The sequence below is a fragment of the Coptis chinensis genome, chromosome 3 (genome assembly GCF_015680905.1).
Source record: "Coptis chinensis isolate HL-2020 chromosome 3, ASM1568090v1, whole genome shotgun sequence".
Taxonomy (NCBI): Eukaryota; Viridiplantae; Streptophyta; class Magnoliopsida; order Ranunculales; family Ranunculaceae; genus Coptis; species Coptis chinensis.
In genome coordinates, this window is record NC_141458.1 from 112,003,694 (window position 1) to 112,075,782 (window position 72,089).

The 72,089-nt window shown below is 36.8% G+C and overlaps 4 protein-coding genes and 1 long non-coding RNA gene across 6 annotated transcripts; 4 read left to right on the top strand and 1 right to left on the bottom strand.

The window, feature by feature from the left end:
• The first annotated feature begins 23,337 nt into the window (after nucleotides 1-23,337).
• LOC147513023 (spindle/kinetochore-associated-like protein) lies at nucleotides 23,338-26,775 on the top strand. The gene is made up of 9 exons (XM_086599513.1): nucleotides 23,338-23,445; nucleotides 23,521-23,645; nucleotides 23,726-23,841; nucleotides 23,911-23,989; nucleotides 24,972-25,039; nucleotides 25,292-25,397; nucleotides 25,490-25,519; nucleotides 25,992-26,105; nucleotides 26,466-26,775. The coding sequence occupies exons 1-9, from the start codon at nucleotides 23,349-23,351 to the stop codon at nucleotides 26,538-26,540; spliced, it is 810 nt and encodes a 269-aa protein (XP_086455639.1). The 5' UTR covers nucleotides 23,338-23,348; the 3' UTR covers nucleotides 26,541-26,775.
• A 690-nt stretch (nucleotides 26,776-27,465) lies between these two features.
• On the top strand, nucleotides 27,466-31,070 carry LOC147513024 (uncharacterized). Its single transcript, XM_086599514.1, has 6 exons — nucleotides 27,466-27,806; nucleotides 27,939-28,041; nucleotides 28,385-28,606; nucleotides 29,290-29,458; nucleotides 29,879-29,960; nucleotides 30,654-31,070. The coding sequence occupies exons 1-6, from the start codon at nucleotides 27,654-27,656 to the stop codon at nucleotides 30,849-30,851; spliced, it is 927 nt and encodes a 308-aa protein (XP_086455640.1). The 5' UTR covers nucleotides 27,466-27,653; the 3' UTR covers nucleotides 30,852-31,070.
• Nucleotides 31,071-43,329: 12,259 nt separating this feature from the next.
• On the bottom strand, nucleotides 43,330-44,220 carry LOC147513025 (uncharacterized). The gene is made up of 2 exons (XM_086598845.1): nucleotides 43,894-44,220; nucleotides 43,330-43,734 (listed from the first exon to the last, which is right to left on the bottom strand). Exons 1-2 carry the CDS (start codon nucleotides 44,218-44,220, stop codon nucleotides 43,330-43,332), a joined length of 732 nt encoding a protein of 243 aa, XP_086454971.1.
• A 4,878-nt stretch (nucleotides 44,221-49,098) lies between these two features.
• Nucleotides 49,099-50,753, top strand: LOC147513026 (uncharacterized). The gene is made up of 3 exons (XR_015217322.1): nucleotides 49,099-50,152; nucleotides 50,231-50,304; nucleotides 50,409-50,753. It is a non-coding gene; the product is annotated as an uncharacterized LOC147513026 (long non-coding RNA).
• Nucleotides 50,754-55,547: 4,794 nt separating this feature from the next.
• On the top strand, nucleotides 55,548-59,567 carry LOC147513027 (caffeoylshikimate esterase-like). Of its 2 annotated transcripts, XM_086596014.1 has the most exons (9): nucleotides 55,548-55,856; nucleotides 56,458-56,672; nucleotides 57,205-57,234; nucleotides 57,695-57,818; nucleotides 57,907-58,053; nucleotides 58,299-58,429; nucleotides 58,510-58,650; nucleotides 58,974-59,072; nucleotides 59,174-59,567. In XM_086596014.1, exons 1-9 carry the CDS (start codon nucleotides 55,772-55,774, stop codon nucleotides 59,384-59,386), a joined length of 1,185 nt encoding a protein of 394 aa, XP_086452140.1. In that variant the 5' UTR covers nucleotides 55,548-55,771; the 3' UTR covers nucleotides 59,387-59,567. The 2 variants fall into 2 exon arrangements, with proteins under 2 accessions (XP_086452140.1, XP_086452141.1); XM_086596015.1 differs by lacking the exon at nucleotides 58,510-58,650 and having other exon boundaries at nucleotides 55,737-55,856.
• Nucleotides 59,568-72,089: the final 12,522 nt, after the last annotated feature.

Below are 72,089 nucleotides of genomic sequence, written 5' to 3' on the forward strand. Positions count from 1 at the left end.
GGGAAGGCTACAAGGTGTGGTTTTGGGTGAGTCCTCCCTCCTAACACAAAAGCCTTTGTACCCTAAGGGCACGCCCTTATGCTAGAGGTTCACCTCAAATACCTCACTTGCTAGTGGTGGTTCATCAATGTGGGACTAAACAACACACAAGTATTTGAAATACACATGAAGATTCCAACAATCCCCCACTATTTCAAAATACTTATAGTCCCCACTATTTTGGAATAGGATATTACAAAAGAAATGGGTTAACAAAATGCCGAGAGAATCGAAAAACAATGCATAAGATCTTGGTGCTTTTTTTCGGGCTTGAACCCGGTCCATAGGGTAACATGTCTTATAATAATGCGGAAAGTGGTGGATTAAAAATCTTTGAACCAACATTCCCTTGTAGTAAAAATAGAGGACATGCACCCACATTGCTCCTTCATTATATGCCTATTCTCAAGGTTGTTGCGCTTTTTTGGCCCTTAACTACTGTGTTAAGTGAATGCTCTAGAGTATTTGCTCAATACCCATAAGAACCGACCAGTTCTACATTCACGTAGAGGTGGATATCCATCAAGTGTACATAGCGGTTAAAATACACTATCTTATAAAAATAATGGACTATGGATTCCATTAAGAGTAAAATAACTCATCCTTTTTCTCATTGCTATTCAAGTTATACAAAGTATACAAAAATGCTATCTAGTCATAGGGTGGGGCGCCTCAAATAAAGACAATAGCATATCGAGCGACTAGGTGACTTGTTTTTCCCTTTGAACCTACTTCATGGGATCTCCAATCACATAGGTGGGGTTGTCGATGTCGCCCTCTATCTAAGGCAAAAGTCCCATCCCCTCGACGTGTCAACCACTTGTCTCCCCGTTAAGTGGCTTTTGTCGAGGATCGGCCAAATTTAACTCGACCTCACATAATCTAGAGCCACAACTCCGTTTCCAAAGAAATGCTTTATAGACCGTAGTCTCGCATCGAATATGCCCGCTTTTCCCATTATACAATTTGCTCTTTGCCTTTGCTATTATACCCCGACAATGGAATGCATAGGTACAGCTCGAGGCGGTTTTTTGTACCAATAGGAAGATCTGCCAAGAGGTTTCTAAGCCACTCAGCCTCTGCACTTGCTTTATCTAAAGCAATAAGCTCGGACTCCATGGTTGAACGAGCTATCAAGGTCTGCTTAGAAGATTTCCAAGCGACTGCACCTCCACCTAGGGTGAAAATATAACCACTAGTGGACTTGATATCATGAGAATCAGATATCCAGTTTGCATCACAATAACCCTCTATCACAGGTGGAGTTTGTCTAAACCTTATGCCGTAATTCATTGTTCCTCTCAAGTACTTGGCTAATCTCTCTAACGCACTCCAATGTTCCTGACTAGGACAATGAGTGTATCTGCTTAGCCTGCTAACTGCATAAGCAATGTCAGGTCTAGTGCAATTCATCAAGTACATGAGACTACCAATAATTTGGGCATATCTAGACTGAAGTACACCATGTTGAGCATTTTTCTGAAGTTCACTATTCGCCTCATAAGGTGTCGACACAGGCTTACTATCATAAAAGTTAAACTTCTTCAAAAACTTCTCAACATAATGCTCTTGTGAAAGCCATATAGCCATCATCGTTTTACGATGATTTTGATTCCAAGAATCACATCACTTCTCCCAAATCCTTCATTTCAAGTTGGGAGGATAAAACATCTTGGTGTTTCTCACAACATCAAGGCTAGGACTCATGATTAACATGTCATCCACATATAGACAGATAATCACATATGAATTCACATCAAAAGATTTGAAGTAAATACATTTATCAGCATCATTTATGTGATATCCATTAGACATCATGACACTGTCAAACTTTTCATGCCATTGTTTTGGCTTTGTTTCAACCCATATAAAAGACTTAACTAACTTGCATACTTTATGCTCATTCCCTAAGTACTATCGTGTGCCTCGATCATCATATATATTTTCTTCATCAAGATCACCATTCAAAAATGCAGTTTTTACATCCATTTGATGAATAAATAAATTATGAATAGCAGCTAGAGCCATTAGAACTCTTATAGAAGAAATCCTAGTTACAGGAGCATAAGTATCAAAATAGTCAATGCCTTTCTTCTGGGAGAACCCCTTGACTACAAGTCTAGCCTTGTATTTCTCAATGGAACCATCTAGTTTCAATTTCTTTTTGAAGATCCACTTGTAACGTATAGGTTTCGCCCCAGGAGGTAGATCAACTATCTCCCATGTGTGATTAGCTATAATCGAATCTAGTTCTGAGTGTATAGCATCCTTCCAGAAAGGAGCATCTCGAGAACTGATTGCCTCATTATACGTCACAGGATCATCATCAAGAAGAAATGTGTAAAAGTCATCACCAAAATTGGTGGATTTTCTGTCTCTTTTACTCTTCCGAATTTCTTGTTCAGAAAATTCAGGATCTGTTGATTGTTGTTCACTAGGAGCTACCAACCTCTCAATGCCAATTTTCAAAGGAAACAAATTCTCAAAGAAATCAGCATTTTTACTCTCTATAATAGTGTTAGCATCGACAAGGTTATTATCAGATTTTACTACTAAAAATCTATATGCAGCACTATTATGAGCATAACCAATGAACATACAATCAACAGTTCTAGGTCCCAATTTTCTCTTTTTTAGGTTCGATCACAAGAACCTTAGCAAGACACCCCACATTTTAAGTATGTCGGGTAGGTACATGACCTTTCCATAACTCATATGGTGTCTTATTCCCTGTTTTCTTATTGGGTATCCTATTCTCAGATATGGCAAGCAGATAGGATTGCTTCCCCACAAGTTCGTGGAAGCTCCGTTAACTTACAAGCATAGCATTCATCATCTCTTTTAGTGTTACGTTTTTCGTTCGGCTACTCCATTAGACTCGAGAGTATGGTGGAGTAGTCTCATGAATAATGCCATTCTTGTCACAAAAGTCCCGGAAGGGGTTAGACTCATATTCTCCACCCCTATCGGACCGAAGTCTCTTAATCTTACAGTTTAAGTTTGTTTTCAACTTCACTTTGTACTTGAGAAACATCTCACCCTCCTCATGCTTGTGTCTAAGTAAATATACCATGGTGTACCTAGAGAAGTCATCTATGAATGTAATATAATAAAACTTCCCCCTCTAGACATGGTACTTCCGAATTCACCCAAACCATTATGAATAAGAGTTAGTAATGCGGTTTTATCTCTAGACACGCTTCTATTGGGTTTCTTCGTGGCTTTAGTCTCAGCACATATTTCACATTTATCATTAGAAAAATCAGAAATATCAGACAATAAACCACATGCTTTCATCCTTTTCATATACTGAACATTCACATGTCCTAGTCTACCATGCCATATATTAAAAAGAGTCAAGCAAATAAGGTATTCATTCATTCTTATTAATAATAATGTTGTCAAGTACATTCAACATGAAAAGACCATTTGTTATTACAATAACCTTTACCAACAAAACCCTCATTCTTTGTCGAACAAACTTGTCACTCTCAAAAAAGTCACCTTGACGCCAAACTTTTCCCAAGGGGGACACAAAAATCGGCGAATCACCTCGGAACATGAAGAACATTACTAAGTGAAAGGGTTTTCCACGAAGTTAACCGGAAGAACCTTGCTGTTCCTCAAACAGGAACAGACCTAGAGTCACCCATATAGACCTTTTCATCTTTCACTAGTATGTAATCCGAGAAGGCTTCAACATCACCACGAGGCGTGGCGGGTGGCACGAGAATCTAGTACCCAGTTCCTCTTCCCGGTGGCTATGAACACTTGTGACACGACAAACAAAGAACAATATCATCTCCCTCAACTAGATTAGCATTGGGAGGATCATCGGTGTCTTTCTTGTGTCGCAGACCGAAAAGCCCTATGTCCAGGGTTTACCACAAAACATAACAATTTCCATTGCCGCATTACCACTCCTTTTAAAAGAAGTGCCTTTGACCTTGAAATTCTTATTTTTGTTGGACTTACTTCTTAGAGGTTTTGTTAGATTTGTTTGGGATTACCTTCAACGATATTGGCTTTAGAATGAAATTCCTTAGACAACACCTCATCCCGAAGTCTTGTTCTTTTCCTCTATGTGAATGTGAATGATCACATCCTCAAGAGTCATCCGCTTACGCTTATGCTTCATACTATTTTTATAGTGTTTTCCAAGACTTCGGGAGTTTCTCAATCAAACATCCAAAGAACAAAGGATTCGGGTAAATTAATACCCTCAGTTTTCAAATCATTAATCAGCACATGAAAATCATGGATTTGAGACGTTACATCTCTATCCTCTCTCATATGGAACTTTAGAAAATTCCCAATAGCATATTTATGAGTACCAGCATCCTCTATTATGTATTTCTTGTTCAAACTCTCCCAAATATCATGTGCATTCTTATTTGAACAATAAATATCAAAAATCTCATTGGACAAGGTACTCAAAATAGCATGACGACATACCTTATTCCCATTGAGCCAAGCAGCTTGATTTCTTTCGAAATCATTAGAACCCTCCATGGGTGCTGTATCAGTGAGATACTTTGCATAGTTGAGTACATCTAGGGCTGTGAACACCCTTTCTCTCCATCGCTTGAAGTGGGAACCGTTGAAGGATTCAATCTTTGACACATTAGGTAAGTTGCGAGCATTCAGTAGAGGTACAGAATCTCTCATAGACGAAGTTACTTCCATGACTCCAGAATTAGTTTCTTTGATCGGCGTGGTGTCAACAGGTGTAGACATCTTGATCTTTCCTTAAGATTGTTGTATGTAGATAAAAGAAACTTATAGAAGACAAGGACAGAATAACAGGTAATAACCAAGGCGCGGATTAGGCTGTCCTTAAGGAAAGATTTCGCCCCTTCCAATGGTGCAGAAAGGCAACAAAAAATGGCGTCTTCCTCACAGGATTCAATGGTTAACAGCAGTCTAACTTTGCACTAGAATAGACTACCCTCTAGAACAGCAATATAACTCTCTCTGGCGGCTGACAGGAAGAAGAGAATAAAGAAAGCAATGATAGACTTATCTGTTTCGGGTATGATGAGGGCGGATAGGGATACGAAGCTGACGAAGTTCTGTTTACTTTTTTGGTTCAGTAGTAGCGGCTTACCTGCACAACTTATATCTTAGTCGATACAGCAGCAGCAGCACACGAGTTCTATCTCTCTGCGTCCTCTCTCTCTCTCTGTTCTGTGATTGATCCCTCTAATGAACACAGCTGTGTTTATATAGAGGTATGATCGAATCATAGATGAAGAAGGACACCTCTCTAATTCGGTTTCACAAAACCAAATCAAAGTAGAACTCTCAAGCCGATACTGAGAATTCAACCGTTGGAACTCCTCCAAAAACTTGTTCAAAAAAAAGTTTAGGCTATTGATGATCCACTACCCACTAGTCTAACAGCCCAAGCCCACGCCACGGCCGACGACTCGGCTCGGTTCGGTCGGGATGGCGGGCGCCACAGCGTGTGTGGTTTTGGGGTGAGTCCTCCCTCTTAACACAAAAAGCCTTTGTACCCTAAGGGCACGCCTTATGCTAGAGGTTCACCTCAAATACCTCACTTGCTAGTGGTGGTTCATCAATGTGGGACTAAACAACACACAAGTATTTGAAATACACATGAAGATTCCAACAAGCATTTGGCTTTCAAATCCCAAACTAAAATGCACTAGCAACCGGAGAAAACTTGTCCGACTCATTCTCTCATTTGACTCTGTTTGGGAAGCATAACAGGTATTTATATTTGCAATTTCGTTATTGTGCTTGGGTGAGAGTGGACTGATGCCATTACTTCCAATTAATAGTTATGTGATAATAATACTCATGTTACATGCTTCTATGCAGTTTTATGAGAAGAACTCTAAAGGATTGGAGATTTTCTCAAAAGTTGGCTTCCAAAGACCTCACTAAAAGCGGTGGTTTGTTATTGTCATGGTTATGCAGATCACATCACATTTTTATGGGAAGGCATGTAGTTGGCACTAGAAAGTTTATTTTTCATCTTTAATTATATTTGGTATTGCTAGAATTAAGCATCCATATGTACTGCTCCACGAGAACTGCTAAAAAGTTAGCATCATGTGGTTATGGAGTTTTTGCATTGGATTACCCCGGATTTGGTCTCTCGAAGGTCTTAATAACTATATCCCCAACTTTGACATGCTTGTTGACGATGTTATCGAACATTTCTCTAAAGTCAAAGGTATTTTACTACCTCCTTCACACAGGGAATAATTATCTTGTTATTTTGAACCGAATGTTTGATGTAAATGACTCACCGCTTATATATCACTATACCAAAAAACAGACATCCCTAATAAATGAAAACCGCTTCTTGAAAATATTTGTAACGGTTTTATGCGTCCACAGATTTGAAGCGTTGCTAATTAGATTTATTAATATTCAGACGCGGTTTATAACCGTTACATAATTATTTATTGTAACGGTTTCTAACCGTTACTAAAATATTTACTAACGGTTTTCTTTGCTCAACTAGATACTTTTAGCAACGATTTTATAAAATTAGTAACGCTTTTTGGGTGTTACTCTTTTTAACATCGATAACGGTTTTATAACATTAGTAACGTTTTTTTGTGTTACTCTTTTTAACATCGATAACGGTTTTATAAAAATAGTAACGCTTTTTTGTGTTACTCTTTTCTAACATTAGTAACGGTTTTATAAAGTTAATAACGCTTTTTTGTGTTACTCTTTTCTAACATTAGTAACGCTTTTATAAAGTTAGTAACGCTTTTTTGTGTTACTCTTTTCTAACATTAGTAATGCTTTTATAAAGTTAGTAACGCTTTTTTGTGTTACTTATTGCAAAGCTTAGTAACGGTGAAGAACCGTTACAAAACTATTTCATATGTAAAAAAAACAAAAATCCCCCAAACCCCCCCCCCCCTTTTTGGGAGACTACTTAACCTGCATAAAGATGCCCCCACTTATTGGGTATTTTACAATCGTCCATAATATAAACAAGAAATCTCACAAGTACATCCAATCACATAATCTTTTATTAAAATAACATCACCAAAACGTCTTTCATAAATAAGACTTGCCACGAATGAAATACACATTGTTTTCCAAATCAATAGGACTTGTCCTTAAACTCAAGCTCTCACATCATTTGTACAAAACTAGCACCTTCAGTAGTTGTAAGCATCAGGGGATGACTTTGGGATGGTATCATCAGAAAAGTCCCTTTCATCCTATACACCAATAGAAATAAATAAAAAGAGTCGAAAGCAAGAGAAAACAAATATGTATATATAGATATATACTTATATCCTATTCTTAAGTAGTAGCTCCTTATACTCAAACTATGGAATTCAGAAAAACAGAGTATGATAGCATAATTCTTAAGTAGCGATATGTTTTGTCCCTTCCAAGACATCGGAAAGTTCAAGATTTATTTTCAACGGGTCCAACAACCAAACTCACAAAAAATGTGGCAACAGGTCTCATACTCCTAACAATATGAGCAATTCAAACTCCAATAAACTGTTCCACTTGAGCGGTCTTCAAAGATCCTACTTTTGACCTTTGTTTTGTGCCTTCCGAAAAAAATATTTGACACAAGGAGGTGTTCTCTCGCCTCATATACAACCCTACGGACTCTATTAATTCCATGGGAAGAGTAAGAGAACAGTTCTATTGATTATTACTAAAGAAGCTCATAGAGTCCAAAAAAAAAGCATCCTGAGAACATTTAATTAAGTCAAGCATAGGCGCATAAATTTCCATATAAATTATTCTACTTAAAAAGTAAAAGAACAAGGTCAATGGAGACATACAGAGAAATTGAACACTAGTTGAACACTTTACACATTCACATGATTGGGTTCCATGACAACAATTCCCGACTTGGAATCAATCTTTGCGTCAAGCTTTGAATTTCGCGACAAGATTCACTATCCATCTTTTAGCCTCGTCATAAGTCATATTCAACTTTTCCGCAAGTGTTACATTAGATATAAATGAAAAGACATGAATGGACACTTTGAATTTCTGCGCGTCACAAATTACTAGATCGAACAAAGTGAAACTAATTTACATATAAAACTGATTCTTCAAGTTTGAGATCCAATTTTAACAACACCAAATAAGGCTACCAAAGCCGGAAGGTGCCTTGAACATTAGCGCTTATTCATCAACTTGGGCACTAGAGCTTATCTCCAAATGGGGGCGTATGGTCTCACACTCATAATGCCCTAATGCAGATAATTAAGGAATAATATTTGGTGGAGCCAAGGTTATGATTGTTATTTAACTCAAGAATTCTACCCTTGTCCATAAGGATATTCTCAAAGAATGATAAATAAATAAATAATATAATATAAAAAAGAAGGTGCACAATTAAAAAAGGTGATAATTTAAAGGTTAAACTATACTCATTTACGCTATAATAAACCTTCAAGGTCTTCATTATGAACTGTAATGTCTTCGTGAAGCCATCTCAAGAACATGGAAACCATTTCGACCTAAAAGAAATCGAATCATCAATACCGAATATTGAGTAATAAAGACAATAAAATGGATGAAGAGTACCCTGAATAGGACCCGTATTAGATAAGGAAACTAGAGATGGTAGGAGTTCTTGCGAGATTTTACCCCTTCCTTTCTCGATTATCCGTGACTATAGAAATGAGTCCCAGAATGATTAAAATATATAAACTATTAGCAAAATTACCTCAGCAATAAGAGCCGCAGTTTGACTCTTCAATGCCCATTCTTCACAAGGAATGGCCATTTCAGATATTAAACTAAGAGTAGCATTGGCAAAGTCTCTTCAGAATATTGAGTTCCACCTGTACTAATCAGAGGCAAAGGACAAAACACCTAACACTATGGATGTCAAAAGTTCATGTACAATTCAGTTTTACGTAATATATATAATGATGAAATCACCAAACAGAAAGAGCACAAAACAAATGATGAATATATTTATATCATTTCTAAGGATGAAATCAAATTACTCTCCTCTTTCTTTCTCATGATCTGTAAGCCAACAATTGAATTAGATTTTTGTTTGAGTGTTAGAAGGAAAGTGATTAATGTAATTGCAGATAATGGGTCCATAGGCAGCCTATGATGTCGCTTCGCTTTAAAAGTTTATAGATCGATCCAAGTAACACAGAATTTATTTTCATTTCAATTTTATAAAATCCATTTATTAACATGGAAATGAATAAAACCATTCAATCTCCTCGAGCACAATGTACAAGGAAATAAAATGTATGTGAACTTAATAAAGCACAAAGACGCCCTAAATCTTATAATTCCCATCAAACCTAACTAAATCGATCAATATCACCTACCATCGCACCTACAAAATGGCTTAAAAATAAGCCAAGCTAGCTAGCTAGATTATTATCAATATCCAAAGAAGGACTGCATTAATGTGCTTTTCATACCATACCACTATAAAAAACTCAACAAAATTCACTCACATCACTTGAGACTCAGTCGCGGTCTGAATGGCGTGAAAGCATATCGACTCTCACGGTCTTCACTTAACTAACGATGCTTATCTCATGACTGGCAAATCTAATAGGAGCCGAAGACCTTCCGAATCGGCAAAGAATCGCAACTAATAGTACCCTATGTCCAAGTATCCTCAAAGCATCCTTCATATGCTGATTTGGCAAGATAAGATTAAAACATCAGATTCTTGACAATAATAATCATGATCAGCCAGTAATCTTATTTTTATGAAATTTGTCAAGAACCATAATAGATCTGTTAAAGTACAATATTCATCAAGAGAAGTGTAAGAGATAGTACTGTGTATTTATGAAAGATACAAGAAGGACAATAACAAAGTTATACAAGTTTTTAACAGATGCCTATAGGAAGTAGAGAAGTAGAGCCACCACTGTCCTCCAGAGCAAGATACTTGATCATCAAAAGCGGTGAGTCAACTCCCCGATAACAGATGCAACTTCGTGGTAAGACCAACTTGATCGATGATCCCTCATGAGAAGAAACTTTCCCGAAAACCTCAAAAAATGGCGGAGAAGAAGTATTGTTAGAGAGTAGCTGAAAAATGTCATGTATTAGTTACAACATCGGGAACCGAAACAAGCCATGTCGGTCATAAACAAAGCTCACTTGCTTCAAATACCTCTCACCGCTTTGAAAGCATGTGCTAAGCGCACGTAAACCTTTTTCTCGAGAGGATCCCATTATATCATAACAACTATACTCAACTACGTCAAGTGGACCCAAGCGGCGAAAGCAACATATCTTACAACCGTCCTTTTCCCACACCCTATAAGAGAACGAAAAATCAGAACTGCCCGGTCAATTATTTTCCAAGTAATGCAAACATATCTTCTTCTATATATGGTAAACGAATCAAGTAAAAGGCGGTACCCACCACGAGATGACCCACGACACACAATCAACAAACCAATAGCAAAAATAACAGATCAAGTATCCTTTTTTTTTTATCGGTATAGGGTGTATATCTATATATAACTATAATATCAAAATGTAGGATGAGATATCCCACGTAAATAAAAAAAATGGGAAACTAGAAAATAAGAAAAATAGAATGATTACCAACAAGATAATCGCAAGTATAAAAATTACAAGTTTTTTATAGTGCAACCTTTCAAAGGTCAGATAGCACTATGGAACTAATATAACAATTCCTACCACTTTTGATCAATTTCAATGGAACTAATGCGCTAGTTTTAACAAATTTACAAAAATTCTGCAATTGTTCTTAATCCTTAAGTGTTCTGAAACTATGAAGTTGGTTCTACCAAAATTGGCTAAAATGCCCATCAAACATGCACAAGCATACTTGAGATTTCAAGTTCCAATTTACATAACCTAGTCCCTAATGAAAAAGTAATAAAATAAAATGTCTTTGTGAATTCTAATTGTATGGCCGCTATTCTGGTGAAAACTAGAGAATCCACTTGAAGTATTGTGGGTCTAACAACCAAAAGCTTCCACAAACAAACCACCAAAAAATAAAATGTTAGACAAAAGGAAACAAATAATTACTACCCCAGAAAGAATCTTTCATCAAAAGACTTTAAGATAGAATTTCACGCTTTCAAAATTTGAAATATTGCACCTGCCACAACAACTATTCCTGCCACAACAACAACAATTCCTATGGGATATTGCCACAACAAATATTGCACCTGCCACAACAACTATTCGAGTAGATATGGAGTGGGGACGCACCTGGTTTGTCCAGAGCTCCTTCAGAAAATGGAGGTGGATTGTGCGGTCTGCATGCTGCCACTAAGATCATGAGAAGGATGACCGGTCGGACAGCATCAGCTAGGGGATCTGTCAAAGGTGCACTCAACACACATTTGTCACAGAGCCAATGTCCTAAAAGTCTAAAACCTGAGGTTCTTCCCCCGAGGCTGAATTCGGATTCATTCTCTAATATTAAACATCGGAAGTATAACTCACAAAGGAAAACAAATTCAAGAGTGGTGACCGAAGTTCCCCGAGGAATTTGACCATAGAGTTGATTTTCCGACGTGTCTCTACAATATAATAGCATGGTTAGATTGGTTCGAAACATTACACATGTATGTTAATGTAATAAAATAGGAAAAAACTGGAGGTTCCTTACATCTCCATAACACTTCTCAGATTTCCAAACTCTGCTTAATGTAACCAAATAATCTGTTCTTGCTAAGAATTCTAGTGGATAAACATACACATCTTTTTCATCCGCCTTCAAAAGAAATCATGTCAAAGAAATCATGCATCAATATCACATGCATTATCAAAGTTTCTCTTTGCAAATGTTATGTATTATAGCAAGCGGTCACAACTAAAAGTTAAAAATAAAAGATTTATCGTAATTTAACTATATTGATAGTTCTAGTTTGACCTTAAGGCCCATGCATCGAACAAAGCCTGTTACCCTAAAGATTTACCCTTTTTTGTAACAATTCCCAGTTTAACACTCTTTATACAAGTACACTTTATGTTTGTAACAATTTCTGAACAAGGCCAATGATAGAGCATCTATAAATTCAGATTAGAACAATTTCTAAAGAACCCAATGATGGAGCCATATTTAAAATTCAGATTAGAAATTTATAAATTATGCCCTAATAATAATTATGTACACTCAAGTCGCATTGCATCATAATTTTTCTACAAAAGAGTAAAACCTGATAGATCTGATTTTCTTCTACCTTCAAACCCTAAATCTAGATTAGAATATAAGTAATGCCTCTCTATTTTCACTATCTCTATCCGTGCATTCTGCGGTTGTAAACCGGGACATGGCTCTACCCTTCCACCATTTTATTGTTGTGGGTGTAAAATGGGACATGGCTATACCCTTGTACCATTTTACAACTCCTCCTCTCTCTCCTCTCTCTCTCTCTCTCTCTCTCTCTCTCCATATATCTTGCTCTCCTCTCTTGCATGATATTAAGTGATTTTAGAAAATAATAACGAGAAAATGATACGTGTTTCTCGCCAATGTCGATACAACAAGGAGAGTCTGATTTTGTAACCCATCCATCGATTGAGTAAGACATTGTATGAGAAGGCAAACAGTTCGACAAGAGGATCCTCCTTTATAAAGATGCTTGTCATGCTCTTCTTGAAGGGGGAACCCGATGAAATGATATTTCGAGTTGTTGATGATATCATAACTTGGCTCGATCAATACAGCGGATTTAAAGTACTCCTCAACACTTATTGCTATTCAGTTATTTTTTAATACATTTGTAACAAATCCATTTTGATTGATATTAATCTATTTTGTAGTATTACAATTAGTTAGGCCTTTCGATCTATACTTACGAACTACGCCTTCTTGGGTTCATTTTGTTCAAATATTGGTTTCAATATTATCACTTCACCTGCAAGTTTAATCTCAAAGTTGATTTTAATCTTAGTTTACTTCTAGTCTCAAGAAAAGTCTTGGTTCAGCCCAAGCTCACGAACAGTTGTATTATGAACCAACAGACCGGCAATCCAAAGCATATTTGGAGGAGGGTTTCATGACTTTCATCTTATTGCCTGCCTCTTTTTTCGTTCTTTGATGTAACTAGTATAACTTATTCGGACATGCTATTACTATTATCCTAAGGTGACTGCAGTCCATCACCTATTGTGCATTAAATTGCTTCACAACTCTTAGGCTCATATGCATTCTGTTCTCCATCTCGACGTGTATATGTAAGTATGTAACAACTGTTGGAATCTCTAAGTGTATTTCGAAATACTTGTGTGTGTGTGCAAAGTGGAGGAGATGAACCATGTGTGTTCTCTCCACTTTAGTGCATTGTGTTTAGTCCCACATTGGCTAACCACCACTAGCAAGTGAGGTATATGAGGAATTCCTCTACCATAAAGGTGTGCCCTTAGGGTACAAATGCTTTTGTGCTAGGAGGGAGGACTCACCCAAAGCCACACGCGCACCTGCCCGCCCCGCACCGAACCGCGTCGTGCTTGGGCTTTCTGTCTAGTGGGTAGTGGCTTACCAATTGCCTAAACTTGTTTTGCTTTTGCAGCAAGTTTCAGTGGGTGTCCTACTTCGAGTTGGTTTATGCTACCTTAGTGGCTTACCAATTGCCTAAACTTGTTTTGCTTTTGCAGCAAGTTTCAGTGGGTGTCCTACTTCGAGTTGGTTTATGCTACCTTACCTTATGAGTTTGTGAAACCGACTTTTGAGTCCTTCTCCCATCTGGTAACCGGCTGCCTTCCTCTATATAAACACTGCTATGTGCGTCCATAGAGAATCATCGATTACAGACGTAAAGAGAGAACTCGTGCGTGTATACCAGACCTTCACCCACCCTACAGAACCTCATCTTATTCTTCTTCTCTTCTTTTTGTCAGCCGCCAGAAAGAGTTATATTGTTGTTCTAGAGGGTAGTCTGTTCTAGTGCAAAGTTAGGCTGTTGTTAACCATTGAATCCTGTGAGGAAGACGCCACTATTGCCTTTCTACACCATTGGAAGGGGCGAAATCTTTCCTTAAGGACAGCCTAATCTGCGCCTTGGTTATTATGTGTTATTCTGTCCTCGTCTCTTTATTGTTTTCTTTATCTGCATACAACAATCTTAAGGAAAGATCAACTTGAGAACCCTCATATTTTTGGAACTACTACTCACACAGCATTTATACGAAACAGATCGAATGCTGCAGAACCAACAAGTGTCCCAGGACCTAAGCCTACAGATCATAACAAAAGATGCACTTAGGTGCATAAACAAGATAACCAACATTTATTGAGCAGGAGAGCTAAGCTCATAAGCATACAGTGTTCCATCTGTGTCAAATTAATTGATGGGTTGCAACAGAAGATGAGTAAAAAAGTTCAAAAGTTGATATTCATTTGACTTGCTTCAAAGTCATGGTTGTCCAATTATTGTGTTTGCCATGTGGTTATCAAAAAGGTTTAAAACATTAATATCATTGTACAAATTTTAAATTATTTACAGCTTGCAACTTCATAAGGCTGTTACATTTTTTCAATACAGAGGGGTATGGCCCCTTATTGATGTACTTTACCAAGCTGTGAAGGTGAATAGATTCTCCATAGGTTTATATTTGTACGTTGTATTTACATCTCCTTTGATCAGTGTAGTTTAGCATACAGTATTTATGTCCTTCAATTTGGTGGATTGTTAAATTTAAGTTTGATAGCTATATATCTCACGCTTTGGTTCAGCACTCTGTCCTTCATAGAAGGTTACAGTTAATGCAATAATATCCATTTCAGTGGTGAAGTGCCAATTTTAAACATAAACTAACATTTTGGTTAATCAGGGTGGTCAGGAGCAAAACTAGCGCAGCTACTCCAAGAGGCACCCGAACTTCACTGCCTGAGGAAGATCTCCTGGAATAGCAAGGAAGTATACGGTCTAATTCCCAGACCTACATAACGACTTCTTCTACCAAAAGAATCCTATCTATACTTAACTTCCTAAACAAACATATCTAATAAGAATCCTATTAATACTAAACTTCTAATGACATAATAAAACCTAAACAACCTATATATATAAAAAAAAAAAAACCCCCACGATCCTCCTAACACAAAACAAAAAACAAAGGTAAACTTTCAGTTTTTTTTCTTTTAGTCTGATTTACATTAGTTTTACATATATATCTGAGTTCTTTTTCTTTTTTTTTCATTGCATGCAATAGAAGATATTCAATCAAGGCTTCAGAAAGAGTTAACAAAAATGGATAAGGTAAACTATTTCTTTTCCAATATCTTATTTAATAATTTTGTTGATTTCTCTTTTATGATTCAACTGATGATAATATTAAAGTTTAAACACATGAGATATTAGCGTAAGCTTGTAACGGTTTGTTTTTTATGTTTCTTTTAATTCAAAATTATATTGAAATATATTGAACTTAAGACCTGTATTAGTGTAACAACTACTCACTATTAACTGTTCCTGGAACCCCTCTTACCCCTCCTCTTTATAATTCTTCTCAATATTGTGAAATTAGTGGGACTGGGGGAGAGACAAGTCTCGAGTTGAAGCTATTGAGTCAATCAATCCAACACAACAATTATTGATGAAATTATATGAAATATAAGAGCATACAAAATGAGAACATATCAACTTTCAAATCATCCATATGCTTTAAAATATATTTCAAGGGGGAAATGTGTGTGTGTATAAGGTACAGTATAGTATATATATGTAACTAGAGTATAAGAAAATGCATGTTTTTATATCAAAATTATGTAATGCTGGAACCAAGTTTAGTGGTATATATATACCTGCAGTTATTCACTATAGTCCACTTTGACACACGCACGTTTGGTATCCTCCCACAAAGCCTACAAAACAGTAAAAGATCCATCAATAAAACAAAACCTAAAATTTACATGTTTGAATGTGAGACTGTATATTTCTGGATAATATAAACTAATGTAATTTTTAAAATGCAGCTCATGGAGTATGAAACCAAACACAAAATTTCACTCAAGACAGCGTTGAGAGAAATTCTAATCAAGGAAAAAATTCAGGGAGAACCAGTTTACATATCAAAGATTGAAAACAACCGATGTGGCTGCAGATGTCATAATAGATTTGCCGATAATGAGAGAAATCTTCAAAAATCTCAATTATCCTATAAGCCAATCATTTAGGGGACGTATCAAACTAAGAAAGTGGACTCGAGAAAATGCGGCTGCGGAAACTAATCCGCTTCCTACAAAGATATATATACAAATTTGAGGTTTTAGACATCAACCACAAAGAAGTCATTACTAAACGTGAAGAGCTACATGAAGCAAATACTAGAGAAAAACAACTTCATCAAGATATTGAAAACTTGAGAAAAGAAAATGCCTATTTGAAGTCAATAAATGAAGCATTGCTTATAGGAGGACCAAATTGGGATATGGACTACCTAAGCATCCCAAATAATTCATCAGATTTGGATGAGGATTGGTGTAGTGTTTTTCAAGCTGAATTCTATATTGGATGAGGATTAGCACAGTGTTAGATCCATCAAATTTATGTTTTTGTTTTTTCAATTTGAATTTTCTATAGTTCATCATAACTTAATGAAATATTTATTTTAGGACATATACAGAGTAGTTCAGAATTTTCTTTTGATGACATTAAGAACCTGTTTTGGCTTGAATCCACCTAAGGTCATCTGAAACAAAACCTTTTGCTCCTCACGTGTTAGCCTACCCCCATATGTATGACCCCCTAAGTCAGTCTTTGCAATCATAGATACATAATTGCCAGTTTTATGTATGTATTGGTAGCATGACAGTTTTACAGATAATGGAATTAAAAATGCAAACATTATCCGCATGATAACCCAAAACCTTCACTTCCAATCCAACCCAGCATGAACAAGATCAGGAACAGTGAACCTCCCACCAAAAATCTCATTCACAGCTACAGCTGCAGCAGCACCACTCGAGCTCAAACCACTCTCCAACCAAAAATCTCATTCACAGCTACAGCTGTAGCAGCAGCACTCGCCACACTAGACCCCAAACCACTCTCCCACCAAAAATCGCATTAACAGCTACAGCAACCCAGCATGAACAAGATCAGGAACAATTAACCTCCCACCAAAAATCTCATTCACAAATTCTGAAGACTCGCAAAGACTCGAGACCAAACCACTCTCCAACCAAAAATCTCATTCATAGCTACTACAACCAGAAGCGCAAGAAAGATCGCCCCACTCAACCCCAAACCACTATCCCACCAAAATCTCATTAAACACTACAGTGCGGCAAAGAAGATTCGCCCTTTCGACCCCAAACCACTCTCCCACCAATAACTCTCCCACCAAAAATCTCATTCACTGCTACATGATCTATGTAAATAGAGTCCGTAATGTGTAAGATACATGATCTATGTAAATAACAACATTGCCGATCAATTGGCATAAATTAGAACACAATTCGAAACTCTTATGATTTGCCTTTCAAATTAACAATAGGTATTTACCGTTTCTATAAAATAGTTACTACATATCTTCAGTTTCATGGGTACTATCTCTATTGTCTGGGAATTGTCGTCTATTGCATATAGCTTAGGTTTTTGTATTGAGTTTTGAATTGGTGTGGTATATTAAGCTTCTTTTGGTATTGCAAGACGAGTGGGTATTGGGTGCATCTTCTAAGTGAAATGACACCAAATATTGGTTGTACTCTCAACAACATCATTTGGCACATAGTCAAAATCGACATGAACATAGGTATTTCTCCAAAACTTTAGTTTATTGTTTTGTCCTGATGCTACTAAAAATATATGATGAATAATAACAAATACCTTCTGGAGACGAAGGAACTACTCCAAATGTCACCCACAAGCGGCTTGAACAAACAAAGAAAAAGCAATCATCATAGTTACTGAAGCCTCCAATGTGGTCACTCTACCAAGCAACACACAAAGTAGACCTTCAATTGTTTGCACCACCTAGAGGCTCCAGAGCCTACCTCTCATCCCATACCTCTTAGCCATCATATCAGAGATTAATCCTCCACCAGGTCAAAAAATGAAATTCGCTAGACCAAAACTTGCTGCAATGATTCCGGCAATTTCGAGCTTTAGATTGAACCTGTCATAAAAGTATTGTGCAATTATGTTGTCCACCGTCGATTCCACTCCAAAACAATACCCATAAGTCAAGGCCAAAATCCACCCTCTGTAATTGGTGACCCCGTGGTTGAACACCTGCGACTATTTATCTTTTGGTCTCTCTCCTGACTTCTGGAGCGGCTTGAATGCGAACTGGATGTTCAAAGAATATCCTAGCAGCTGAGGATCCCGAGATCCTCACCTTCACTACAAATCTATCACCACTCTGGTAGAGCACAAAACAATGTCAGAGAGACAGTTAGCATCAATAATTACGATGCTAACAAAGATGGTATGATGTTTAAAGCATTACTCTTAAGGGTCCAAGAAACTTCAATGACATTTATGATAATGCCAAAGCTTCATTAATTACAGCAATTGCATCTGGCGCTTTTGAAAGGAAGCTGCGTGGTAAAAACAGATAGCGATTTAAATTTGAATTGAATTTTAGATTCAATACCCGCAATTTGTTCGGCCCAGGCCCAACACTAATAGTATACTTATGGGTTTCTAAACCAAATAGCTTCTACCAAGTTTGACCGTCTATTGTGGTGTGTCTGGTGTTATGCCATTTCAAAATGCAACAATTACCCCTCACACGTTTTGCACGTGCCCACACCATAAAACCCAAAAATTATTTAACTAATTATTTCATTCTTCCTCTTCTCTATTATTTACAATTATTTATTGACTTCATTTTATTATGTATATTACAGATAATGGCGTATGAAAATTACAGCTTATGTAAAAAAAAATGCTAAAGGAAATTCTAGAAGCGGGACTTAACATTCAACAAGATCCAAATACAACAACATACGTAATTAGAGAGCGGACGATTCAAAAGCACTTGTGACATTAAAGGTACCAAAAACTTATTCTTTAACAGTGAAAGACGTCATAGTTAAAGAAATTGATGGAAGCCCAACATATTCTGTTTGCAAAAGCAGAGGATTCAGCACTTTTCAATGCAAATACAATTTATAAAGGATGAACGTGATATAGAAATTGAAGACTTCAATTTCAAAGAACTTATGAAGAAAAGAATAGAAGTTGAAGAAAAGCGTAATCAACTCGATATCCTCAAAAATATTATGCTAGATTGTTTGGTTGATGATAAACACAACAAAGATAAAATATATTATCTCAAGAAAAATTAAAGGAATGAAAGGTATGTAGAGTTCCATAATAAAGAAAAGAAAACCATGAGGATTAGTACTTTAATACAAAAACTTTATTATGTTGGTCACATAGTATTTTTTTAATGGCCGAGGTTTAACGCTTTTTATTTATGAAAGTTTGTAACTATTGAGTCCGTTAATTTTTAGTTTAAATTTATAATATTACCACACTCGCTTTTCAAATACGACTACTTCAAGTTATATTGTGTTCGATATCGAAAAAAATATAAGTCATTTGTCACCTTTGGAGTAGATATTCGTATCATAGCATTGTTTCGTTTGCTGACCTTCTAAAAGAAGTGAGTAATTGTAAATAAGTGGATGCACTGAACATTCAACAATGTAAATACTGGACAATGTCTTCCAAATATTAATGTGATAGTGAGTTCCTCCTTCAGTATTCTAATGCCAAATACCAGATGAACTTTAAAAAAAAACACACCATTGGTAGTGTGAAATAATTAGGCGGTTAGCAACATTCTCAGATGTCTAGATTTTTTTAGTATTATCGAGGCAGTTTTGCAACTCCATTATATAAACTCTCCTAAATCACCACAAATTACCACAAGAGCACAATCAATTATGAAAATGGTGAGCTAGAAAGCATTCTTATTATAATAGCTTTGACCAAAACTGAAAGATACTTAATAAACTTGGATCAGGTTTTGACACACTTAAGTTGTGACAGGAACTGCTCGCTCGTACATCTCACTTTGAATTATCATCAAAATGTCTACTGCAAGCATTAGGGCTCATCTTAATTTGCTAATAACATGTGGCAGAGACAGTTTTGCTTTAGTTCTGCATAACAATGTGGTCAATATCTTTGATCTCCCCTTTCAACATGAACATTTGTTAAATAGCCATTCCTGCTCTTTGTACTCCCTCTACATTGCCCAAAATCCATTTCCACAACCTTGACATTGTCTTCAATGTGTCTATCAATGTACATGCAGAAAAATCATATTGCTGATTAAAGGGCGAATAATTTGTATTTATTTTATTTATAAGAGAGATTCTCCCATCATAATAGTGGATATGCTTTTAAGTAGTGCAAACTATTTTCAGTAGGATGCATGTGGTCATTTTATTTATATAGAAATAATTTCATATTTGTGTTATAATTTCATATCTGAGAAACGCCAAAAATAAGTTCATATCTGTGTTATAATTACAAAGCAAATACAAGAGCTTCACCTTCGTTTACAGCAGCACAGTCCATATCCACATCTGTATTTAATTTAAGAGATTTAAACGTGAAATCAAGTGGTATGTTGAAAAAACCCTTTCTCAAGCAAAAGTGATAGACCAGTTGACCGAACCCCAAGCATTCTCATAGCAGATATAGCAGCAATTCCAAAATTTGCTGAAATTTGGGAAACAAGAACTAAGAAAGATCAAGAAATATACTGATCTAGCACAGAAAACCTACTTCGACACAAATTTTCATACATTTAAAGACATCGGTAGGTTAAAAATCCACAGCAAGTTAAAAATTTAGTTTAACCAGTGAAAACACGAAGATATCAATAGATGCCACAGGTCTATATAGTCAATCCGAAGTTTTTAACCGTCCAAAATCGAGTTACCAACAGGAAGATACAAAACTTCAAAACAACACAACTATCCAACTGGAAGTCAAAACCACACCTTAATAAGTTTCTTAGACAAATGAGAAAAAAGACCATACCTACCTCGACTGTTTGCTTTATTCTCTCCTATACGCAGACCACTTCAATAAGTTGGTATTGTATTCTGCACTTCCTAAACTCTGAAGTTGAGAAACCATCTGTTCGTTGCCAACTCTCAATATATTGCTATGAATCAGCATGAATACCTAGGTGTAAGACATTTCAATATCTCCATAAGAGGTAGCAACTCAAATTTGAATTGAATTTGAGATACAATACCCGCTTAAATGTTATACTTAGAGGTTTCTAAACCCAATAGATTCTACCTAATTAAAAAAAATAAAAAAATCTAATTTAAAATAAAATATGGGTATTTGCGTTGAACCCAAAGTTTTACATTTCTTAGCTTTAGGTAATCCTATCGTTAGTTAACGATTCATTTACCAAGTTTGACCGTCTATTGTGGTGTGTTTGGTGTTATGCCATTTCAAAATGCAACAACTACCCCTCACACATTTTGCACGTGCCCACACCATTAAACTCAAAATCCAAATTTCAAATTACCCGACACGTGTCATAATCCATGCTCCTAATAGAGTGGTGGCTGCAAAAAAGGAGAAGCTCGCTGTTCCAAAATATCAAAATTTAAGAGATATACAAAACTAAAAACCTAGGAAAAGTGAACTTCCAATCACTTAGTAAAACATAATCTATTAACTTAAAAAAAAAAACAATTTAACTACACATATCGAAAAACAAGGTAGCCTATTTTCTTCCTCTTCACCATTATTTACAATAATTTATTGACTTCATTTTATTATGTATATTGCAGATAATGGCGTATGAAAATTACAGCTTATGTAAAAAAAAAAATGTTAAAGAAAATTCTAGAAGAAGGACTTAACATTCAACAAGATCCGGTTTACAACACAGAATTAGAGAGAGGACGACTCAAAAACACTGTAACATTAAAGGTGAAAACGTCATAGTTAAAGAAATTAATGGAAGACCAACATATTCTGTTGCAAAAGCAGAGGATTCAACAGCTTTTAACACAATACAGTTTATAAATGATGAACGTGATATGGAAATTGAAGACTTCAATTTCAAAGAATTTATTAAGAAAACAATACAAGTTGAAGAGAAACAAAATCAACTCGAGATCCTCAAAAATATTATGCTAGATTGTTTGGTTGATGATAAACACAACAAAGATAAAATTAAAGGAATGAAGGACACGGAGAGTTCCATAATAAAGAAAAGAAAACCATGAGGATTAGTACTTTAATACCAAAATTTTAGTATGTTAATCACATAGTATTTTTTTAATGGCCGAGGTTTAACACTTCTTATTTATGAAAGTTTGTCACTATTAAGTCCTTTAATTTTTAGTTTAAATTTATAATATTAGCACGCTCACTTTTCCAATTCGACTAATTCAAGTTATATTGTGTTCGATATTGAAAAAAAATATATATATTTGTCACCTTTGGAGTAGGTATTCATATCATAGCATTGTTTTGTTTGCTGACCTTCAAAAACAAGTGAGTAAATGTAATCATTACTTATCCTCCCTTACTATTATTACAAACGAATTTAGCAAAATAAGATAACAATTAACAAATATCGATAAAAAAATAAGTAAAGGATAATAGGTAATCAGCTATTTCCATACTGCAATAAGTCGATGCCCTGAACATTCTACAATGTAAATACTGGACAATATTAATGAGATAATGAGTTTCTGCTTCAGTATTCTACTGCCAAATACAAGATGATCTTTTAATTTATTGTCTGAGTGAATATAGTTTGGAAGTAAGATTTTTGATACATAATAATAAAGTGAAAAAAAATTTATATATAAACGGTCCCCGTTCGTTGAACGGGTCCAAAAATCTAGTCATAATAAATAATAAAGACCCGAATTATAACCGAAACCGATAAAAATCCCCAGGTTTTTATGGTTTTGGGTTGGGTTCTATAATTCTCATACTAAAACCGTTAGGAATCGAAACCGATAAAACCGCAAATAGTAAAACCCAAACCGAAACCACTAAAACCCGAGCCAAAACCGACCTGTTGGTATTATTGAATAACGGAAAAGTAGATGTAAATAAGAGAACGACGGGGCAGTTTAACAGTTTTTTCGGACAGCCACTCCACCAATCAGCAGCTGAAGTCTTTGTGGACAGCAAACAGTTGCCCATCCACAAGCTTACTTATTTTGATGTAAACAATAGTTTGTACCTTTGGTCTAATTAACTGGAAATTTCTCTACTGTTTAAGTAGGGTTTCATAAAATATCCAGTAGTAGGGCCCAATCAACCAAGTCCAAGCCCACATCTTTCCCGCCAAAAATATATTTCAATAAAAATATGCAGAGCCTCAAAAATAAGTTGGAGAGAGAGAGAGAGATGGATGTGAAGCAAGCTGGTGCATCACTTGATACACTAATATCTTCCTTCAACACTCGAATTAAAGAGCTTCAAGAATTAGTCATCGGTCGCAACAGTAAGATCCCATCCACAATTCTCCCTTGTTTTTTTTTTTTTTTTTTTTTTAAAATTTACATTTTTTTTTTTTTTTTGCCGTGTGCCGCAATTGTTACCGATTTATCCGAAATTGACACAGAAGTGAAGGCATTAGAGTTTCAAATGCAATCAATTAAAGACAGATTGCGTGAAGAAACTGAAGCAATCCCAAAAGCCAAAGTAGCTTTATATACATTTTAACCGTTTTATAAACATTTTTTTTATTTGTAATTAATCTGTTTTATTTTTAATGTTATCAGAAACTCATTGAAATGTCTGTGCGTCAGCAAACTAAGTTGAAGTCTATGTTGACTCATATGCCTTCTGGAATGCACACAAGCCTGGCTGCTGTTTCTACTAGAAATGCGAGCAATGGGTATTTTTTTTATTGGTTTGTTTTATTGTTGTTGGATATAAAGGAGTTTTGTAATGGCATTTGGTTCAGTTTGGTGCAGGAAATTAATAACCAAAATATTGGTTTAGGGTCTTTGGCACTTGAGGAAGAGCCTGCTCCACCGCCCAAGGTATGAATTAGTAAATTTGTGACATTGGTCTGGAGTATGGACTCACCTTTGTATCATGTTTGGCTTAAGGACTGAAATGTGTGTATGGCGTCCGTTTTCCTTATGGATTGTTGGAAAATATATGGAAAAATTTCTTTAGGGTGGATGAGGGGGCACAATTTTGAGTCGAGGGGAATTTTTTTTGCCTGGAAGCATTGCAAGAAAATATGTGCTTTCGTTGAAAATTTGAAGACACCTTTAGAATCTATAGCTAACGTTGCGTTAAACATAATGTAATAGCATTAAGTCATTAGTAATGCAATATTCATATATTGATAATTTGATACGATGGCAAGGATTCTTTGTTGTTTATTATTTCAACTTGGCCAAATGCACAGTGTCCATCATCTTGCTGTTTAAAAGTTGCAGCAGTAACAATAAATGCAAGAACAATATCTCTTTGGTCACATGTGCTTAGTTTCTCGTCGCCACTAATGGAAAGCTTTCTCTTTTCATTCGTTGTGGTACAATTTGTTATTGTGTTTAAGTTAAGACTAAAATAGCATTTGATCTAATCCCCGTGGTTTAGAGCTTGAGATATACATTCAGTGGAAATAAATCTGCCCTTCACATGTTCTGTACTTCTGTGACAGACTAGGCCACTGACTAATAGAGTGATTGTCAATCTGCAAAAGAATTTGTGGCTTTGCCCATTTAAGTCTAAGCCTTTAACTATCAAAGGAAAGTACCAATAGTTAGTCTCAAGCGCTATTCGTGTTATTAAGAGAAATCAGTTGTAGTTTTTTTTTGGAAAATGGTAAAAGAAAATAAGTGTTAAATTAATTTGAGAACAATGGCTGTAGTTGGTGAATAGGATATAGGAATTGTTTGACTGTCATACCGGATAATGCTCTGTGTGGTGATAATTTAAAGATGCAAACTTTTGATATATAATGGTTGAAGCATTTGACGTTCTCATATAATTTGTTTACTGAATCTGTAGGAGAAAAAGAGTCGTAGCTCTCCACCGTTGTGGTATGTTACTGCTGACGAACTTGATTCATTGTCATCGTAAGTAAATCTTCCTTTACATATCAATTGAAATTAAAAAAGTTTCGAAGAGATTGAGGAGCCCTGTGCATAGAGGAGCTATATACTTAAGAGTTGCCATGCATTCAGTTTTTTCTTGATTAAGTTGTCTCTTGGTTAAGAAAGTATCGCCACCCCAATTATGTTTTCCCACAAGTGTTTTGAACATGAAGTTTAACGTTTTACCTTGTATCTGTATTCCATTAGCAACTCTAACTTTGGCTCCTTTTGCAGATACATGAAGGGCAGACTTACACTGGACAAGGTGAATGCAGCAATCAATGACATGGCTGCCTATGCAGAGACAAGCGCACAGCTAATTTCAGCTCCAAAACATAAGGTCTTCTCCCCGTTTTGTTTTGAAATTCTGCTCTAACTTTAGTTCAAATTCCTGTTGTATTTAGTTGACTGATGAGATTATCTTGATTGAAGTTGCCAGAGAATGCCTGGGAAAAAGCTCTTGTAAGTAAACTCAACTAGTTCATAATGTCTGAATTTTCTTATGATATTTATCTGAAAAATTGGATATATAGCACTCAGGACATCTTCACTATGTTATCCTGGTTCTCAACACCATAAACTGTTTTAAGTGAAGTTTCTAATAGTGGGTTCGAGGGTCTCAATACAATCCGACCATGAACAATGGTCCTGAAACCCATACATAATATGTCAATTGTGATTCATTCACTGATAATATTCATTCACTTATGACGCATATGACTATTTGAAAAATATGTAAGAATCCTGTACCTTAAGTTCCAGTACCTTAACTCCTTGTGCCCCAAGTGTTCCATTAACTAAAAGTAATGAGAACACAGTCAGTTTTTGCGATATCAAGAGCGTTTGAAGCTTTGAGTTTCAGACAGACTCCTGGAAATGGAGGACTTATTCTTGTTATAGAATTAATTTATTAACGGTGACAAAAAACATGCAGGAACTGAGAGATATTTTAAAGAACGATGCAGTCAAAGGAAAACATTTTTTCCTAGAATCTGACATAAAAGGACCCGCACTGAAGCTTGACAATACTGGGAAAGCTATTCTCACGGTGAGTGCCTGTTTACTAGTTAGCTGTATCACATATGTTTATAGGTTTAGATCAGATACATGCCAAGTATCTAAGCTAGTGGTTACTCTAAAGTATGTAAGCTGAGTATGTACACATTGATGAAAAAATGTAGTTCTTTCTGTGATCCGAAGCCCTTGAACTTTTTGTGGCCATGTCAACTCCCAAATGAAGGTTTATTAGACTTCCTTGGTGTGGCATATCTATTGTACTGGTGCAACATGAGAACTAAAGTAACATTAACATGAATTAAGTGAATGAAAATGATTGAGCACTAATTTTGTGTTCTTCGTTTGTTATTACGTCACAATGTCCTAACTTTTTCTAATCTGATATTGACAGGTCCTTCGCCATCTTGGTCGTATAAATGAGACTCGAATTCGGCAACATCGTGTGATCACTCTTACAAAGCCCTAGTGATTGTTCTACTCCTTGTTAATCTCATGTATGTTCTATTGAAAAGCACATATGGTTAAGTAGACGACTGTGACTTCGAACTTACGAAAGTATAAAATATGATGAAAGGTCTCAACTATCTTACAGCTTTTAATTGGAACATGGGACAAGAGTTTAGACTTGTTATCTTGTTCTACGAAATTCCTAATACGCAAGAAGTTGGGTATGGATTCTCATCCACCTTTCATTTATTTAATTTACTTTTTAAGTCCATTGTCTTTATCGAGAAGCACCTTAAAATCTCTGTTAAAGTTGGAAAAAACGCATTCCTTGGCAATGCGAAGTTGTCCTAAAATATGGCCTCCAGTAATTCCCAACTTTCTTTAGCATTTTAACAACTGTGATGTATTCATTTTTACAACAAAGCTCATGTTTTCTTTTACTATCAAGGAATGTTGCTGTTATAGTTTTCTTAGCATGGCATTTGCCTACAAAATAGAGAAAACAAATGGTACATAAAGAAGGGTGCTAAGTCGAATTGCTGTCATTTTCCATCGTCTCCAATTTAAGGAACTGTCAAATCCAGCATAAGATAAATAGGATACTGCGGATAAGATCATTGCCCACAAGAGACTATATTGTACCATAAATGGCTTGGAAAGACATGGAAACTTGGGATCTGCTGGCCTTTCGGCCACAGTTAACATTTCTTAATACACTCCATTTTTGGATGATCATTTTCTTTATTTTCCCATGGTAAAGATCATTTTCTCTTCCTTTTGACTTGTTCCCTATTATAAACCAATTACTTTACCTACTTGACTGCTTCTTTGGCTCAGTTTTAGTTTATAATATCCTAATTAAGAAGGAAAATGCAAAAGAAAAGAAAAAGGAAAACCTACAATATGATGAGTCTCTATATAATGGACCCAGAAGAGAATTCCATCTGGCACCTATTCCACGTTACATTCAACAAATTCTTGCTTGAAACAGCGGAGTTAACATGTATGCTTCTCTGTTTCACATAGTACAAACAAACACTCTGCTTCACTAATAGTTCAAGAGAAAGAGAACTTCAAGAACCAAAGAGAGAAATCCCATTTTTAAGAAGCCAAGAACTATAAGCCGTCATTAATGGAAGAATTACAGCTAACAAAGTCCTTCATCAAAATACCACCACCTTCTCCATCTTCCATCGACAGCCCTGAAGGAACTAGTTCGTACTCTAACATTTCAGAACACTGCCCTTCATACGCATCAACAGAGTTTTCCACCCCATTGCACCAGGTAACAATTCAAGAATCTGTTTCTTGAATCATATGATGAGTACGCTCTTTCTTTTGGACTACAAGGTCTTTTTTTTTTCTTATATTTGATTTCAATATTTATTTTCTTTGCATGGTGGTGCTTCTTTCTTAGAATTCTTGGTGTACCTCTAACGGTGGAAGCATATCATACTTTAGCTGCAATGAAGTAGAAAAGGAGACAAAGAATGTGGACAACTCAGGTTTATATTCAAAAGGTACTGCACTGACGCATACTACTTTTCTTTATAAATTAGTGGATCTCTATTTTTAAAGTTCTGGAAACTAGAATAGTCTGCATAGTCAAGAGGAGACTCTAAACCTTTGAAATTATATTCATGATCTGACCATAGTGAATGTGTTTCTATATATACTTTTTATGCTACTTTGAGATATAAATAGTTGGAAGTCTGGAGGGCCATCACAATCTCCTGCTACATTGAATCGATAATTACTGTCGATTGTATGTGTGTTTTTTTATGCTTATACCTTTGAAGTTCTCTAATGAAATTGAACTGAACTTTTAATTTGTTTCTGTTTTCAATTCATATGTTTCCCCAGATGCTGATGAGAAACTAGAAGACAAATCTTATTATAATAGGAGCAAATATGTGGGAAAAGCCAAATCAGTTAGAACGTATCGGAAGCCTATGATGATTCTATCCGAAAACAGGACAGTTAGTTTGCCCGCAAGCAGAGAACTTACTAGTTCTTGCATCCTTCAAGACTTTGGCATGGATAATCAGCATGAAGTTACTAAGGGGACTCACCATTCTGTTGGAGGTCTTCACTCTAACTGAAGTTTTACTGTTTCAGAATTCAGTTGCAAATGTCCCTTTGTCCTTTCTTTCTTCTATTCCTATTGATCTAAATTTATTTCCACTAACTCCCCGTGTGGAAATGTTTTAATGTTCCGTGTTCTGATCCTATAATTAGTTGTAAGGGTGGAATTTGAGCCGAGGGCTCGGAGCTCGGCTTGGGCTTGGCTCGTTTAAGCTCGGCTCGAGCTCGCTCGTTTATTATATGAGCCGAGCTCGAGCTCAAATTAAAGCTCGTGTAACAAATGAGCTTGATGAAGCTCGGCTCGTTTAGCTTAAATAGCACATTTATAGTGTAAAATAACCGAGCGGCTCGGGCTCGGCTTGGGCTTGGTTCGTTTAAGCTCGGCTCGTTTAACTATGGCTCGAGCTCGCTCGTTTAACTATATGAGCCGAGCTCGAGCTCAATTTAAAGCTCGTGTAATTAGTGAGCCGAGCTTGAGCATGGTAAAGTTCGGCTTGTTTAGCTCGAATTCCACCCTTACTTAACGGTCTATTGAGACACCCGACTATTATTTTTGTTTATTGCGATATATGATCTAGTTCAGTTTGTTTGTGGCATTGTTACCTATGTGAGTAGATGTATAAGTCTCGTACTCTCATAGTCTCATACTATCATGTAATCTTTTCTCATTGTGATTTTCGCAGGCAGCATGGTCAGTGCATGTGGAGATGATTTCGATGTTGATGAAGCCAATTCAACTTCTCAATCAGTTGAAAGATACTTTTATGACTTCATATCTGGAATCAAGAAGGATAAGATTGAAACGAGATTTGAGGAATGGAAGGACCCTAAATCCAACGAGCTGATGAACAAGTGTGGTTCAATCCTTCCTAGTATTCTATATAACTTCTTGAAATTGAATGCAAGTGCATATTTCATTTGCATGCATTATCCTATGTCTGACTTCTCTACATGTTTTTTTACCGCTTTCATCAGTTATATGTCGTTTTGGCATCCATTTTTCAGTTCAGGCTAATGTGTCCTAATTACATTTGTATTCCCAATTTTGTTTTCTGAGTTTACTCTGTTTTTTCCCAAACCGTTTTTTGGTTGTAGTCGGAGGTGTAGATCAAATTTAAATTTGGGTGTGCTGGGTCCTGGCATATGCATATTGCTTAATGAGAACTCAAAATTCTCTAATTGTACACATAGGACTCCTAATTTAGATATTACCAAATATGTGACCTTCGCATGTGGGTGTAGATAATCCTATATTCCTATTCTTATGAACAGTCTGAGAAGGAAAGAAGCTGAGATTGATGATTGGGAGCTGAAGGAAATCACTAGAGCCAGTATGCAGTTAAAGGAATTCGAGGTATTTACTTGTTATTCGAACTACCATTCTTTGTTGGTTTGCTTGAGATATTCTATTGGTCAAATCCCTCCAAGATGTTGCTATTTGAGCCCTCCTCTGCACTAGTTATACTGGTTGCCACGTTAAGTTTAATTTAACATCTAACAGAACTGGCACTGGTGTCTTAAAACTCTGAACTTATTGGAGACGTGCTTTGGTACTGTTGTCCATAGCTTTTCCTCAAATGAAATGGTTACGAAACTACTAGTCCTATCAAATTTACGCGGGCGTCACTTCGTAGTATTGATTTTATATATACGTTGTTTAGCCTTCCTCCGATACAAAGCTCTTAAAGTATACGGTTTCTTCACTAGGGAAATTTCCAAACTTCAATTTTCTTTCCCATGCAATGCAACTATGCAAGGCTTCAATTCCTAACTACTTATTATGTGGAGGTCTTTGTGACAAGGAGATCACCTCTTCATAGTTATATATAGCCTTAAAAGTAATTGTGCTTGTTCAATATATGCCAGATTACACACTTTTGTTAAGCTTCTCTGGAATAGATGGTTTCTCATAATGCGATTTGTGAATATGAGTAAAAAAAAGACTTCAAGTTCGCGATTGATACAAAGAATTGTTTTAAGTTCATTAGAACATATTCTTTGCCTTACAAATTATAATGCTGTCTAAGAATGTGTGTTTGTGTATCAGGAAAAGTTCGAAAGAAAAAGAACGGAGGCATTGGACAAGCTGCAGAAGAAAATAATCAGTGTGCAGAAAGCTGCCAATGCGAAGAAGGCCATAGAAAGACAGTCCACAGCTACGAAGATTTCAAAATTTTCTCAAGTTTTCAAGAAGGTCACAGCCATTGCTAAGATTCCTCGGTGGAAGTCACTGCCTCATTGGTAGAATGGTAGTCCATTGTTACATAACAACTGTGCACCGGCCTTGAGAAAAAAAATCCGAGCCACATCTTGTCAACCAGCTGATACTGCCATAGAATATGATTTAGGTTTTCAATGTTGGTTTTTACGACGTACCATCTACTTATGTATTGTCAATTATGTGTGGAAGCCACTCTGGAAGTGAACATTTCATGCATAAAGGTGAACCAAGTTTAAACTAAAATGGTTACAATTATCAATCCTCTTAAAAAAGTAGGACGCTAGGAATCCTCATATGACAGGTAGTTGTAATATGTTTCTTCTGGATTGAGAAAGCGAGTTCCTGAAGTCTTTCATTATAGGAAAAGAAAAGGACTATATATATATTTCAATCTTTCCCTCCATAAACCCTTTTAAAAAGGAGGCCGGCCATACCAGGGTGCTGGTGTAGCCAATTGTAACAATTATATACGTGGCCTGGTCACAATGAAAACGCTACGATCGTTGCTGCAACCATCATACCCTAATGGTTGACACCAACTCCTATTTGCTTTAGGGATGAGTGAAATGATTGTTCACATCCACGTAGAGTTACCTTGGAGTTTGATGTTTGCGGAGAACTTAGTGTGCATTTTTCTGTAAGAAAGCATCAATTCCAATTTAAAACTTTGTTGAGTATTTTTGGATTTTATGGGTGTTTAAATGACAAGAAAATATAGGGTTTATCGAGGGCAAGTGCGAAACTTTGGTGGTAAAGTTCATAGGATGATGTCTTGTGTGTGGTCCATTTCTTGTTTTGTCATAGCAGGACAAAGTCATCCTACTTTGTACTAACAACAATTTTGCTAAGTCACATTAACAGGGATATGCGTGTCGGTGTCTGACATGGATACAGAGTATTCGATATGGCAACCTATATGAAGTAGGACACGGGGGACACAACTAACTAGAAAGAAAACTTTCACTATTCCTTAGAGTTATACAACTAATCTTGAATTCAAGACCTTACAAATTGCAACCTTATAAATAAATAACTATGAAAGTGGGATATCATGGAGTTGTAACTATTTTCATAAGTTATTTTCTTAGTCTTTAGGGTGTAGATGAAACCTAAATTTGAAATGGTATGCACGTGTCTGTGTGTCCGACACGGACATTTTTAAGAATATGAAGCGTCCATGTTACTTGACATTTTTGTTAATATATATGTAGCACATACTAATAGTTTACCTAGTCAAACGATAAACAAAGTTGATGGACATGAGAACACCTAAATTTTCATGTGAATGGTGGACTCTAGTCAAATTGAAAGATCATATATATAAGATATTACGATTGTAGTAATCCCAAGTATCTATTCCGAAGGCTTATAGGGACATGAATTTGACTAGGAAAAAATTATATTATATATTATTATTATTATTATTATTATTATTATTATATATATATATATATATATAATAATAATAATAATAATAATAATAATAATAATCTTGTGATCGTTAGTGTACTTAGAAATTTAGATTAGGCTATTTTTTACGACAATCTAAAACAATTGCACAAGAGTTTATTCGAATCCGAAATTTCTACCCCAGATGGATTGAAGAATTGTAGACTGTTCATTTGCTAGCGTTAGTTGAGATTTTGTTTGGCATGGTTAGAAATTTTGGAGTAATATGATATTTTCTTAAGGCTATTTGTGTTTAGTGAGAGATCATAACTATAAAAAATAGCGTAATTAAATTTTCTAAGTGCAGTAAAGATTATGAGTTTCTTGTCGAGTTTGAGACTGTATCCCCTTTTTCCAAAATTTCCTCTCCCTTAACAACAATACAATTTATATGGAGTATTAGGCTACCAACAGACATGTGTAAAGATTTGATGTAGCAAAAGCGTAGTTTTGAGATTGGCTAGAAGTAAAGATTTGAAGGATGAGATTAGGGATGATTCTATTATGGAGAGTGTGGAAGCAGTTCAATAGGAATTAAGTTCAACGGAAGTGTGGAAGTCGATTGAGATGATTTTCCCTGTTCAGTGTAAAATCTTCACTCTAGTTACAAGTACAATTTGAGGGCTTGAAGCCTCAGTATTTTAGTTTTGAGGACATGTACGACGAAATTTTAGAAGCTATGGAATAAAAGGATTGCATGGATGTACAAGTTTATCTCCCCCAGGTTAGATGTTAAGATAAAACTTTGTGATTCTTGTATGAGCTTTTTCTAATTGATTTTCATATATGCAAGCTTCTATGAATGTTCTTATTTTAGTTTATTTTTTATTTTTTATTTTCTAGTTTTTCTGCTGCTTACGATGTTGACAGAATCTCTCTTATGGGAGACACTTTATGGTTTCATGGTTATATGGGTGGAGACAGTCGTGTTAATTTGTAATAAGCCCCCTTTATTAGCGTATGGTCTTTCATGGGGATGCCCATACTGTAATGGTTGTTATACCTAGAATCCTAGATTCATTGATATTTTTGAGAAATATGTGGAACGGCGTATATTCTACACTGAGTATGCACCCTTATCAGTACTTTTAGATTTTATTTTGAAGCTGCCCTAGCTAGTGAGCATGAATCAGATGATCCAAAACATAATTTGGTATAGGTGCTTGGGAGTGCCTTGCAGTATGGACAACCTACAATGTAGTTGTACAGTTGAACCTCCTGCCCTCAGGCTAAAGACTCTCATATAGTTTCGCTTAATTGGACTAGGTGTATCTATCTATGTTACATTGCTACCCAGATGGAACAGGATATCTAGATATGGACCCCAAACTGCACTGACATGACATTTGCTTCTCATCCAAAAACAAAGAATTTACACCTAAAAATGTGTATAAGTACCCAATAAAATACTCACTTAGTCTTAACATTTCGGTTACTCCAGTTATCAACATACATTATACATGTATTGTCGGCGTTGTTGTTTTAGAAATTCGACTTTTGGATGTTGTGCTTGTTTGCATAGAAGTACAATATCCTTCTTCTGTTTCTATTGCTGAAAACATGTTTTGCTTGTATGCTTGTTTGAGAAGCCTTCCTGATTACCCTCCTATGAACCTATATCATTTTTACTTACCTAATATATTAGTTTAGTTTTTGTTTTTGTTTTTGTTTTTTTTTTTTTTTTTTTTTTTTTTTATTGAGATAAACGATCAATATATATATAAACTATATAAAAGATAATTACAATATAGGATGAGATATCCTACTAAAAACCGTAAAATAAAAGACAACAACAAGGAAACGCAGAAATACAACAGTGATTAGCCATCTCGGATGATATCCTCCCAAGAAAAAGCAAATGACCCGAATGGTATCTCCTTGAACTCCTTCCACCGCTTACACCAAAGGAAAAGCAATCCTTTGATGTGAAGAATCAAATGTGCAACGTCAAGGCTTCTATCCTTGAAATGTCTCCGGTTTCTTTCCAACCATATACCCCATAGTATCACAAAGGGAATGATACTCCACAACTTTCTCTTAGTACAGGTGGGGGACCATAGACTAGACTACATCATCAAAAGATCACAAACAGATCGAGGACACACCCAAGAGATTGAACCAGATTGAATAAAATAGTTCCAAATGGTATAAGAAAAAGGGCAAAGGATAAGAGTATGAGCAACGGATTCTCCTGAATCATAGCAAAAAGGGCAGAAATTAACAATAATCATTTTCCTTTTCTGAAGATTGTCAATGGTTAAAATTTTACCCAAAACCGAACACCAAGTGAAGAAAGAAACCCTAGACGGAATTTTAGCCCTCCAAATGAAAGTCCAAGGATAAACAAGGTATGATAGGATATGAGGTTGGTTAGGTGAGGCAACAAGGAGGGCTGAATACCAAGATCTAACATTAAATATACCTTTGGCATCATGGGCCCAAACCTGTTGATCATCTTCGAGAGTGATATTAGGCGGAGACCCTAATCTCGCCATCAAGTTAGCCAAATCATCAATATCCCAGTTATTGAATGTATGTCTGAGATCAATGTTCCATGAGGCAGTACCATCTATCATAACAATAAAATCCCTAACCAGCTGATTCTTCTTGTCTGACATGGCATAGAAGATCCCAGAATCCCTACTCAAGGCTCTATCCCCATTCCAAACATCCTCCCAAAATCTGACTCTATCCCCTTTGTTGACTTTATTGGAAATATTCTTCCTATAGTCCTCAACTTCTTTCATAATCCCTTTCCACACTCCACACCCATAGGGGATCGTATATCACGGCTCTCCCACCCAAAAGGACTCAAACCATACTTGGAGACAATAATTCTCCTCCACAGTCTCTCACTCTCAATACTGAACCTCCACAACCACTTACTCAAAAGGGCACAATTCATAAACCGGGTCTTCTTTATACCAATGCCACTGTCACACCCCGAATTTCGACAGAATTCGGAAAAACAATATTTGTTCCTGACTCTTAGATCTTCGAGGTGTGACGCACTCTCCATTTCCAAAAACCCATAAACAGTTTAAATATGCGGATAATTTAAAAACCAATAAAAATTTCAACTTAAACAAAAGTCATCTTTATTACAAAAATTTACAAATGAAAATGCAAATAACCTTATCTCAACTGAAAATCTATATCACCTCAAAGGAAAACAAGGCCTATCTTGAAATGCAACGATAACGCAAACTACAAGCAGTAACCAATCTTCTTCAACACTAAACCTATCAAGACTTATCAATTATGTTCATTTAATGAACACACCCGATAAGCAAACATGCAAATCGGGTCAGCATTATAAAAATGCTGGTGTGAGTAGCCCTAAAATATAACATCTACTTATACAAAAAATATACATAATCCATAAGATAGTTAGTTCCTCCACCGATGCGCCTTAACTTTCAACGACTAATACAACATCCTTAAGTATAATAAGTAAGGCAGGTAGTTCCTCCACTGAGGCGCCTTAACTTCCCACTAACCACACAACAAACCATACGCATAATAAATAAGGCATGTAGTTCCTCCATCGAGGCGCCTTAGGTTCTAACTAAACAAATAACCAACCAAGCATATTATATCCGTACCGCATTTCATGCTCAATTACAGAGTGGGTCGTCTCTGCCCAAGTAATTAGTTTGACCCACCCTTATGCCAAACCATATACAATCATCTGTCTAAAGATATATCATTAACCAACATATTACCATAGTTATATTAATTAAGGTTTTCTTTGTGTGTCCCTAAAATCACGTCGTATCTATGTCTTATCTAGTTTCCCTGGCTACCACAATCGCTTCCCAACGCCGAACATGTACATCCACATGCCTCCCCTCACATAATGAACCACTCCGTGCGTAACTACCCTAAGCGGGATGCCGCACACTAGATAACCCTCACATGAAAGCCATTATGCAAGTACTGCCACTATTCAGCATCAAATATCGCGCGTCTCGTTCTATTTTGCGAACAGAATAATCAAGCCACCATTCGGCTACACCAGAAGGGCCATTCAGCTTTACTGAAACGCCAGAAGGGCCAATCACATTACTTACGCCAGAAGGGCTATTCAGATTCGATCACTGAAACGCCAGAAGGGCCAATCAAATTGCACACGCCCACACAGGGCAAATCACATGAGTTGTGGTAGCTAGGTTCTAGGATTTTCGTTACGTAGTTTATTCAAGTGTCATACATAAATATCTCATAATCATTTCACTATATCACGTGCATGTCAAATACATTATTGCACTAAACCACAATATTTAGAAATATCTCAATATATCTCATAACCATTTTCATTCTTTCACGTGCCAATATATTATTGCACTACGCCACACTCCCGTGGGAAATATCCACAAATACTCTACTAGCATCTCACAATTATAATAATATAGCGGTTATACATTTATTTCTCCAAAACTATTGCATTTAATATATATATCCCAACATATTATATAATGTCACAATATCAACGTCAAACCTTAATTAGATAATGACAACCAAATTTATATAAGCTTCCACAGCATTTTAGCATTGGATTTGTCCATACAATTTAATATATAAAAACGTAACATAATTAAACAGTCAACAGTCCACAATCAAAGTCCATGAATTTAAGTTCGTATATAATTTAATACTCATAAAAACATATATATCAAATTCTTATTATCAGAATTCCCCTCTAGTTACGTGCCAATATTATATTGCACTACTCACGTCAAAACTTAATTAAATAATGACAAACAACGTTATATAATTTTCGACAATATTTTATTACTATATTTGTCCATATTCTTAAATATGAGAAAAACTGGAAAAAGTCAATAGTCCACAGTCAACGGTCAATGTTCAACGGTCAATGGTCAACGGTCAAAGTCAACGGTCAATGTCAAAGTCAAACTGTCGTTTCTATGTTCAACAGGTGCGTGGTCATAGCCATGGTTCATGGCTAAGGTCAAGGTGCATGGCTCATGGGCTCATGACCAAGGTAATGGTTCGGACCCAATTGGCCAAGCCCAAACCTTAGAACCCAAAAGTCTAAACCAACTTATTATTCAACCTGACCCAATTGGGGTCATAAGGACCAGCCCACATAAATTAGAAACCGGCCCAAAGAAAACTAATAGAACTGGCCCAAACTAAACGAAATAAAATCGGGCCCAAAACCAACTAAGGCCCAAGACAAAACCAACTAGTTTTAGCTCAAACAACTTAACCTAAACTGGGCCCAAACTAAACCAAATAAAATCGGGCCCAACAACTAAAATAGAATCGGGCCTAAACCAAAACCGACCCACTTGGTCCCGACCCAAGCCCAAGCCGTCATCTCCTTCCTCCAGCAGCTCCACCAGCCACCAAAATTTTCCGACCACCAACTCTCCTCTTCATCAAATCGGTTTTGACCCAAATCAAAAACCCTATAACTTTAATGAAAGCTCCACCTCGATTTGCTACCTCAATCTCACTCCTACAAAGTAGATCTGGACCGTCCGCCATTAATGGCTTCTTGGAGCTTTCAACAGCCCCACCCAATCTATCGTTCAACCCTCCCACTACAACCAACATCAAACCAAGAAATACAAAGTCATAGCACAAGAGTTCAACCACCAATCCAGACAGGCGACACCATAAAAACTGTTTCTCACCTTCGACAGCCTCCACCAAATTCAAACCCGACCTCGCCCATCATCTACCAACAATCCACATTCAATACAAATACCCAACACTTCATAACACTAGGAGTTTAAAACCCACACAAAACAAAGAGTTAAAACTATGTAGGATGATTTCTTTGAGGCTGACGCCATTAACGCCTCCAAGCTCTGACAGAGCTTCGACAGTTTAAGTTCAAAGTTTCAAAACCACAAACAAAAAGAGTATAACACCCCGTGTTTTATTTATATATACGTATTTTTCTATTTAATTAATTAATTTAATTATTTATTTTAAAAATTCGTCGGATTGGACTCGGGATACGTGGGCTTGGTTTTGGGCCCGAGTCGGTGTTGGGCTTGGGTTTCGGACCCAAGTATATAAACATATTGTTCTAGAGAATAGGGTTTGGAAGATAATAAAATATAAAAAAAAATGGAGGCAGAGAAAGAAGCTAGTTTGCTGGAGAGGTGGAGCACGACGATTCGGGCTAGGAAAATTCGTCGAGCTGTTAGTTAAGGTGAGTAGCTATTTTGCTATTTCACCGGAATACAGAAACCATTTTATTGTCCAATGTTTTCACTAAATTTTTACTGTTCATTACTCGGCGTCCTGTAGCATTGTTAAAACCTGTTGTATTGGACTTCGTGTCATTTGTATAATTTAACTTTGTTGAATTTCGTTTTTTGTAATTAAACTGTGGAAGCTCTATTCAAGCTTTGAACAGGCGCTAATGGCGTCGCCTAGCATGATGATTGTGTGAACTCATGTTGTTTGTTTTGATTTGGAGATTTGTGGGTTTGATAGAACTGTCGAAGCTTTGTATCCAGCAGTAATGGCATCGCCGGTACTGATGCGGTTTGAAACCTTGTCCTTGTGATTCTAAATTTCGTCGGATTGAATGGATTGTTTGGTTGTGTGTGTGGGGCTGTCGAGTGAGGGCGGTGGGAAGCTTTGAGGGAGGCTTTAATGGCGCCGAACGCCATTACTGTGATACTGAGGGTTGGGTTTTTGATGGGTGATTTTCGTTGTTTGAATCATTTGATATTGTTGTTGGTTGGGTTTGATGATGTTTGGTGGTAGTGGGGATGGTTGGGGGCTGTCGATTGGAGCTTGGAACAAGCTTTAATGGTGGCCGAAATTTGTGTCCAGATCTAGTTTTGGGGAAGGTTAGATTTAAGGAATTGAGGTTTATGCCTTAATTAATGTTAGAGGGTTTTTGTTTGTGAGTCCAACCGACTTGTCGAAATGGGAGTGGGTGGCCGGAAAATTTTGGTGGCGGCTGGTGGTGGTAGCTAGGGAAGAAGATGAACAGTACCAAGCCGATTTGGGCTTTGGGCCTTGGGCCAAAACCTTTTGGTTTTGTTTGGGCCCGGATTCTATTTTAAGTTGTTGGGCCGAAATGTTTAAGTGTTTTGTCTTGGGCCGATTTCTTTTAGTGGCTAGGCCGAAATTTCAGTTTTTAGTTTTAGGGTCGGTTTCAGTTCAATTTTTGGACCGAACCACTTAACTGTTTTGGGCCAGTTTCTAATATTGATTGGGGCCAGTCCATTGGACTTAAAATAGATCTACTTGGGTCTTTCAACTTTTAGACTTTCGGGTTCTAAGGTTTGGGTTTGGCCAGTTGGGTCCAAATCATTACCTTAGTCATGAGCCCATGAGCCATGCACGTTGATCTTAGCCATGAACCATGGCTATGACTCCGAACCTGTTGAACATGGAAACGACAGTTTGACTTCGACCATGATGGTTGACTTTGACCAGAGTTGACTTTGACCAGTTGACCCAAATTGACTTTTTAACTCAGATTATGATTTGGGCTATTAAGATAGGTCTAGGACTATTAGCATACTTGATCTTAGGCTAGGACCTTTATAAATATACTTGTGTACGTGTATTTACTGCTTTGTGATTTTTTCAGTCTTTTGCGATATACAACGTTACGACACTTATACATTCATGAAATTAATAACGCGTACACCAAAAATATTTGAATCAAGATATTCCTACGTTCTCTGAAATAATCTATGCAATAAAGTACAATAATGCGTAAACAAAATTTACCGCACCCTTTTAGAACTCTCCAGGCCTCAAGTTTTGGAATTGAGTTTTATGACTGATGATGTCATATGTAGGTGGGCATTTATTGAATGTGCCATAAATGGCCCGTTAGTGTTATATAAAATTATTATTCATTGAATGTGCCATGAATGACCCGTTATTCATTGAATGTGCCATGAATGACCGATTATAGTTATTTGCCTAAAGAGGAACTAAGGTATTATTAACGGTTAGTTGTATTCCTTGAGTGTACGGGAATGTAGGATTGGGTATTCCTTGAATGTGGCAGGAATACCCAGGGCCTTGCGGGTTAGTTGTATTCCCAAGCATTCATTGAATGTGCCATGAATGGCCCGTTAGTGATATGATAGGTGTTCCTTGAATGTGGCGGGAATGACCTAAGGTATTCATTGAATGTGCCATGAATGACCTGAGTTTTTGTGCCCAAAGAGGCTATGAAATATGTGTATGAAAGCCCAGAGATGGCTATGAGATTGTGGTATTCGGTGGGAGAGAGACACATAGAAATGTGTGATTTGGCAAATGTGTGGAGTGCAAATCGTGGAGTAGGTACTAAAGGGTGGGTGTATAAGAAAAGTAATTGATTAATTTTACAAGAGAAATTGATTTGATTATGTGAGTGTGTTGGGCTTACTTTTGAATGCATATAGGATATTTACATATGTTATATATACAAGTTCTAACTTTCTTTTGCAGGAGGGTAGGACTTAATAATATTTTGTGCAGGGACGCGGTCCTACCCTTATACAGCAGTGGATATCGGTAAGTTTTAATTCAATGGTTTAGATATTAAAATGAGGTATTATAATGAGTTATATAATGGAAGTCTTGCTTGGGAAGAAATTATGCGGTTAAAATGACTAACTACCTGCCTTCCAAGCCGTGAATGATTGAGTTATGGGATAAAATAAAGTGATTGTTTGAATAATTAAAGTATGATAATGGTTATATGTGGTTAGTCTACTCATACCAGCAAATTCCATTTTGCTGACCCATGTTTGCTTTGTTTTGGCAACGTGGGTGTGTTCTTGGGAACATAGGTGGAAGGCAGTGGAACCGCGGCGTTTGATTTGGGATTCTTGCCTAGAGCAGTCCGTTAGTTCTCTTTTAGGTCTGATCTTATTGGAAGGATGTAATAACGTAGGTTACATTTTCATATGACATGAAATACAATGTTGAAGACCTGTTATTCTTAAAGTTTGTTTATGTTTGTATTGGGATGGAAGAAAGTTTTTAATAAAGTGATAGTTGAGGAATTTGGGGACTATTGTTGTTAAGTTGATTCTTTATGATGTGGGTTTTCGGGTTTTGACATGTGTAGTATCCACCCCGTCATAGCCTGGGTTTCTAGACAATTGAACCAAGTGATGTTTGAGATATTTATATTTCAAATATTCATTTTTTTTTAATTGTTTAGAAATTCGGGCTGTGACAAAGAGTCTAAACGAAACACAAGCCGAAATCTTGTTGTGAGGCTTGCGCCATTAATTAACTTCTCTCGAGCTTCGGCGGTTTAAAGGCCGCGATATCCGCAGTTCCAACAGTTCAAATAAAATTTCCGAGTTTCAAGTTTAATAAACACATAGATTTCAACCTGAAAGAAACCGATAGAATGAGACTTTAATAAAAAATTCTATAAAATATCTACTCACAATAATGAATGCACTCGGCGAAATTCCTCCGAAGTCCGAATTAAAATCGCTGGCCCACGCTCTAGCAAACGAGTTTCTAGCTCTGCCTCTATTTTTATTATTTTTATTCTCCAAGAACCCTATTCTCTAGAACAATGTGATTATATACTTGGGTTTGAAACCCAAGCCCAACATGAACTTCGGGCCGAAAACCAGCCCACATATCCAAATCCAATCCAACGAATTTTTAAATAAATAATTTAATTAATAAATTAATAACTAAATACGTATTTTAAATACGGGCGTTACAGCCACCTTGATCCTTAGAAGTACACACCCTATTCCAACTAACAAGATGGTAGTGATGTGCCTCCTCGGAATCACCCCATAAAAAATCTCTCAAAATCTTATCCAACCACTTAGTAACACTCACTGGTGCTCAAAAGAGCGACATGAAATAAACGGGTAGACTAGACAAGGAACTCTTAATTAGGACCACTCTACCCCCTTTCGAGAGGTAACAACCTCTCCAAGAAGCCAACTTGTGCTCATATCTCTCTATCACCGGGTCCCAAATAGAAACACACCTATTCGCAGCGCCCAAAGAAAGACCTAAGTAAGACGCCGGAAGAACACGACCCCAAGACACTAGCAAGCTGAACTGCACTATTACTCCCTCCTACACAATACACCGTGCTCTTAGCAATGTTGATCCTCAAGCCTGATACCGCCTCAAAACAAGCAAGAAGACCTCTAAGGTATCTAACTTGATTCCCCTCATTTCCCAAAAAGATGATTGTGTCATATGCAAATTGTAAATGAGTGATCTTAATAGTGTCTCCCTACAGAAAACCCCGACAAAACACCCCACTCATTGGCTCTTTGAATAATTCCACTCAAAGCTTCCACCACAATGAGAAAAAAGAAGGGAGATAAAGGATCACCCTACCTTAAACCCATAGAACTCTTAAACTACCCTGCGGGAGACCCGTTCACTAAGACAGAAAAAGACAGACGAAACGCACTTACGGACCCAACTTCTCCAAATCTCTCCAAAACCCATCCGCCTCAACATATAATCTAAAAAGGAACAACTCACATTATCATAGGCTTTGGAGATGTCCACCTTACATACAATCCCAGGCGTCTAAGAACGAATCCTATCATCAATGGTTTCATTAGCAATTAGAACACCGTCAAGGATTTGTCTATCGGAAATAAACGCTCCTTGTTCCTACGAGATAACCGAGTCAAGAACCTTTTTTAACCTCAAAGAAAGAGCCTTGGAGATAATTTTATAAACAGTTCCCACAAGACTAATAGGCCTGAAATCCCCCATGTCCACTACCCCATGCACCTTAGGAATAAGAGTGAGAAAAGTATGGTTTAAACTATGCTCCAAAAAACAGTTCATTTGAAAATCTCTCACCATCTCCAAAAAATCTCTTTTAATAGTAGTCCAAAACTTTTTAAAAAATTCAACAGGAAACCCATAAGGGCCTGGAGCGCGGTCTCCATCCATTGAATTCAGAACTCCAAAAATCTCCTCCTCCATAAGCAGTTGCTCCAAACACTCCTTATCTTCCACCGAAATTTGATTAACTTCGAGATTGTCAAGTTGAGGTCTGTATCTCATAGGCTCTTTGTACAATTACATTGTAAAAATTTCACGCCTCACGGATTGCCTCTTCATCATCAACCATAGAGCCCCCTATGTTCAACTTGGAAATCGAATTAACTCTTCTCCTAGCATTTGCGAGGCTGTGGAAATACTTCGTATTCTGGTCTCCTTCTTGGATCTCCTTATCCCTTGATCTTTGCTTCCACACAATCTCTTCCATCAAGACCACTCTCTCTAACTCTCTTTTAACCACCTCCCTCTTGTCCCTTTCAGCTTCTGTTAGATTACGCTCCTCCACGGTGTCCAATTCCTTAAGTTCTTGAAGGGAATTCTTTTTTCGTATCTCCATACTCCCAAAGACTTCCTTGCTCCACACTTTGATTTTAGATTTAACAAACTTCAATTTTTTTGCGACAATGAAACTAGGCCGTCCTTCAAACACTCCTTCACCCTACCAAGTTTTCACCAACTCTTCAAAAGACGGTTCAAGCAGCCACATTAACTCAAACCGAAAAGGAGAGGGTCTCTTAGAAGATTTTCTACACTCCAAAGTGATGGGCCGATGGTAAAAAATAGGAGCAGAGTGTATGGTTTGGATCAAGTTCGGGACCTTATCCTCCCATCCAGTATCAATGAGAAACCTGTCAAGACGAACAAGTATAGGGTCCACTTTGTGGTCTGACCAAGTAAAATTACCCCCAACAAACGGCAGATCCACCAAATCGGGCAAATCGTGCCGATTAACAAAGTCAGAAAATGTCCTCATACCCGAGTTAATGGCGCATCCACCACTCTTCTCCTCAGAAAATCTTATCATATTAAAATCCCCTGCAAGACACCACGAAGCCAACACAGAGTAAGCTCGAACGTTATCTAACTCTTCCCAGAGATCCTTGAGATCACTCTTATTAGATGGACCATGTACTCCTAAAAACATTCATTTATCAAGGATTCCAATCTTATAATACAAAATGGTAGCAGAGTATGCCCCAATAAGGGAATCTTCTACAACAATCACATCTTTGTCCCAAATCACACATACCCCACCTTGGGTACCTAAAGCTGGAGTGGCAATCCACCCCAAATTATTCCTACCCCAAATATCTTGAATCACATTATTATCTATCACTTCCAGTTTAGTCTCTTGTAGAGTAACAATCGAAGCCCCAAATTGACGTATAAAATCCTTGACAAGAGTTCTTTTATCCATATCACCTAATCCTCTAACATTCCAAGACAAGATCTTTGGTGTCATTAAGAAAACTTATTACCCTATTCTTATTACCCCTCACACTCCTCCTGCCCCCACTGGGTGGGTCCCTATAATTCACAGTAGACGATAACCTCATAACCTCCTTGGCTAGTTTACGGTTGTCGTTAGGGAATATAACCGACGAAGTTTCCTCTCTCCTTTCAGACAAAACCAGATCATTACCATTATTCAGAGGTGTGTTACGACTGCTTTGTGATCCCATAATGTCACTAAAGATATTAAGGGCGTCTTCCCAACGCCCTTGAAAAGACAGACCAGCTAACCTCGCAAACTCCTCTCAATGACTCTCTAACCAACTGGCACTCGCTAACTCAATAGTTCCAACGCCTTCACTCACATTAATGGGTTCTATTTCTAAAGGACTCTCCAAACTATGTTCTGCAATGGCCAACTCCTGACAAACCCTTTCACCCCAACCTCGCCAGTAGCACTAGCAGGATGCCATGTCAAATCAGACAGGTTAGAATCTTTCGATGTATTATGCCGAGTTATTATATCAGACTGAAGAAGTGCTACTGCCCCCATGGACCTTCTCATATTCAAAACATTTCGACCAGGAGATTGAGGATTTGGACACCTCTCACTCGGAGATGTGCAGGATGATCCACCTATATCGGCCTCAGAGAAGTCTCCTGCCAAGGTTGATCACTAGACTGGCGGTGGCCCTTGTCAGGCTGATCACTGCTGCTATCATTTCCATTTATTGGAGGAGCTGGATGGGTATTAAAAGTAAGAATGGCACCAAGCCCATCTCGTGATTCTATAGACTCGTTCTGTCTACCATTTCCAGTTTGTAAAGACTAAAGAACGGTTGCACTGGTTGAAATGATAGATGGGTGATGTATTTATGTTGTTTAATCCCGCATCATGTAGCCCAGGTGGTATATTTGACATGTTTAAGCCCGCATCATGAGGCCCAACAAAGCTGGACTCAGGAACTGAATTAGATAAAGAGGATTGGGCCCTATTAGAAGCATATGGGCCTAAAAAGTGACTGTCTTGTGCATCTGTGGGCCTGGCTGGAAAGATATGATTGTGGGCTGGATTGAACTGGTACCTAGCAGAGACATTGTTCAGGTCCACCCGTCATATTCTGCTGTGGATTCACCAAGGATAAGTTTTGATCCTGTGGAGCTTGATGTTGAGTCCTAGGAAATAAAATGGGAGTTCTTAACCGGCCCACTTCTGTTGACTATCTTGCCTTCGTAGAACTTCATATCTTGATCCCGTAGACCCTATATTGCCACGTTGCAGATGCAGGCCTTCTGCTTCCGTGACTGCCAATCCTCTCTCTCAGCGTGTTGGAATCATGAGGCTCCACATTGCCCACTGTTGACCAACAACCACAAATATTCTCGACGGGAACATCATTGGCCGTGATCTTGGTGAAGGTTGCAGGATTCCACTTTTTTTACTTAACCCCCAAATGGATACCCATCTCTGATCTTTGATGGCGACCCATTTCTCAACATTTCTGCGTAGGATATACCTTCATTCCTTAAACTCTGGTTACACTGTGTATTTGTGTTCTGAACAGTGTGGTTTTGAGCGGTAGGAATCTGGTATCCTCGACCTGCTGACATCCGTGTGAATTCCAACCATCCCCTCCCGTTTTGATGCTAATAAATCTACCTGATCTGTTCGACCTCTTTCTGATTGTGATAACTCTGCCTCTGAATCTTTTCTGATACCAGCTGCACCCTTCCAAAGCTGAGTTTTGAATCCATATCACCTCGTCAAGTTTAAAAACTATTGCACCTTTCCTCTTCCTAGTTTCTTCCACAACCCTGTAAGTGTACAAGCTGCGTAGAGTTTGGAAGATGAAATGTTTTGCCTCAATGCGGATTGAAGCCTCCATTCTACCTCAGAAGTCCAGAAAAAAATCATGTTTTAATTACGTTGAAAACCCGCTTTACCATCAGACTATGAGGTAGCAATCTCAACTCTTTGGCAGTCTTGCACTACTCTGTCTACTCAGGAAGGATTTTGGAGAGGATGATGCATCTGTTTTTTGAGGAAGGATACTCTGTCTACTCTCACTCCATTAGGCTTTCTTACTTCATCAATGGTTGAGTAACAGGAAATAGGACACCATATGGATTTCATTGACTTAGAGAAGATATGATAAAGTGCCTAGATAGCTGCTTTGATGTGCCTCTGGTAATTGTGATGTAAATGTAACTAGAATAAAGAATGGGGGATCAATTTCTGTATAGTGAAGGCTTTCGGACCATATCTGGTTGTGATGTATTGGCTTGTCTCACTTAGCTAGGATTAATGTTTGTGGTGTATTGGTGTATTAATTCAAAGACTAAGTATTGTTACACCTATAATCCTATATACAAGAACTAGGCAGACATACAGTTCCAAAATCAATTTGTGTGCAGTGAATTAATGATCCAGTTTATGAAATTGAGGCAGCTTTCTTACTTTGTCTAATGTTAGAGATGTGTAGATAAAACGGAAAAATATCTTAATATGGTTCTTCATTGACCTAGAGAAGGCATACCATTAAGTGCTTATGTTGTTAAAATGGTTGGTTTTGAGAAATGAAGGATTAAGTGGAGGATTGGTTGAAATAGTTAATAACATGTATAACACAGTTGTCGCTAGTGTAAAGAGAAAATCTGGCACATAGAAGTATTTTTTTTTTTTTCAATTATAATCTGCTTACGATAATGCTACTGATCAACACCACCTTTTCTATATGGAGTGTTGGGCTACCAACGGACATTTTTATAGATTTGATGTAGCAAAAATGTGGTAGTGAGATTGGCAAGTAGTAAGATTTGGAGTGATTGCATTCTCGAGAGCGTAGGAATTAAGTGCAAGGGAATTCTGTTGAGATGTGTTCAGTGCAAAAACCTTCACGCGTTAGTTACAAGTAGAATTTGAGGGTTTCAAACTAAGGTGACATGTATTATAGTTTTGAGGACATGTATGACGAAACTTGAGAAGCCATGAAGTATATTTTTCAAACAAAATTGCACGAAGGTACAATTTCATCTCTGCCAAGTTAGACATTAAGATAAGGCTTTGTTAATCTTTTACATATATATATTTTTAATTGGTGTTCATGTATACTTCGATGAATGTTTTTATTTAAATTTAATTTATTTTTTATTTTTTCTGCTGCTTACGTTGATGGAAGAACCTATTTTATTGAAGACCTCATACGGTTTCTTTGTTATATGTATATGGAGATAGGCGTGTTGGTTTTCAAGAAACCCCCTTCATTGGCATTATAGCCTTTTATTGAGATGCCATGCTGTTATAGTTGTGGCATCTACAACACTCTATACTAGACTAAAAAGAAACGAGTATGCACCTTGTCACTACTGTAAGATATATATATATATTTTTTTTGGTAAGCCTGTTTTTAAATGAGATCAGTAACTCTTTAATGCAGACCTCTGGTATCATCACCCAAAGGTTTTACCGACTTTGCTAGTCGGCACCTGCAATTACTGTGAGATTTTTATTCCAAAGCCACCCGAGTTAAAGCCACCCGAGTTAGTGAGCATAAACTTTTATTGTTTGCTCGCAATCATTTTTTCTTTTCTTTTTTCAATTAAGAAATATTGAGTAATTCGTTGAATGAATTTTCTTAGATAAGTAAGACTCTTTGTACTCATGTTGGTAATCCTCATGCACAAAAGATATAGCTCCAGCTTATGTTGTTTTTGTCAGTCTCTCTCTGTGTTGATTTTTCTTTTTCAATGAGTAACACAACACTTTTATCTAAAAAAGAAATTAAAATATAATTGGACGTGCAATGCAATAGCTTTCAATATAAGAATTATGTTAAAATATCATAAACCATTCATTAAGAGATTAAATATTATGATCCATGTCAGCATGTTTGTTTTAAAAGCTAGTTATAAGGTCTCTAATAAAATGGTTTCCATGGGATATCTAGGATGATTATAAAATAGTGTGGAATGTTCGTATCATTTTTTGATCTTGTGAATATTTACTCTGTTTCTCTAAATTAATCTTCAAAGTGTAACTATTTGTGTTGAATAGTATGCTTTTCCAATACTCTCTAATCCTTTTTTAACCATGATGGTTTATTCTCTTTGAGAACTAAAGCTTTTATCTCTGTGTGTGTTAATTGGCTCTTGTTTTCACTGATGAGAAAACGAAGGCAACTAGGTTTTTTGAGGGAATTTACTTAAATTGGTACTTTATTATAGAAAATTCCTAGACCATTCCTGTAGTTCAAATTGGATATATTTGAGGATTCAATCAGTAATAAAAGGAAATTGGGTTTTCAATTTGTACAGAGGCATTGTTTTGATCTTGGAAACCTTAGATGCTAACTTTGTTTTGTATATATCGGTCACTACGTACTCGACCCACATTCAGTAACCCAATATAGTTATTTTTCAAGTTGTAATAGTTGATTTGGTGTGTATCTTGTTTTTGTAGTTAGTTTTGTGTCTGTTCTTTGTTCTTGGAAATGAATTTAGTCATGGCAATGATTTGAAAGAGAGAGGGCTCGAGTGGGGATAAAGGTGCCACCTCTTCATCTGACAGTGAAGGGCTTAGGTATCTTTAATTTGCTTTTCCCACAATGACGGATTGCCCAAAAAACTACACTTGATATGAGCCGTAAACTACATTCTTGGTAGAGTACCTGCAAAATGGTTCTGATTCTTCTATTTTTGTTCCTTGCATTTGTTGGTTTAATAGGGAGTATTTTTTTTTCCCACACTTGTAAACCCCTGAATAACAGATTTCCTAAAGAACTGCACTTGATAAGCGCCATCTTCAATACATTTTCTTCACACTTGATAAAGCCATTATTATTTTTTTTCTTGACATTCTCGTCCTAGTGACTCCCTTTACCGTGTCAAATATTGGGAACGGATAGTTGGCTGTTGGAAGCGGCTAGACAACCACAGAGATCTGTGTATGGAGAGATTAGTTGGTGTTCGAATTCAATCCCGTTCTATATACTGATTTGGTAAACTGTTCAGATTGGTTCCTTCTAACACCTAAATGATATGCACATACATTTTACTACAGTTTATGATGGCAGAGCCAGTGTAATTTCTGTTGTACAGAAGTCTTTAAGTCAAATTTGATTTCAATACTTGTTTGAGAAGGATTCTTCTTAGCAAGCAAGGAAAACATTCATGGTGAAGTCAGTAGAGCTCCAGGGTTTAAAGGTGCTTACTGATAAAATTTGTTCATTTGAGACCTCAAATATCTTAATCTATTATCATGGATCATTCATCTGTTATGGATTTGCAAATATGGTATGCATGTGATACACACAATGTCTAATACAAATATGAACCCGACTTAAGTATCCCAGGAATTTCTTAGCAAGATTGTTCTCATGTGATTAAGGCAGGAGGCTCTTTAGGTACAGTTTTTGCTTGGGATCTACGGTGGCAACAGCAACCAATTCTTCTCTCCGGAATTGGATCGAGTGAGACTGCATCACATTCACCCTCTGAAAGTGAGGTTTGGGAGGTCCAATATGATTGTTACAAGCAGTCTACAAATGTTAACAGTATGTCTTCTGCACAGATATTATCCGTTTTGATGTGTTCAGAAGATGGGATTCTTGCGGTTGTTGAGCAAGGTAGTCCAGTTAATGGAATATTTGATAGCTTTTAATGTCTTTAATCAGAGTTTATTGCTGAGTATTCTTATCCGACAGGTGAGGAACATTTTGAGGTTTTGGCTGAACCTTGTGCAATCAACAGCTTAGACATCAACCCGCAGAACCCATCGGTGAGTTTGAACCACCTTACTGAGCTATGTGAGGAACTAGATTTTCTGGTCTATGACCTAATACTATATTGTAACATGTTTATGCTGCTTGAATGTTAATACAGGATGTCATCTGTAGTTTGGAGTGGGAGTCAATAGCCTTCATAACAAGACACTGACAATTTTGGTCAGACATTATATAGTCCTTCTCTTGTGGCCTCTTTTGTAACTCATGCGAATTAGCAAGTTGGGGAGTGGAACACACCCCCAAATGTCTCTGCAAATTTGTTTGAAAGATTGTTCACAGTCAGCAGCACACCTTAGATGCAAAGTTTTGTTATGAGCTGATGTATATCTGTATTGTATATCTGCAAAATTGATACAAGGATCTGTAGAGAATGATGGTGCGTGTCTCACAGATTATCAACAATTTTATTTGATCAGAATATGCTGAACGATCAAGTTTTCTACTTTTCCTCCTTTTGGTAATCAATCTTGTCGTTATGGATAATTAGTGAGGGTACAAAGTGTTTTTTAGGTTTTTTCCAATCTGGGTCTGATTCTACTGTTAGACTTCTCTTTACCTTTGTGATGTAGTCTTTGGTCTATTAATCTCCCTCTTTAGAACCTTGGAACTGTATTGAAAAGAGACCTTATTAACATTGTCTGAACAAGAAGTTGCACTGGTTCCATTTAAGTGTGAACAAGAAGTGCTCCTAGCATCATGGAGACTGGAGGAATCCTAGTAGTTCCCATTCAACCAGGGTCAATACAAAACCCGCCTAACCGGTAGCTACACCAACTGTAGGGATTCCGAGCCCAACCCGGATGAGTTACACCGAGTTTGTTAAATTTAAGGGGCTATTTGTTTTTTTGGGTTAAGTTATAAGAGGGTCTTATAAGACCATGTGTTATAAGAGGGTCTTATAAGATGGTCTTATAAAGTGGTTTGTTTTTTATTTTAAGTTCCTCTTATAAGTACTTGTAAAAATAGAAAAAACAAATATATGACATCTTATAGATGGTTATTTGACAAATATAACCCTACTTTACATCACATTTAACTTGAATATATTAATTTGAAACAAACGTATAGTTTGATTTTCGATTTCAAATCAATTTTGATAATTAGAATATCGATTTTAGAAAACTACCTTAATTGGCGGTGGTGGTGGTAGTGGTTTTAATAGCACGGTGGTGGTGATAGTGGAGGTGATGATATTGGTTTTAATAGCACGGTGATGGTGGTGGATGTCTTAATAGCACGGTAGTGGTGGTGGTGATAGTCTTAATAGTACGGTGGTGGTAGTAGTGGAGGTAATGATATTGGTATTAATAGTACGGTGGTAGTGATGGTGGTAGTGGTAGTGGTGGTTTTAATAGCACAGTGGTGGTGGTGGTGGTGATAGTCTTAATAGTACGGTGGTGGTGGTGGAGCTAATGATGGTGGTGGTGGTAGTGGCGGCAGTGGTGGTGGTGGTTTTAATAGTTTGGTGGTGGTGGTGGTGGTAGTCGGTGGTGGCTAGGGTAATAAAGTTATTTGGAAAATAAGATAATGAAAAAGGAAGAAGAGAGAAATGAGGCTAGGGGTATATGAACGGGGTGTTTGACTCATTTTTCAAGTTATAAGACTTATAGAATTGAAGTAGATCAAAGTTTGATACTTATAGAATTGGAGCCTCTTATAAGACATTTCTAGTAGAATGCCTCTTATAAGAGGCAAAAAACAAACTAAAAAAATGTCCAAAATCACTGGGTCACATCTTATAAGAGGTTATAAGAGCATCTTTAGCAGTGATATCAATCTAGCATCAAACACCAAATTCTCAAACATCAAGAATTTGGTGTTTTTCAACTTCAGCAGTACTTACATGTTGATGAAAACACCAAAAAAACACCAAACCAAACACCAAATCGACTAATATTTGGTTCCAGGTTTGATGCTGTATCAAATCACTCACGCGGTTTGAGAAACACCGCGCGGTTTTGGCAAAACCGCGTGGGCTTGGGCTGCTAAATGGGCTTCTATGGCGCGGTTTTGGCAAAACCGCATGGGCTTGGGCTTCAATGGGTGCGGTTTTGCCAAAACCGCGTGCGTTTTTGCCAAAACCGCATGCGTTTTTTATGAAAATTAGAACTGTGGTGCATAGAACTTGAAAAATTATGAGTTGTGCATAGAAGTTAAGAAATTAACAATTGTGCAATTGAAGAAATTAAGAATTGTAATTCAAAATCGAAAAAATTAAAGAAATTAAAAACCTATGATTATGATTATGATTATGCAGGCCAAAATCTATGATTATGATACAATCATATAATATCTAAAATAATCCAAAACCTATCATATTACATCAAATTTATTTAGCTCTCTTCTTACGCCCCTTACCACTCGATCTCTCTCCTCTCTCTTTTGGACGTTCCGTTGTTCCTCTAAGTTCCTAATCCGGGGATCGATGATCTTCTCTCAGATGCATGCGGAGATTAACTACTTCACTGAAGTTCCTCATATCCGTGATGTTCTTTGCGTGTACACTTGCGCATATCCTCATACGCTTTCGAAGTCTCGTCATCATAATGCATGCTGGGATTGGCCGATATGTCCGAGAATATCCCTCCTCTCTTTCTTGGCTATAATGATATAGGGCGCCCTCATCCCATCAAACATGAGAACCTCGTTCTCATATCTTTCCCCAACCTCACCGAAAATCCAAAAAATACAATGTGAGTACATATTATATATATAATGAAGAAGATAAATAAAACAATTAAACTTACCATGGTATCTTGATCAATATCGCGGCTCTAACTTCGGAGAAACGATCATGAGGCACCTCGGGAATGGAAATATAAGTAGGCTCCCCATCGTCCACACACGGCAAACATCCGGGATTACTTGGCGGAACCACGAGTCGGCCGATATGCATTCGTAGAGGTTGTGGGTTAATAAACACGCCGTGGCGGACGAGGAATACGTAGCTCACGCGTCTCATCCCTTCCAGGCCCACAAACTCGAAGTTGCTAGCCCGACCAACGGAGGCAACAACGGACCCATGGAGACACGGTTCCACCATCTATAATACTGATTAGCAGTCTGCTCAACAACAAAAGAAGACGCATCTGGCCAAGGACCACCACTGGCATGAACTTCATGAACTTGAATTCTACCCCACGACTTTGCATCACTAACATCTGGCATGGGAGCACATGGAACTCCATAACGTCCAAATCATCTCGCCTCCAACATCCGGCCGCCACGGTTACCAAACCCTAATAAATACCGTCGCGGCAAAACAACTTTATGACGTGACAACACACAAACATGCTGTACAGTTGGATCCTCAAAGGCAGTAGACAAACGCCAAGGTCTCCACTCAATAGATGACAATGATCTAATATCAATCCGAGCACGAGCCATACGGATATTCCTAATCCTAATCTGCCCTCTGTTCACGAGTCAAGTGAGGCCCCGACCAACTAGCAAATCTAGAGGCGAAGTATCGGCAATCATGTCTATGTTAGGACAAAGACATCGAAAGTACTCATAAAACCAAATCTCTAAAAGTCCCGTGAATCCCGCAATCGAGGACTTCTACTTCAATGTCTTTGAAGCTTCATCTAACGCCGATATCAATGTGGCATATCTTGAGCTACCGGTCATAATCCCTCATAATATGCAAATCGGATACATAAGCATAATATCCGCGGTCGTCAGAGTAGAATGACCATTTGGGAAACAAAACATGCCCAATAAAAACATAAAAAAGCCCTAACATCTTGTCGGCACCCTCCCTCACTACCCTTAGAAACGATCAAAAGCTAACTCTCCGTGTATCGGGATGAAAGAGGGGTTCCATATATCTTGATCTTAATATGAGATAGCTTAATCGTTAGAAGAATCATAAGCATCCGCTACCCAAACGAAAAAACTCATAAGCATACTATTCATATTCTCATAATGTGTATGAAAAGGTATCGGTTGGCCTATCGATACTCAACCCGTAAATCATAGTGAAGTCTAGTGGTGTGAACCCTAACTCCGCCTGAGGGAAAATGAAATGTATGAGTTCTACTCCACCATCTTTCTACTAAAGCTATGACCACGCCTGTCGGCCTTCTCATAATCAGTATCAATCAAAATACCCAAAGGTGTATACAAAATACTATCTCTAATATGTACAAACTCATCCAAACTCCTAATTACCTTCCACCACTCTCTAACACCAAGTAAAGCCGATCTAACTTCGGTGAGTCAACAACATCTTTGATATTATAAAAAAAATAATCGTTATAAGATAAATAATTAATTGGTCCAACTCAACTAATTAATATTCAAAATATTTAATCAAAACTAATTAATTACCCTCGAGTATTAGCCAATCGCGACTCGACCGTGTTTTGTATCACGTGTAGAAGACACAACTTCCATATCAAGTGCTTCTCGGTGTAAATTGCCAATCGAAGTCGTTTATCCGATACTCCGAAGACGCATGGGATGTCTATCAATCGGTAGCGACATCCTCGGGTTCTTCTCCCCATCGCTCTCCCCATCATCACGAATGTCATGTGTGTAATGCGCCAATTATCATCGTCGAAAAGGTTCAAAAGGATCCATATAAAATTTCAAAGAGTTTAGGTAGGTTTTGTTTTTTTTTTAATTAAGGAGAGGGTTTTATGATTGTGAGAAGAGGTGAAAATGACTGAACCACGGCTTTAAAGAGCCGCTTATATAGAAGTAGCCTTGATTGTTACGAACACCGGGTTTTGGCAAAACCGCATGGGCTTATATGGCTGGGTTTTGCAAAACCGCCGTAGTTATGTTTTTTTGATGTTACTCCTGAAGTTGTTTGGTGTTTTTTTGGTTTGGTGTTTTTTCGGTTCAAAATTTTAGTGTTTTTTTGGTTGCACTGCTAAAGATGTTCTAAGACCTCAAGGTCTTATAAGAGGCAAAAACAAATGGCCCTAAGTTGATTAGTATAGGGGGTATACGCACTAGTAAACTCACGGGTACACATACTAGTAAACCTCTAAATTCTAAACTTATCGTTGGCAAGAATACAAATTTGAAAATAAATTGTCCATATCATTTGTCCTTGTTAATTGTTATCGAGACAAAATATTATAAAAATGAAAATAAACAAACAAAAAACAATCTATATTTATGGATTTTCGTCATTTTGTCATCATCTCTCGTACATTATTATTGTATCTTCAATAATTGTTCTTCAATCACTTACAGAGGCATTTCCTTATTCTGAACCTTTGTCAGAACGTAGGGGAGGAAGAATGGCTACTGCAGTGAGATTTGAAGTCATTACAAATGAATTACAGAAAATTTTAGATACAAACCTAGATGAAGTACCGAGTATTACAACGTTTTAACTAAAGAATGATAAATTTGTTTGTCACTCTCAAAGTCTTGATCACCCTTCCACTTTTTACAACAAACAGATGGTAAAACTTATTTTGGCATCTGATAAACATCGTAATAATGTTAATTACTAAAGATAAAGATCATAATCTCATACTAAAGATGTTCAGCTTGGTATTGTTGTATTGGCCATTGCTTGCTAAAGGTGAAATATTTTGTCTAGTTTCTCAATTTGTGGTTGTTTTGAATCAGTCCAGTATACATCACTACAGTTGTTCATTTGAATTAATTAATTAATATATGGCTTGAAAATGTTTTCTGCCTTCTTCTTGGGTTTTTGCTAATTATTGCTTCCAAGTTCCAACTCACAATTGTGTATCAGTACCACATTCATCTTTTGAAGTTATTTTCAAGTTTGTTGATACTGCAAGGAGAGGCTGATGCTGTAACAGTGACGAGAAGACCCTACTTTATAAAGGGGTAGCTGGTTGACCGGTTGTCATGCTCTTTGTGAAGCTACCCCGGGAAACAATTATGCACGGCCCCTCAAATAATTTATTTCGCTTTCTAGCGTGATGAGAATATAATATCATGGCTACCTCCCTACCTTAGCCAAAGTCTTATCATCTCTTTTTTCCAAGAAACAGTGCAGAGTCCAGACCACAACATTTTGTCATCCTCCCATGCATACTTTAAGACCACCACCATCGTGGCCTTGAACCATTTTTCTTTAGTTTAGACCAAATAAATAATTTTTTGGTTGAATTTGTTCTAAACAATGTTCACCTGTTCATATGCTGTTGCAGGGCAATTCTTGATTCTGAGCCTATGTTTAATTTTAGGATTAGCATTCGTGTATGGAAACAAAAGGAAAAGAAAAAAGGCTCATCCAAGGTTTGAAGATCTTAATTATAAATTACAGAAGATGACAACTTTAAACATGGATCAAGCACCCAACAGGCGTCGTGTCCGTGAAGCTTTCAAGAAACCCATACTTGGAATTGATCATTGCATGCTAAAGGTAAAACTGAAGAAAATAGTAGACTGGTTTTAATTTCTAATGGAGTTATTAGGAGTTGAAAGTGGCACTGTCTTAATTTGTATGTAAATATGGTAGTTTGAGGAGGATGTTAGCAAGCAACCCACATTAGCTGCTGTGTGCAGTGACTCGGTGCACCTGTCATTTTATTAGGTTGTGCTAGTTTACCCTACAAAATGACAGAAGTTTGTGAGGCAGATTTTGAACTTGGTAATCAGATGCAAGGGCTAAATAGGTGGTTTAGCTCCAATCCCTGATCCAAATCCAATTCTAACTTTAACGACAGTTGAAATACAATTCTTATCTGCCCCCCTAGTTCAGTTCAGATTTTAACCAGGAAAAATTCATTTACATATTCACAGAGCACAGTCTTAGTTATTTCTGCGAATGTATGTTTTCATTGAGTATTTTCGGATAGAATGTCACTTACTTTCACTCACTGAGTATTTTGATACAGAACATTCATTGACTGCAAAATGAGATACTTATTGTACAATTTTTGCTTGTGTTGCAGATGTCATATGATTCTGTAGAAGTGGAGGAGGTACTAATGCAGTTCAATGTATTTGATGTTATCTCTTTGACCTGCTTCTTTGATGGAATGAACGTGTGGCTTTTATAAAATCAAAACTCGCACTTGTGTATATAGACCAGACTCATGTTTGAAAGTCATTCATGTTGCTTATTTTTTCTTCACATATAGCGTTTCATTTTTCTTAGACATGCATTTTTACTCCTCCTCCCACAAGTTGTACCTGATCGTCTTGATTTTATTAAGTCTAGCAAGCATTTGGCTTTCAAATCCCAAACTAAAATGCACTAGCAACCGGAGAAAACTTGTCTGACTCATTCTCTCATTGTCACTGTTTGGGAAGCATAACAGGGTATTTATATTTGCAATTTCTGTTCGTTGTGCTTGGGTGAGAGTGGACTGATCACTGATGCCATTACTTCCAATTAATAGTTATGTGATAATAATACTCATGTTACATGCTTCTATGCAGTTTTATGAGAAGAACTCTAAAGGATTGGAGATTTTCTCAAAAAGTTGGCTTCCAAAGACCTCACTAAAAGCAGTGGTTTGTTATTGTCATGGTTATGCAGATCACATCACATTTTTATGGGAAGGCATGTAGTTGGCACTAGAAAGTTTATTTTTCATCTTTAATTATATTTGGTATTGCTAGAATTAAGCATCCATATGTACTGTTCACAGGAACTGCTAAAAAATTAGCATCATGTGGTTATGGAGTTTTTGCATTGGATTACCCTGGATTTGGTCTCTCAGAAGGTCTTAATAACTATATCCCCAACTTTGACATGCTTGTTGACGATGTTATCGAACATTTCTCTAAAGTCAAAGGTATTTTACTGCCTCCTTCACACTGGGAATAATTACTGTTATTTTGAACCAGAATGTTTGATGTAAATGACTACTGTTTATATATTGATTAGTTCTATTCCTGGTATCAATGAAAGTAACAAGTGGTCATTATGTCTTATTTAGTATATGTCATTTTCGTGAATATGCACATAAGTTTGAATGATCTTGGTGCTACGAAGTATGAGATCTAGTAATTTCTGTTTATAAACACTGCTGGTTAACAGAAACAAAGAAGTGCCAAAACCTCCCAAGCTTTTTGCTTGGGCACTCTATGGGTGGCGCAGTAGCTCTGAAGGTCCATTTGAAACAACCTAATGCCTGGGATGGTGCTGTTCTGCTTTCACCTATGTGCAAGGTATTCGCCTGGACCAGAACTCAAAAAGAGCTTGTCTGTTGGCATATGTGCATCTAATCAACTAAAATGTTTATTACTAGATTGCCGATGATATTCTTCCACATTGGATAGTGAAACAGCTTCTAATTGGTATAGCGAAGTTAGTTCCCACGGCAAAGTTAGTTCCACAAAATAATCTGCAGAAGTTGGCATACAGAGACTTGAGAAAGAGGAAGCTAAATGTAACATCTCTCTCCAGTTTTATGCTATTTTTAATGCCAAGGTTTTGTATAGCACACATTGTTTCACGCAACTCTGCTTTTTTCGTCCTGGCCAGTAAGAGTGCCCTTTCCAAAGAGGATTTAATAGGTTCACCTACTGGTGGTGCTATTAATTTGCTTCATTTGCATAGAGGAATTATACATCATAATTAAGCTCATAGGATACAATGAATGTTAATGTGCATTACTTTCTAAGTGTGTTAAATTGTAGCCAAGCCTTGTTGTTTTTGTCTTGAAACGATATCTAGACATATGACCCATTCTATTCTTCGATGATACTGCAGGATACATACAATGTGCTTGCTTTTAGGGATAATCCCCGTTTGAAGACTGCCATAGAGTTGCTCAACACCGCTCAAGAATTAGAACATCGACTGAAAGAAGTACGTCCTGCTTTATTCTTTGTGCTTTTAGTTTCAGTGTCGATTGGAATTTTGCATGATATTAAGTGATTTTAGAAAATAATAACGAGAAAATGATACAGGTTTCTCTGCCAATGTCGATACAACAAGGAGAGTCTGATTTTGTAACTGATCCATCAGTGAGTAAGACATTGTATGAGAAGGCAAACAGTTCGGACAAGAGGATCCTCCTTTATAAAGATGCTTGTCATGCTCTTCTTGAAGGGGAACCTGATGAGATGATATTTCAAGTTGTTGATGATATCATAACTTGGCTCGATCAGCGCAGCATTTAAAGTACTCCTTAACACTTATTGCTATTCAGTTATTTTTTTAATACATTTGTAACAAATCCATTTGATTGATATTAATCTTTTTTGTAGTATTACAATTAGTTCTGAACTACGCCATACTGGGTTCATTTTGTTCAAATGTTGGTTTCAATATTATCACTTCACCTGCAAGTTTAATCTCAAAGTTGATTTTAATCTTAGTTTACTTCTAGTCTCAAGAAAAATTCTTGGTTCAGCCCAAGCTCACGAACAGATTGTATTATGAACCAGCAGACCAGCAATCCAAAGCATATTTGGAGGAGGGTTTCATGACTTTCATCTTATTGCCTGCCTCTTTTTTCGTTCTTGATGTAACTAGTATAACTTATTCGGACATGCTATTACTATTATCCTAAGGTGACTGCAGTCCATCACCTATTGTGCATTCGTGCTTCACAACTCTTAGGCTCATATGCATTCTGTTCCCCATCTCGACGTGCATATGTAAGTATGTAACAACTGTTGGAATCTCTAAGTGTATTTCGAAATACTTGTGTGTGTGCGCAAAGTGGAGGAGATGAACCATGTGTGTTCTCTCCACTTTAGTGCATTGTGTTTAGTCCCACATTGGTTAACCACCACTAGCAAGTGAGGTATATGAGGAATTCCTCTACCATAAGGGTGTGCCCTTAGGGTACAAATGCTTTTGTGTTAGGAGGGAGGACTCACCCAAAGCCACATGCGCACCTGCCCGCCCCGCACCGAACCGCGTCGTGTCGGGCTTGGGCTTTCTGTCTAGTGGGTAGTGGCTTACCAATTGCCTAAACTTGTTTTGCTTTTGTGTTAGGAGGGAGGACTCACCCAAAGCCACACGCCCCCCCCCAAGACCAACCGCGTGGTTAATGTCGGCTTGGGCTTCTGTCTAGTGGGTAGTGGCTTACCAATTGCCTAAACTTGTTTTGCTTTTGCGGCAGAAGTTTGGTGGGGTGTCCTACTTCGAGTTGGTTTCGCTACCTTACCTTATCGGTTTGTGAAACCGATTTTTGAGTCCTTCTCCCATCCGGTAACAGGTCGCCTTCCTCTATATAAACAACTTCCAGCGTGTCCATCCATAGAAGCATCGATTCTGACGACGAGAGAGAGAACTCATGCGCCACCCTACAGAGAAACATAACCTCATCTTATTCTTCTTCTCTTCTTCCTGTCAGCCGCCAGAAAGAGTTACATTGCTGTTCTAGAGGGTAGTGCGTTTCTAGTGCAAAGTCGGTCATTGTTAACCATTGAATCCTGTGAGGAAGACGCCACTATTGCCTTTCTGCATCATTGGAAGGGGCGAAATCTTTCCTTAAGGACAGCCTAATCCGCGTCTTGGTTATTATGTGTTATTCTGTCCTCGTCTCTTTATTGTTTTCTTTATCTGCATACAACAATCTTAAGGAAAGATCAAGATGTCCACCTGTTGACATCACGCCGATCAAAGAAACCAATTTTGGAGTCATGGAAGTTACTTCGACTATGCGAGATGCTACACCTCTATTGAATGCTCGCAATTTACCCAATGTGTCAAAGATTGAATCCTTCAACGGTTCACACTTCAAGCGATGGAGAGAAAGGGTGTTCACAGCCCTAGATGTACTCAACTATGCAAAGTATCTCACTGATACAACACCCGTGGAAGGTTCTAATGATTTCGAAAGAAATCAAGCTGTTTGGCTCAATGGGAATAAGGTATGTCGACATGCTATTTTGAGTACCTTGTCCAATGAAATTTTTGATATTTATTGTTCGAATAAGAATGCACATGATATATGGGAAAGTTTGAACAAGAAATACATAATAGAGGATGATGGTACTCAGAAATATGCTATTGGGACTTTTCTAAAGTTCCATATGAGAGAGGATAGAGATGTAACGTCTCAAATCCATGAGGTGTGCTGATTAATGATTTGAAAACTGAGGGTATTAATTTACCTGAAACCTTTGTAGCTGGATGTTTGATTGAGAAACTTCCCGAGTCTTGGAAACACTATAAGAATAGTATGAAGCATAAGTGCAAGCAGATGACTCTTGAGGATGTGATCATTCACATTCGCATAGAGGAAAAGAACAAGACTCGGGATGATATGTTGTCTAAGGAATTCCATTCTACAGCCAATATCATTGAAGGTAATCCCAGCAAATCTAACAAAACCTTTAAAAGCGTATACAACAAAAATAAGAATTTCAAGGTCAAAGACACTTCTTTTAAAAGGAGTGGTTATGGCAATGGAAATTGTTATGTTTAAGGGTAAACCTCGACATAGGGTTTTTCAAAGTCAAGTGCACAAGAAAGACACCGATGATCCTCCCAATGCTAATATAGTTGAGGAGATGATATTATTGTTCTTTGTGGTGTCACAAGTGTTCATGGCCACCGGGAAGAAAGAACCGGGTACTAGATTCGTGCCACCCGCCACGTCTGTGGTGATGTTGAAGCCTTCTCGGACTACATACTAGTGAAAGATGAAAATGTCTATATGGGTGACTCAAGTGCGTTTCTGTTGAGGGAACATGCAAGATTCTTCCCGGGGTTAACTTCGGGAAAACTCTTTCACTTAGTAATGTTCTTCATGTTCCCCAGATTAATCGAATCTGATTTCGCGGTCCATCTTGGGAAAAGTCAAGTCAAGGTGACTTTTGAGAGTGACAAGTTCATTCTGACGAAGAATGAGAGTTTTGTTGGGAAAGGTTATTGTACTTGACAACATTATTATTAATAAGAATGAATCTGCTTCTGCTTACTTGCTTGACTCTTTTAATATATGACATGGTAGACTAGGACATGTGAATGTTCAGTATATGAAAAGGATGAAAGCATGTGGTTTATTGTCTGATATATTTGATTTTTCTAATGATAAATGTGAGATATGTGCTGAGACTAAATCTATAAAGAAACCATGCAGAACTGTTTCTAGAGATAAAACTGGATTATTAACTCTTATTTATACGGATTTAGGTGAATTCAGAAGTACCATGTCTAGAGGGGGGAAGTTTTATTATATTACATTCATAGATGACTTCTCTAGGTACACAATGATATATTTACTTAGAAACAAGCATGAGGTAGGTGAGATGTTTCTTAAGTACAAAGCTGAAGTTGAAAACTAACTTGATTGTAAGATTAAAAGACTTCGGTCTGACAGGGGTGGAGAATATGAGTCTAACCCCTTCCAGGACTTTTGTGACAAGAATGACATTATTCATGAGACTACTCCACCATACTCTCCTGAGTCTAATGGAGTAGCCGAACGAAAGAATAGAACACTAAAAGAGATGATAAATGCTATGCTTGTAAGTTTTGGAGCTTCCCTGAACTTGTGGGGGGAAGCAATCATATTTGCTTGCCATATACAGAATATGATACCCAACAAGAAAACAGGGAATAAGACACCATATGAATTATGGAAGGGTCATGTACCTAACCTGACATACTTCAAAATATGGGAGTGTCTTGCAAAGGTTCTAGTGAACGAACCTAAAAAGAGAAAATTGGGACCTAGAACTGTTGATTGTATGTTCATTGGTTATGCTCATAATAGTGCTGCATATAGATTTTTAGTAGTAAAATTTGATAATAACCTTGTTTATGCAAACACTATTATAGAGAGTAAAAATGCCGATTTCTTTGAGAATGTGTTTCCTTTGAAAATTGGCATTGAGAGGTTGGTTGCTACTAGTGAACAACAATTAACAGATCCTGGAATTTCTGAACAAGAAATTCGGAAAAGTAGAAGAGACAGAAAATCCACCAATTTTGGTGATGACTTTTACACGTTTCTTCTTGATGATGATCCTGTGACGTATAATGAAGCAATCAGTTCTTGAGATGCACCTTTATGGAAGGATGCTATACATTCAGAACTCGATTCGATTATAGCTAATCACACATGGGAGGTAGTAGATCTACCTCTTGGGGCAAAACCTATACGTTACAAGTGGATCTTCAAAAAGAAACTGAAGCTAGATGGTTCCATTGAGAAATACAAGCAGGCTAGACTAGTAGTCAAGGGATTCTCCCAGAAAAAAGGCATTGACTATTTTGATACTTATGCTCCTGTAACTAGGATTTCTTCTATAAGAGTTCTAATGGCTCTCGCTGCTATTCATAATTTATTTATTCATCAAATGGATGTAAAAACTGCATTTTTGAATAGTGATCTTAATGAAGAAATATATATGATGCAGCCTGAGAGTACGATAGTACCAGGGAATGAGCAAAAAGTATGCAAATTGGTTAAGTCTTTATATGGGTTGAAACAAGCGCCAAAACAATGGCATGAAAAGTTTGATAGTGTCATGATGTCTAATGGATATCACATAAATGATGTTGATAAATGTATTTACTTTAAATCTTTTGATGTAAATACATATGTGATTATATGTCTATATGTGGATGACATGTTAATCATGAGTCCTAGCCTTGATGTTGTGAGAAATACCAAGATGTTCTTATCCTCCCAATTTGAAATGAAGGATTTGGGAGAAGCTGATGTGATTCTTGGAATCAAAATCATCAGAAACAGTGATAACTATACGCTTTCACAATAGCATTATGTTAAGAAGTTTTTGAAGAAGTTTAACTTTTATGATAGTAAGCCTGTGTCGACAACTTATAAGGCAACTAGTAAACTTCAGAAAAATGCTCAACATGATGTCCTCCAGACTAGATATGCCCAAATTATTGGTAGTCTCATGTACTTGATGAATTGCGCTAGACCTGACATTGCTTATGCAGTTAGCAGGTTAAGCAGATACACTCATTGTCTTAGCCATGAACATTGGAGTGCGTTAGAGAGACTAGCCAAGTACTTGAGAGGAACAATGAATTACTGCATATGGTTTAGACAAACTCCACCTGTGATAGAGGGTTATTGTGATGCAAACTGGATATCTGATTCTCATGATATCAGTCCACTAGTGGTTATATTTTCACCCTAAGGTGGAGGTGCGATTAAGCTTGGAAATCTTCTAAGCAGACCTTGATAGCTCGTTCAACCATGGAGTCCGAGCTTATTGCTTTAGATAAAGCAAGTCTTGAAGTTTGAATGGATTAGAAACCTCTTGGCGATCTTCCTATTGGTACAAAACCGCCTCCAAATTGCACCATGCATTGTATTTGTCGGTAGCGATAGCAAAGGCAAAGAGCAAATTGTATAATGGGAAAAGCAGGCATATTCGTTTGAGACTACAGTCTATAAAGCAGCTGCTGGAATCTGGAGTTGTGGCTCTAGATTATGTGAGGTCAGAGTTAAATTTGGCCGATCCTCTGACAAAACCGCTTAACAGGAGACAAGTGGTTGAAACGTCGAGGGGGATGAGACTTTTGCCTTAGATAGAGGGTGACACTGACAGCAACCCCACCTATGTGATTGGAGATCCCATGAAGTAGGTTCAAAGGGAAAAACAAATCACCTCGTCGCTTTGGTATGCTATTGTCTTTCTTTGAGACGACCCACCCTATGACTAGATAGCATTTTCTGTATACTTTGTATAACTTGAATTGCAATGAGAAAGGATGAGTTATTTTACTCTTATTGGAATCCATAGTCCATTATTTTTTATGAGATAGTGTATTTTAACTGCAATGTACACTTGATGGATATCTACCTACGTGAATGTAGAATTGGGTCGGTTCTTATGAGTATTTAGGCACGTACTCTAGAGCATTCATGGAACACAGGCAGCGCAAGGGCCAAAAAGCGCAACACTGCAGAACAAGCATATAATGAAAGAGCAATGTGGGTGCATGTGCTCTATTTTACTACAAGGGAATGTTGGTTCAAAGATTTTTTAATCCACCACTTTCACGTATTATAAAACATGTTATCCTATGACTGATTCAAGCCCAAAAAGCACTAGTATCTTATGCATTATTTTTTCGATTCTCTCTGGCATTTCGTTAACCCATTTCTTTTGTAATATCCTATTCCAAAATAGTGGGGGACTATTAGTATTTTGAAATAGTGGGGGATTGTTGGAATCTCTAAGTGTATTTCGAAATACTTGTGTGTGTGTGTGTACAAAGTGGAGGAGATGAACCATGTGTGTTCTCTCCACTTTAGTGCATTGTGTTTAGTCCCACATTGGTTAACCACCATTAGCAAGTGAGGTATATGAGGAATTCCTCTACCATAAGGGCGTGCCCTTAGGGTACAAATGCTTTTGTGTTAGGAGGGAGGACTCACCCAAAGCCACACACGCGCGCGCGCTCCTGCCCGCCCCGCACCGAACCGAGTCGCGTCGTGTTGGGCTTGGGCTTTCTGTCTAGTGGGTAGTGGCTTACCAATTGCCTAAACTTGTTTTGCTTTTGCAGCAAGTTTCGGTGGGTGTCCTACTTCGAGTTGGTTTCTGCTACCTTACCTTATCAGTTTGTGAAACCGACTTTTGAGTCCTTCTCCCATCTGGTAACCGGCTGCCTTCCTCTATATAAACACTGCATTGTGCGTCCATAGAGAAGCATCGATTACAGACGTAGAGAGAGAACTCGTGCGTGTATACCAGACCTTCACCCACCCTACAGAGAAACAAATTCTCATCTTATTCTTCTTCTCTTCTTCCTGTCAGCCGCCAGAGAGAGTTATATTGCTGTTCTAGAGGGTAGTCTGTTCTAGTGCAAAGTCAAGCTGCTGTTAACCATTGAATCCTGTGAGGAAGACGCCACTGTTGCATTTCTGCACCATTGGAAAGGGCAAAATCTTTCCTTAAGGACAGCCTAATCCGCGCCTTGGTTATTATCTGTTATTCTATCCTTGTCTCTTTATTGTTTTCTTTATCTGCATACAACAACAACAACTCTTGTGCTGTCCCGATGCAGAGTTTTCACCACTCTCAGCTTGTGAAAGGACATACGATGCAGATCTTTAATCCATTAATAACACTAACCAAAATAGATACTAAAATGACAATAATGGAAAACATGCAACATGAAGATATAGAAAGAAGAACTGCGTCACTCATCTTCCTTTGGCATTTTCAACTTCGAATGAAAATATGTTTTTGACCATGCAATCTCCACAAGCCCTTCTTCAATCTTCGACTCTTTCACCAACCCATAGACCACAACCTGCATTGTGCCCGCGGAAATATGGCAATTAGAGTTAAGACTCACTTCACAAAGCTTAAGAGCAAGATCCAAGTCCCCTTTCTCACAAACACATGGAATGAGTGCTTCAAAAGTGACCCAGCCCGGGACAAGATCATTCTTCAACATATAATCATACAGCTTTTTAGCTTCATCCAGTTTCCCATTACTGCAATACCATTTTATCAAAACATTATAACTAAAATGATTTGGCTTAACTTCACTACTCCCCAGCTGTTCAACTAGTTCAACTGCTCCTGATATGTTTCCGCCACTAACTAAACCCTTCAACTTCGCGTTAAAACTTATTATATCTGGAACAACACCACTCTTCCATCCTAGCCCAAATTTTCTCACCATCCGAAAACTGTTTGGCCATGTGAAATTGGGTAGTACTCGACCATGTTTAGGGTATGGAAAACAAGTGGTGGATACTCAAAAAGTAGTTACTCTATAAACTGTTTGGTCCCTTTTTCTTTAGAGAGATTGTCTCGTGCTGTTTTTCATTGTTTTTTTTTCAACTCCCTCAATAGATCAAATAAAAATTCAAAAAAAAAAATACACACACACACACACACACACACACACACAAATCAACCAAAGAAAACCCGTATCAATAACTTCAAAAAGAAAAACCAAACTTCAATTCAACATAATTTCATTGAAGAATCAAAGTGATGGTCGGTCGATTGGAATAAAGATGGTGAAGAGGAAGAAACCATAGACCATTTATGTTTTTTTTTGTTGCTTGCTCCTCCTGTTTATGATCTCTAATTTTAATTTGGAAAGGTGAAGGGAGAAATTTGTGAGAGAAGAAAATATGATCTCTAATTTTAATTTAAAGGTGAAGGGAGAAATTTGTGAGAGAATAAAATGAGTGGGTGAAGAAGAAGACTCAATTTTTTGAGTGTATAACTTGAATGAATAATAAAAATATGTTTTCTCTCTCCTGTATTTCTCTTGTGTATTACGTTATCTCACCTAAACCCAAAGATCCACTATACACATTTTTTCTAGTTTCACAATCTACCTGGTTTATACCATACTCATTAGTTGTGGCCCCAATTCATAAAATAGACGGGACCAAACACTAAGACCTGGTATACAAGATCTTATTCCTTCTACAGGGTTGGGCAATTCATGCTGCCAAACAGTGTGTAATAGAAACAATAATTGGACAACAACATCAATATTACCACAACCATGTCAAATGGTGTACAATACGTGGTTTTATTATATCCATTTCCATAATATCAACCGCCTAAGGCTCTGTTTGGCTGCAAAAGATATTGTATTACTTAACTATGATTAGGTGATACAAGTCATGAGATGAATTACTTGTGTGTCTGCCCTTTATCCTGTCACATGTTTTACTTCGCTACTGTTTGGTTTACATTTAGACCTATATACTCATTCTTGATATCATATAAAAAAAAACAAAAACAAAAACAAAATTTGCAAATAAAAACTTATAAACAAATAAAAACTCATAAACAAATAAAAGGAAAAAAAAACTCTAATTAAATATTGAATACATAAGCACCCAATTGATTTATACGAAAAAACATCCCAAAAAAAAGGGAAATCCCAATTTGATAAATAATGTGAAGATTTAAACACAACTTTTTGGATAAAAAAATAAAAGAAAAAAAATGTTTTAATGAGAGGAAATAAATAAGGTGGAGAGAGAGAAAATACATAAGTTTTATGGTTCAATTATTATGATTCACATGAATGAGAGAAAGAGAGATAGAGAGGGGAGGGGGAGAAAGAGAGAATGAGAGCATTCTTTAAGTATTTTTCTTTTTCTTATTTTTTTTTTCTTTCATGGATAGAAAACACATTTTAGCGAATCTGGGCTTTTTTTTTGGATTTGCTTATCCACATTTTTGTGTTCCCGCAATTCAAGGGGCTTACTAGAGTATCCACGTTTTAGATAGACCAAACACCTATATAAAGTAAACATGACTGCCACATCACCAATTCCTGAATATGAACTCTCTATTGTACGGCCAAACAGAACCTAAACATCATCTGCGAAATACAATAATAAAACCAAGAAGGCTATTCTTAAATACACTCTCCATTTCTAAGAGGGCACTCTCCAACCCGGAATTTATTATTACATTTGTGTCCCAACTTAAAACCCATGTTTTCTAAGAGGGCACTCTCCATCAAAAATAATGGTAACCTCCTATTGCCCTTAACTAACTAATTTGCACTGTGCAACTCTATACACTATCAAAATACACTCTCTTTCTCCAATTATCTACATCCAATTCAATTTTCCTTGACTCAACTCAACTCAATTTTCCTTGACTCAACTCAACTCAATTTCCCTCTACTTCTCAACTCTCAATACCTCTATATTTTAACTCTAAAATGAAGTATGTATCATTATCCAACTCTCAAATGAACGATTTATCGTACTACAAATACCCACATCTCAATGTCGAATAAATTGAAGATCATATGATGTTAGAAGAATCAATTGAACATGAAAAATAAATAAATTGGAGATTAATGTAATTGAAATTGCCTAATGGAATTGAAACTAAATGAATTATGATAGTTTGAATCTTAGATTTCAAAATAAATTTTGTGTAATCTTGATGTATGTGCTATTTTGATGAGCGGTAGCACATTGTCGTAAAATATTATAAACCACGTAGCGGGTTCTTTGAAACATAACCATAAATTACGATTATTCGGGTTACCATTTACCAAGTAAAGATACAACAAATAGACACCTAAAATTCTTAAACCATTCGGTATCTTGTTGTTGTGTTGTCAAATTCTAATATTTAAATATTTCATCATCTATTTGATAATAATTTGATTAATAATTAGCATATTTTAACTTATTTGTAGTTGTTTTAGGTGATAACTTAGTAGAAAACATTTAGGTTATAATTTTTTATTTTCGAATTGGTAGCAATTGTACATGTCTCTAGGGTTTGAATAAATATAGTTCTAACTAGACTTTGAATCTAACATCTAAATTTTTATCAACAAATTAAAATTGAATTATATAATATAATTTAAACCCATTCTCCAATCTATAATAAAACGTTTATATTATAATTTTTTATTTTGGAAAAGGTTTGAATTAGTACAGTTCTAACTACACTTTAAAACTTTACCTACATATTAAAATTGGATTAGACGATATAATTATTTAAATTAACCCATTATCCAATCTATAATAAAACGTTTGGGTTGTAATTTTTTATTTCAGAATTAGTAGCAACTTTACTTATGTTTAGGATTTAAGGTTTGAAACAGTACAGTTCTAACTAGGGGTGGCAATTGGTCGTACGTGTTGGGTCGGATTCGTGTTGTGTCATATCTGGGTCACGTGTTAGGAGAGCAAACCCAAATCACCCAATTATTAATCGTGTCGAGTTTGTTAAACCCAAACCCAACCCGCCTATATAATGGGTTACCCAACATGTGACCCGCTAAGCCAACGGGTCAATTTCAAATCATTTTCGGATCGGATTCACAGACAACCTATATGCAAAATATTTAGTATTTCACGATTTTATTTATCAAAAAAATATATAAAAAAATATATATTAATTCTCAAGAATCATTCATAATTCAATTACATATCAATGAAAATTGAATAACGAAACATGTATTTATCGAATGAATCAATATGACAGCTAATCCTTCTCATTTTAGTCGTTTATTTTAAGTTGTTGGGATAGTGAGATTTTAAAAAATAATTCACTTGTCTTAAAACAGGTTATACATATCACGGGTTGATGACCTGACCCATTAGACCCGAGAACTAATCGGGTCTACCAACAGGTAACTCGGGTTAACATATGTGACCCCCCAACCCATTTATTTGACGGGTTAGGCGGGTCAACCCTTAAATGACCCAAAAGCCTTTTTTCCTAATCCAAACCCGCTAATTTAGCGGTCGGATTAGGTAATCGGTTAGCGTGTCGTGTACAAAACTGTCACTCCTAGTTCTAACTAGACTTTATTTGAATCGATTTAACATCTAAATTTTTACCAACAAATTAAAGTTTGATTAAATGATATAATTTAAACCTATTTTCCATTCCATAATAAAACATTTTGGTTATTATTTATGATTTCAGAATTGATATGTAGCAATTGTACATATGTTTGTGGTTTAGCCAATACAGTTCTAACAATAATAGAATTATATTTCGAAAAAAAAAATCAATACAGTTCTAACTATATTTTGAATCTAGTATCTAACATCTAATACATTTGGAAGTTAATATTCATTATCTAATCTAATACCTATTTTATTATTATTTTTTCAATTTGTAATAGTATCAAAACTTGAGATTCCTCGATATTCCCAATTTAGAGTTTAGGGTTTAGGGTTTAAGGTTAGACATCTCGATATTTTAATATTTCAATTATTTCGATATCTCAACATCTGAAATTGAGTTTTCATTTCAACCAATTATTTCAATATTTCAAAACAATTTTGATATTTCGACCAATTATTCAATAATTCAATACTATTTCAATATTTTGTCCAATTGTTTTTATGAAATTTCGAAATCAATTTATTCTCTTTTTAGGTTGATTTGAATTTCCCTATCAAAATCAAACTCAAAACTCATTTTCAACTTTTTTGCTTCCCCCTCAAATTCAAACTGAAATTCAAACCCAAATTTTAGCCTTTTTTTTCTACTCTCTTTCTTTCCTTACCCTCAAATCTACTTCTCTTTAAACACTTCTTCTCTATTCCTAATATAGAAACTTACAAAAATTCAAAACTATAGGAGAAAACTCACCCAATCCACACACTTACAAGGACTTCTCTTCTCCACTTCAATTATTTTATTTAAGTTGGGTATATGTCTAACTATTTCCTTTTTGTTGAATTTAAGTCTAATTTAAGCACATTGAAAGCTTACATTGGAATTGGAAGTGGAAGTGGAAGTTGACAACATATGTCATGGGTTTGGGACAAAAGTTATTGTTAAAGGGAAGGGAAAAAAAGAGGAATTGTAGAATGTAAAATGTTGTAATCTTCCCAATCTTATGTTAATTTCGATGGCGACATTACTTTTATAAATACAATTTTCAGCAATTGAACACCAAAAGTTTGAGTAATTTTCAACAACTAGATACCATTTATCAAATTAGCAACTCGATACTGAAATTGAGTTTTAATTTCGATAACTGGTTACCACTTCACTATTACAAGTTTCAGCAATTGAACACCAAAATTTTGAGCAATTTTTTCAAATTAGGGATACCGAAATTGAGTTTTAGTAACTGGTTATCGTTTTACAAATACAATTTTCAGCAACTGAACACCAAAATTTTGAGCAATTTTCAACAACTAGATACCATTTGTCAAATTAGCAACTGGATACCGAAATTGAGTTTTAATTTCGGTAACTAGTTACCATTTTACTATTACAATTTTCAGCAATTGAACACCAAACTTTTGAGCAATTTTCAGCAACTAGATACCATTTGTCAAATTAGCAACTGGATACCGAAATTGAGTTTTAATTTCAGTAACTTATTACCATTTTACTATTACAATTTTCAGCAATTGAATACCAAACTTTTGAGCAATTTTCTCAAATTAGGGAGACC

What these genes read in the sequence shown, in the direction of transcription:
- LOC147513023 (XM_086599513.1), top strand. Translation starts at nt 23,349, where the DNA reads ATGGATGTGAAGCAAGCTGGTGCATCACTTGATACACTAATATCTTCC. An exon ending in GAACTTGATTCATTGTCATC is followed by an intron (nt 25,040 to 25,291) that starts GTAAGTAAATCT and finishes CTCCTTTTGCAG; the next exon opens with ATACATGAAGGGCAGACTTA. An exon ending in CTGGGAAAGCTATTCTCACG is followed by an intron (nt 26,106 to 26,465) that starts GTGAGTGCCTGT and finishes TGATATTGACAG; the next exon opens with GTCCTTCGCCATCTTGGTCG.
- LOC147513024 (XM_086599514.1), top strand. Translation starts at nt 27,654, where the DNA reads ATGGAAGAATTACAGCTAACAAAGTCCTTCATCAAAATACCACCACCT. An exon ending in TCCAACGAGCTGATGAACAA is followed by an intron (nt 29,459 to 29,878) that starts GTGTGGTTCAAT and finishes TCTTATGAACAG; the next exon opens with TCTGAGAAGGAAAGAAGCTG. An exon ending in TGCAGTTAAAGGAATTCGAG is followed by an intron (nt 29,961 to 30,653) that starts GTATTTACTTGT and finishes TTTGTGTATCAG; the next exon opens with GAAAAGTTCGAAAGAAAAAG.
- LOC147513025 (XM_086598845.1), bottom strand. Translation starts at nt 44,220, where the DNA reads ATGTTTTTAGGAGTACATGGTCCATCTAATAAGAGTGATCTCAAGGAT. An exon ending in ATACTGGATGGGAGGATAAG is followed by an intron (nt 43,735 to 43,893) that starts GTCCCGAACTTG and finishes AAAACTTGGTAG; the next exon opens with GGTGAAGGAGTGTTTGAAGG.
- LOC147513027 (XM_086596014.1), top strand. Translation starts at nt 55,772, where the DNA reads ATGTTAATTACTAAAGATAAAGATCATAATCTCATACTAAAGATGTTC. An exon ending in ACATTTCTCTAAAGTCAAAG is followed by an intron (nt 58,054 to 58,298) that starts GTATTTTACTGC and finishes GCTGGTTAACAG; the next exon opens with AAACAAAGAAGTGCCAAAAC. An exon ending in TAGAACATCGACTGAAAGAA is followed by an intron (nt 59,073 to 59,173) that starts GTACGTCCTGCT and finishes AAAATGATACAG; the next exon opens with GTTTCTCTGCCAATGTCGAT.